Source organism: Lepidochelys olivacea (genome assembly GCF_965140295.1).
Source record: "Lepidochelys olivacea isolate rLepOli2 genome assembly, chromosome: 1".
In the NCBI taxonomy this organism is placed as follows: domain Eukaryota; kingdom Metazoa; phylum Chordata; order Testudines; family Cheloniidae; genus Lepidochelys; species Lepidochelys olivacea.
In genome coordinates, this window is record NC_140411.1 from 318215923 (window position 1) to 318288011 (window position 72089).

At 41.1% G+C, this 72089-nt stretch overlaps 3 protein-coding genes across 8 annotated transcripts; 1 reads left to right on the plus strand and 2 right to left on the minus strand.

Annotated features, from left to right (window-relative positions):
* Positions 1 to 536: 536 nt before the first annotated feature.
* Positions 537 to 20035, minus strand: CRELD2 (cysteine rich with EGF like domains 2). The gene is made up of 10 exons (XM_084617754.1): positions 19721 to 20035; positions 18802 to 18884; positions 17573 to 17683; positions 12223 to 12314; positions 10387 to 10563; positions 8950 to 9048; positions 6327 to 6410; positions 5132 to 5227; positions 3664 to 3804; positions 537 to 1353 (listed from the first exon to the last, which is right to left on the minus strand). The coding sequence occupies exons 1-10, from the start codon at positions 20018 to 20020 to the stop codon at positions 1295 to 1297; spliced, it is 1242 nt and encodes a 413-aa protein (XP_084473880.1). The 5' UTR covers positions 20021 to 20035; the 3' UTR covers positions 537 to 1294.
* Positions 20036 to 20157: 122 nt separating this feature from the next.
* On the plus strand, positions 20158 to 45174 carry ALG12 (ALG12 alpha-1,6-mannosyltransferase). Of its 6 annotated transcripts, none has more exons than XM_084617751.1 (11): positions 20158 to 20405; positions 26856 to 26926; positions 32343 to 32547; positions 32724 to 32856; positions 33815 to 33988; positions 35374 to 35568; positions 36727 to 36830; positions 38480 to 38703; positions 40201 to 40370; positions 40573 to 40648; positions 44391 to 45172. In XM_084617751.1, the coding sequence occupies exons 3-11, from the start codon at positions 32377 to 32379 to the stop codon at positions 44620 to 44622; spliced, it is 1479 nt and encodes a 492-aa protein (XP_084473877.1). In that variant the 5' UTR covers positions 20158 to 20405; positions 26856 to 26926; positions 32343 to 32376; the 3' UTR covers positions 44623 to 45172. The 6 variants fall into 6 exon arrangements, with proteins under 6 accessions (XP_084473877.1, XP_084473875.1, XP_084473878.1 ...); XM_084617752.1 differs by lacking the exon at positions 20158 to 20405 and adding an exon at positions 20466 to 20772; XM_084617749.1 differs by lacking the exon at positions 26856 to 26926 and having other exon boundaries at positions 44391 to 45171.
* A 5786-nt stretch (positions 45175 to 50960) lies between these two features.
* On the minus strand, positions 50961 to 54479 carry ZBED4 (zinc finger BED-type containing 4; the record flags this gene model as incomplete). The annotated part of the gene is made up of 1 exon (XM_084635820.1): positions 50961 to 54479. The coding sequence occupies one exon, from the start codon at positions 54477 to 54479 to the stop codon at positions 50961 to 50963; it is 3519 nt and encodes a 1172-aa protein (XP_084491946.1).
* Between the last annotated feature and the right edge of the window lie 17610 nt (positions 54480 to 72089).

Here is a 72089-nt window from a genome sequence, read left to right on the forward strand (position 1 = left end):
AACTGTTTTTTCCCCCCAAGAGCAGTCAAGGGTATGCACTACCTCATTTAAAAAACTTCACTTAAGTGTAACCTCCCCCTCCCCCACCAAAATGTAAAGTAACAAGTTTAATTTTCAACACTTAAGCTACCAAGTGCTGAGTGGTAGCATATAAACTCATACCACTATTTTTGAAGATGCTAGCACTGTCAAGCTCATTGTTAAAGATAGTTTTTACATCAATTGGCACATGGAAAAGGTCAGATACTTACATACTAAAACTGTACCTGGTACAATTCACTAAAGACAAGAGTGCCACAGGAAGAATTAATACAAATAGTAATATTAGTTTCAATATGACCCATTGCTTTGTCATTGGCAATATACTAATATACTGTGCACTGTATACACACCAGCAAAGTAGTTACTGGTGTGCCTATGTAGTATCTAGTGAAAACATACATTTCTAGCAACTGCAAAGAGGCAGCTGCTCACAACTATGAGCTCTTTAGTGCAGGGACCATGCCTTGGGTAGAGACACCACCTACTACAATGCAAACATTTAAATGTAACCGCTTTATTTAGGAGAAATTTGAACTCATCCAGTTTTGTAGATAACTTTCTGAAGAAACATGCCACTAAGTTTGCTCAGATAGTGAGAGCACTTTTCTCCCATTACTGAAACTGCAAAGGAATCTTTCTGCTTTCATCTACTTTCCCCTGTAACTTACATTTAAGGCAGAGCGTGGAGATTGTCTCAAGTTGCAGACTCACACCAGTCAAAATAAATCTTTATTGAATGCAATATTAGGCATTCAGCTTTCATTTAAGACAAGAGTTTTCCAAAAAGACTCCCTTTTACAATTTCTAAAAGCCAAATTCTACTATAGAAAAAATATTCACGTCAGAAGTCCCCAGATGGTCAGTCCATTTTGTTTGAATTATGAAGTTCAGGATAAACTTAAGCCCCTCAAAAAGGATTATCAGTCTTAACAGATGCTAGAATGAGAAATAGGCAGTTTGCTTAAGAATAAACTGTTTTTAAATCAAATATACCAATTCAAACAAATTCTATACTTCATCCATCTAGAGTGAGGTTCGTAGTTTGAGGGTTTTATTAAACCTGTATAAAAGTGGCATTTATTTAAGTGAATGAAGAAATGCAGCTGGGAGGGCAATTAATCACTATCAGTTTCCAAAATAATCATACTGGCAACCTGCATATTCAACACCATTTCCACAGTACATCAGGTAAACAGCACTTCAGTCCAATAATTTAAAGTGTAGATATTAATGTCTTCCTTTGGAATGCAGATCATAAATCCTCATGTCCAGCAGATGGAGGTGCAGTTACCAATGTCTCTACTTCTTCTCCTGTAAAAAGTGTCTCAGTTAGAATAAAGCCTCTAATTATATTTTAGAATAAGTACAACCATATTTGTCACCTTTTGACTCTGGGAACTTACTGTGTTAAGAGAAACTACCCAAGAGTATCCATCAAGAAAGAACCAGCAACATGTGTCTAGTCATACTGGGGAGATGCCTGCTTGCATTAGTCTCCTGTCTTAGCTTTATAAATTGGTTCCAGTCTACAGAGCCTGTGCTTACTTGAGCCAGTGTTTCTATATCATATAAGTTCCAGAGGACTTAATTAGAATACACTTATAGCAGAAGCGATCACAATACCAGCAACAAAAAGAACAGGAGTATTTGTGGCACTTTACAGACTAACAAATTTATTTGAGCATAAGCTTTCGTGAGCTACAGCTCACGCTGTATGCATCTGATGAAGTGAGCTGTCGCTCCGGAAAGCCTATGCTCAAATAAATTTGTTAGTCTCTAAGGTGCCACAAGTCCTCCTGTTTTTTGCAGATACAGACTAACCCGGCTGCTACTCTAATATGAGCAGCATAGCTTTTTCCATTTTAGGCCTTTGTTTTCACTGTATTATAATTTTGACTTAAGTTTAAGAACAATCAATTTAGGTATTTTGATAACAAGGAGAGACACCCTCTTCCAATTAAAATAAAAAACTCTTAATGTACCTATATCCCAAACAGCTGTGTAGGAGACTAACACTTAACAGGGAAATAAGGAGAAGTGCCTTTTGAACATTCTGGTGACATTCAGAGTTATAACCCCATTAATTCACATTGTGAACATGCAATACATCTCTATTCTGTGTTAGACTCAAAATGCCTGATCCAAAGCCCACTAAAGTAAATGGGAATATTTATACTGATTTTAGTGGGCTGTGGGTTGGACCCATAGAACACAGCTAAGGAAGACTGCACATGTGTGGCTAACTTAGCTATTTAGTGAAAATTATACTGAAGGCAAGCATAGCTCAATCCTTCATGACCTTAGGAAGGGTGAAGGAGTTAAGGAGGGCTTCAGCACAGTATGGCCCACCTGGACTAACAGATTAAAAATCAAAAGGGACCATCACCACCTACTGTGACTGTCAGCTCCCCCATATCACTGGTCATAGATTTCCACCCAGTAATGCAGGCATCAAGCTCAATAACTTGGTCAGATTAAAGCATCTTTTCAATGGCTCTCAACCCTTCCAGACTACTGTACCCCTTTCAGGAGTCTGATTTCTTGCGTACCCCAAGTTTCACCTCAATTAAAAACTACTTGCTTACAAAAAGACAAAAAATACAAAAAAGTGCCACAGCACACTATTACTGAAAAATTGCACACTGACTCATTTTTACCATATTATAAATAAATCAATTGGAAGAAAATAATGTACTTATAGTTCAGTGTATCACATATACAGCAGTATAAATGACTCATTGTATGAGATTTCAATTTGTACCGATTTCACTAGTGCTTTTTATGTAGCCTGTAGTAAAACTAGACAAAAAAATATCGAGATGAGTCCATGTACCCACTAGAAGACCTCTGTGTACCCCCAGGGGTACAGGTAACCCTTGTTGAGAATCACTATTGCAAGTGACAGAAAATCTGTCACATCCATTAGTGATCTGTTACAATGGTTAATTTCCCTGACCTAAAAATGCACATCCTATTTCAAATTTGCATTTTCTAGTTTCAACTTCCAACCACTGGATCTATTTATGCCTTTGTCTGCCAAAATAAAGAGCTCTCAGATATCAGGGACCTTCTCCTTGTGTAGGTATTTCCAGACTCTGATTAAGTTCCCCCAGAGCCTTCTCTTTAAACTTCATGGCTTGATCTCCTTAAGTCTCTCATTATAAGGTGTTTTCTCCAGACCACAAATTCTTGTAGCTCTTTTCTGAATCCCCTCCAGTTTAACAATAAGATAGACCCTGGTTTGGATTTTTTTGACCCCTTACACAAGAGGGGCTCTCTCCCAAGGGGAGGACAAAAATAAAAAGTAGTAGAAGGAAAGGTACTAGCAAATAGAAAGCGGACCAATAGGACAATAAGATTAAATACTGACACTTCCTATCTGGGAATGCCTTCTCTACCAACAAACAATTTAATATTAAAGACAGTAAAACAGGAGGCCCAGATTAAGGGCTGATGGATGTGTATAACATGCACCCACAGATGAGAAAATGGAAGTGACTGGATACTCTCAGAACAAATACAGTGTCAAAGCTGTAGAGTATTCACACCTTGTAAGCCTGATATGTTAGGCATGCTGTACTAAAGTACATTTAGTTTCAGGGCCTTTTTTAAGTCACTCACCTGCTTTTACAGTCTGAACACAAATACCATCTTTTTCTTCAAAGCTTTCTGAACAGACACACGTGTAACTGCCTGGGGTATTAATACAGTCTTCATTTTCTCTTACACACACTTTTTCTCCAAGGTTACACTCATCAATATCTAAAAAAAGAAAGTTAACTGCTTTAAAACAAACAACTGTTTAATTTATAGTGAAAACTGCTAGCACCCAGTTCTACGAAAGTGTCCAACAATCAGATACATAGGGGGTTTGCAAAGAACTTTCAAGACACATTTAATTTCAACAAGGGAAGACAAACATTGCTCTCTTCCTTTGTGGATGTCAAGGCACTTCTAGTATATTCATTTACTGCTCTCCTCAGTACTGAAGAAGGCAGAAATCCTGCCCACAGTTTTCAATTCTGTCTCAAGAATGAGCTTGATTCTGACCTGTCTTGATTCTGCTGACTTCAGACAGATGTCAAACTCATTGGGAGGCGTGTGCTGATTCCATGTTTGATTGTAGATCATGGGGTGGGATAAGTTCAGGACTTTGTACTCATCTCAATATACAGCAAATCTCACAGATGTCAGCGGAAGATTTGCACAGACATCAAGGGGAGATCAGAGGCTTTGTGTAGTAAACTATTTTTTCAGTACCATATGGTCACATTCAATAAGAAAATGCTCCTCTTTAGGCCATCGATACGTCTGCCTGTTTTAATCTTCCCTCCCCATCTTCCCTTCACTGTTTTGCTCCCTCTTTGTATGTCCTCTGTTCTTCTCTCCAAATTTCCTTCTCCACAGCAACTCCCATTTCCACCCCTTGAGGGGTTCACTCCACCTCTTTTCCCAATGCTAAAGTAACAACCAATGAAAAAATTAACGTAGACACTGAAGTATCATCCTGGGGCTTCAGAGTTGCCACTCTGATGAGATTAACAGGAGAGAGAGTACACGTCTGCTGCATTGTTTCAGGCTGCCTGCTAACTCTGGCAGATATGACAAACTACACTGTTCACATTTGCAAGTTTGCTTTTAATAAAAATTAAAGCTTAGAGTCTGCATAACATGAGCATGTATAGTAATTCAGGTCAGAAATCATGAGGCCATACGTTTGACTCTCCTGAATGAGTTATCTTGTCACTATAATAGATATACCAGGAAAAAACTTTAAGTGTTAAACGCAATACCTTTTTCCCCTGCGTAGGGGTGTCTAGTCTTTTTAGGCCTTGCTGTAGATCAGTTTAGCCATATGAGAGTGCCTGAATATTAGAAGGGATCTTTATTTTTACATAAAACCAATGGACTGCTGAGCTTTTTATTTTATGAAACATTTTGAGCATTTACAAGAGCTGAAGCTCTAACAGACTAACATTTAAAGAGAGACACTCAGCAATAAACCATCTTGTATTCCAGCTTTTGGAACATATGTTGATCCAGCAAGTGCACTACAGTACATTAAGAGTAACTCAAAAATCCAGCTAACCTGTACACTTTTCATCTTCTATTGTGTATCCAGACAAGCAGTTTTTACATTTGCCAGAACCTTCTCCTGTGCAGCCTACACAGCTAGCATCGCATGCTAAAACAAAAACACCATTAATCAATACTGGAATGCAGATGAGATGTAAACAGAAAAGATTGTATCTTGAATCACAAATTTACATAAGAAAGAGGGGGAAAAATGTGAAAGAAATTATAGTTCCCAAAACAATACTAACTTGTTCACATGTTCAACATGGAACCACCTATAGGCCCCTCCCCATCTCCCCCTAATCAGGACTGGGCACTGTTATAAGGATGTTTAACTGAACAATAGGACAGTCCCTGATGAGCTACAAATTAGTTCCTTCACTGTTGTGCATTTAATTTTGTAATCTTTAATTTGGATTCTGGGGAGGAGGGTAATTCAGCTTCCTTGATTCGAAAATGAAACAAAGAACATGAATAGAAACTGCCTGTGCTGGTTAATATTAACATTTAAACATTCCTTGTGGGCAGTGGAGGGTACCCATTATTAAGCTGAATAGTTTCTACTATTTAGCCAGACAGTTTTCTGCAGTGAGGGTTTAACATGGCAACAATACATTAGTTTACATTGTGAGGACTTTGTGAAATGGAAAAATATATATATATTTAGTTTTCTTCAAGCATTCCAGAAAAGTCCACTTTAAGTTGAAACCAAGCACAGAAAGTTTGGTCAATAAAGAAAGTTTCAGAAAGCTAAGAGCAAGGAAAAGCTGAAAATAATTAATGGTATTCTAGGTGTAACTATATCATCATTTAGTGCTGCAAATAGTATAAGAGGCTTTAAGTGTTTTATAAACAAAGTTGATTTATAATGGTGACGTACACAAGGCTGTAAAAAAATTGCAGTATGTGTCATTACTAATACATTCAGATTCTGAACACCAGCAACAAACTTCAAGACACTCTACAGATGATGTCAACTATACAAACATCCCTCAAATGAAATATGAAAAAAGGAAGAGGGCACAAACAGCAAATTCTCTTATTCCAACTTGTGGTTAGGACAGAAAAAAATTATAGTTAAATTAAAAAAGGGTATTTTTGAAGCAACTGTATTAGTCACGCTTGTCTAGCGGAAGAAAGTAACAGAATTTGTTCCATTCTATATAGATCAAATATTATTCTAAATGTTAAGGTAATTGAAAGGAAACCTTTGCATATAAAAGATCCATTTGTGTTTAGACAGTACTGATCATCTTTGCAAGGAGAGGCTTCTACAGCACATTCATCCACATCTGAAACATAAGAAATGACACAGGTTATCTACAACTGTGGAATGTGGTTAAGTTAACATAATGTTTAAGTGTTAATCTTCAACATCATGTAAGAACTACTTTATACAGGTCATGATCCAAGTCCTCTGAAGTCAACAGAAAGACTACCATCCAATAGGTTTGCATCAGGCCCACAATGTCCTGAAAGCAAAAAGTAGTCAGTGCCCAGTATTAATTTGCCCAACTTGAAAAGGTATATTTGACACTCAAATACTAATGAAGTTTCATTCCTTTTAGAGCAGCAGTAAGACAGACACTTTGGACTGGAATGATTTCAAGTTAAATAAAAAGCAACTGAGACTGAGAAAACCTCACATCCTGATGTGTTTCCAAGTCTAACACTTGGAGGTATGCATTCTCCTACGCTAATCACATAAATACTACAGTAGAACCTCAGAGTTACGAACCCCTGAGTTATGAACTGATCGGTCAATCACACATCTCATTTGGAACCAGAGTATGCAATCAGGCAGCAACAGAGACTTAAAAAAAAAAAAAAAAAAACCCCCCCGCAAATACAGTATTAAATGTAAATTACTAAAAAATAGGGAAAATTCAAAAAAAGATTTGACAAGGTAAGGAAATTGTTTGTGCTTGTTTCATTTAAATTAAGATGGCTAAAAGCAGCGTTTTCCTCCTACATAGTAAAATTTCAAAGCTGTATTAAGTCAATATGTTCAGTAGTAAACTTTTGAAAGGAGAACCATAATATTTTGTTCAGAGTTACAAACATTAAGTTTTGAACAACCTCCATTCCTGAGGTTCTACTGTATGTAACTTGCAATATTCAGTCAGTCACTTCTACCTCACTAGAACACTTCTGCTTTTGCTGCTCCCATGTTACTAAGCCAGCAAAGTGCTCTAGGTGTTGTTAAAGATACAAGATTGAAGAGGAAAGTGCAACACAGGATTGGAAAAGAAATTAAGTTTGATTAACAAGCCATGTTGAACATTAATGCCACTTTAGGAAGCCAAGTACATGCTCATTTTGGTTGTAAATTCAAGGAAAGGGTGCAAATCCACTCAACTAAAAATCAGACAGAGTAAGGCTACTTGGGTCATCCTTGCTGCCCACTTCTTCCTGCTGCTGTTTACATCATAACTATTATTTCCTTGATGTAACTTGTACAGATGCTTTTCCTACGGTGTTCTACACTTACCTACACAAGTATAGACAATAGCTGTAATTCTGTTGATTGTATACTAGCTTTCATGCCAGTCACTTCTAAAGGGGCCATATCCACACAAGTTTTCTTCCTTTTTTTGTCCAAAGGCTTGTGGTAATTATATCTGATCCACTTACTACTGCTAAACCTTGGTACTGATAAAGTGTAAATTTGTAGATTTAATTCTGTAGTACTGAGAATTAAGAGACCATCCAGAATGTCCTGATACCACCTACTTCGGGCAGCTACAAGTAGTACTGAAAGACTTGCTCTATACCAGTGGATTGCAAAAAAATTTTTGTGGACCACTTGAAAATTTCTGAGGGTCTTGGTGGACCACTTAATGATCTTTCCAAATGTCATTTGTGCTGTTAGCTAACTATTGTAAAGCAAATTGGATAAAAGCGCTATTAAAAATAAAAAAACAATTTTTTTGTTCTATAAATAAAAGCACACTCATATTTTTAATATCAGTAGTCTTACCTTTTTAATGCAACAGATGTGCCCTCTCTCCCCTGCCATGGCAGCCCCTGAGCTGTGGCTGGGAAGGAGAGGGTCTTTCCCCTGCAGCCACAGCCCTGGAGCTGGGGAAAGTCACCTCTTTCTCTGGCTGCCACAGCCTTCGTGTCCCAAATTCCCACCCCCTCCCCCACCTCTTCTCACCCCACTTCCCCCTCCCACCTACCCTCTATTCCCCCCCAAGGCGACCACCTCACCTTACATGTGCGTCTTTTCCAGGGTCCAGGCACCTAAGTAGCGAAGCCACGCCTGCGTGGTTCCACTAATTAGGTGGGTGGCCCTTCATTCTCTCATGTCCGGCCACCCAGGTGCACACCTTAGAGGGAACTATCTGCGGACCTGCATAACTTTTCTAAAAGTTCTCTTAGGCAATCCCACAATACATAGTATGATGCCATTCAAGGTATTTCTAAAGCACTAATTAAAAATATTTAGTATTCAAATGTACCCATGTTTATTAGCAACACGATATTTGATGTATCTACATTTGTGGTTCAGTGGATTACAGATGCAAGCTTTCAGTTCAGATTACTTGGTATATCTCAGACTGAACATTTGTTATGCTGTTGAAAGGCATTTTATTGAGAAAAAGGAAGATATCCTTCTGGTATTGCCATGCATGATGTTACAAGTCAGGAATCAAGAGACCACCATAAATCACAGAACACATCTGAGCTAGTTTTCAGAAGGATACCATAAATGCTCTTATAGTGGAATGGTTTCAGATTGATGTGGTCTAAGCTTATTGATGTTCACTTCAACTATTTTGTATTTTGTGTTTAACTTTGTGTTAGCATGGACAAGACCTTGCTTACCCACACATGTTTCTTCCTCATTTTTGATCCAGCCCTCTTTACAATCTTTGCAGTCTTCGTCAGTTGAGCCAGTGCAAGTTTTACAAGCATCATGGCAAGCTAGAAAAAGATTTTGAGCTGTTAGAGCTACATTAACTTATGCTTTAAACAAATTAGACTCTCTTTCAAACTAAGTCTTCAGGCAACCAAATACTAGGATTGACCAGAAATTACCTGATCACATTAACGTATAAATATGATTCTTTATAAAAAACTCAGATTTATTCTGATCATATATATATTATTTTAGTTTTAACCACACACACTACCAAAATCTGACCACCTACAGAGTGGAAGAGAGCAAGCATTTTAACTAGCAACACTATACAACTAGCTGGTTTTTTTGTTTTTGTATTTTGCATAAGTGTAATGAAGAGGTGGGACAGAATGTAGTTACCCACATTAGAATTTAGTAAGTACAGAGAGGTTGGCACCCTTGTGTTGAGAGGAGAGCCATTAGATTATTTGATCACTGGAAGTGGTTAGAACCAAATTTCACCTCTTATCAGAAATACAGCAACTCCTGCAACCCTTTGTTCACTAGCACAGTGTTGGGGCACTAGATTAGTACTAACCCAGAGCAGTGCTACCTACTGAATCAGCAAACTTCACTTTTTTTAGCACATAATTTTGCTTTAGGATCCAACAACCTGAGATGGTACTGGCCTCAAAAGGCTTGGTGAAACATGCTATGCATCCAGCATTAGGATTTGATACTACTGGATAACATTTCTTTAGATCATAACATGAAGCAAGTCAGATGGAAAAAAAGTGCTTAATAACTGCGTTATAACACTGCCAAATTGTGCTGCTAATAGTTCAGTTAATGCTACGGAACATTTTTAGTTAAATCCTACAATCATGGTTTTTAAGCTACTAAATTAGTCTGCTCTGCACTGAATTGCAAAATTAGACTGTGAGGTTTTTTATGTTTTAGATGGAACTTGAAAGTATTTTTAGCCAAAATCCATTTAAGTGACCAGGACAGACTATCACGCAGGCTATAATGTGGACCATTATATGGTAACCTACGGTCAAAATTTCATAGGATATTTGCTACAGATTTTAATGTATTATTTCTGCCATTAAAATCAATAGTTACATTTAATAATTGAATTCTGCTACAAAGTTACTTAAAGATCATTGTCAGAAGAGATTAACAAAAAACAAAGACCATTCAGAAGAATGATTTGCCAGATCCTCCACCACCATGGAACATGTGCATGACTGATACGTCTCACTGTTAAGACACAGTAATCTAACCACTCTGATTTTCCCCCCCCCTCATTTATTGTTAACTATATCCTCTACTTGCACAATTTTCTAAGATATTTTATTTATTAGAATTCTTAACTACTAACAAAGGGTTATACAAAGATGAAAGCAAATGCTAGTTACCTGCACAAACTGAATGTGTATCATTTTTCAGGATGCTGTAATAACCATCAGCGCAGTCTAGACAAAACTCTCCTGTGTACTCCCTGTTACAACTGCATGATCCATCCCCACCTCTAGTGCCATCTCCATCACAGTGACCATTTCCATGACAAGGCCTTTCTGATCCACCACGACATGCTACAAAGAGAGTTAAAACATTATAACTTAGAACTTTTCATTACTATGGGGTAAAAAAACCTTGACATTCTAAACAGAAGTATTTTCTATCTTCTTCCAGACCTACCCATCTCCTTCCACCCATTCCCAAATTAGCCAATAAAAAGTGAGGGGGGAATTTATTTTTCACACTAGAAGATCACATCATGTGCAGAACCTCCTCATAAGTTGTGTTCTACTCTTGAAACCAAAAAAAAGTCCCATGACAGGGTCTTACTTTTGTACGTCAGTATACAGGTCAATGCCAATAATCAGTGTCTCAGGGACATCGGACATTAAAATAACGTGTTTCAGATAAAGACTGGTTTTCATAAGAATTTTAGAGTTATCTGGAGTTTACCTGTTGTGCTGAATTTCTTTTTAGATCATTTCTTGAAAAATAGATGTAAGAAAATAGATTTGCTGAAAAAAGGTAGCAAAGAGGCTTAGATTGAGGAATGACCCTACCCTTTGCTCACTTGCACATACACATTCAAAAATTCTAACTCCAACCAGCGCCGGTATGAAATAGCTATGTCTGTGCTATCTGCTTACTGGAGTTTTGACTAAGTTAATTCCACGTCTTAAATGAATGTGTGTTTCAGGAAGACAAATTTCATGTACTTTGGAATTCATTTAATTAGGCTTCGTCTATTTAGCAATTAACAAAAAGATAGTCGGATTGTGAAGAGTGATCAGATTGAAACTGCAGACAGGTATTAATGGCACTACTTATAGGAGAGGTCAATTTTTGATCTAACCCACTCCTCTTCCCACCCACTTCTCCTACTCTTTTCCCAGAATCACCTAGCAACTGTGCTTCCTCTGCTGCTGTTCCTAAACCTCTCCAGCTGCCTCCCTCCCATTTCTCCTCCTCTCCATTCCACCCGATCCTCAACTGTGGATTTGCCTGTGTCTTCCCCAGCAGCCTCCAGGATGCTTCGCTGTCTCTGGCCTCTCAACTGGGAAGAATTTTCTGTAGTATCTGGCTAATGAATCTTGCCCATATGCTCAGGGTTTAGCTGATCGCCATATTTGGGGTGGGGAAGGAATTTTCCTCCAGGGCAGATTGGAAGAGGCCCTGGAGGCTTTTCGCCTTCCTCTGTAGCATGGGGCACGGGTCACTTGCTGGAGGATTCTCTGCTCCTTGAAGTCTTTAAACTACAATTTGAGGACTTCAATAGCACAGATATAGGTGTGAGGTTTTTTTTGTAGGACTGGTGGGTGAAATTCTGTGGCCTGCGTTGTGCAGGAGGTCAGACTAGATGATCATAATGGTCCCTTCTGACCTAAATATCTATGATATGAATAACTGCTGTTCCACCTTCAGCTACACTAGCTACTGCCATATGTGCACACGCTTCCTGCTATTTACTATACTACTATTGTATATAGATCACCCTGGTATCTGGACACGAACCCTCATTGTTATGATTCTGCCTGCTCAGCTCCACTTCAAGATACCATTTCCCTCTCACCTCTTTTGATCTGGACCCCCATTAAGTCAGATGGAGTCTCCAGCAAAGTTCTATTTTTACAAAGCGGTTCACGATAGACAAGCATTAGGTGACTGGATAAAACAGAGCCAACATACTCATGGGTTTAAAATGACTGTAATATTTTCTAAATTTAAAGAAATACCAAGGCAGTCTGGTCCATATGTTCCAGCAGGGCAGCAAACTTCAGTAGTTTCTATACAAAACCATTTAAACAAGTCAGGATACTTCTTCTTTCTGTAGAATAGACATTACATTTCTTAAAAGGAGGAGTAAAGATTCCTGTATCTAGCACATCACACAACTCAACAAAACTCTGTTTGAAATATACATGTTTAAACACAATTCTCAAGAGTAGTGCATGGGCAAACGTCTCACCTTGGCTGACACTACTATAAAAAAAGTGAAGACAGAACAAAAATAAAACATATGGATTAAATGATTTTAAAATGTATCACAATTTTTTTCTGTCAACAATGGAAAGAGCTATCTTAGCTCTTTCTGGAAGGCATCACTGAATTATCTTAATTGGATTCCCAAATGGAAAGATTTCAGAGTAGCAGCCGTGTTGGACTGTATTCGCAAAAAGAAAAGGAGTACTTGTGGCACCTTAGACTAACCAATTTATTAGAGCATAAGCTTAATAATTAGAGCATAAGCTTTCGTGAGCTACAGCTCACTTCATCGGCTGTTATACAGCTGATGAAGTGAGCTGTAGCTCACGAAAGCTTATGCTCTAATAAATTGGTTAGTCTCTAAGGTGCCACAAGTACTCCTTTTCTAAATGGAAAGAGCTATCTTAATTCAGTGACACCTTAATTCTGGAAGCCTTCCAGAATCTGATGGTATTCCAAAACCAAATTACTTTAAACCTTTTCTGTTTATTACACACCTTTCATTATTTAAACAGTTTTTGTAGCTCTCATTTCATATCCCCTGACTTTAAAAAATACGGGGAAAGGTAAACAGTGAGGCAACAGTCCAACCAGCTAATTTTTTTCGTAAGGTATGGAATATAGCATAAACCTGGGCAACCTGCGGCACATCAGGGTAAGCTGATTGCGGGCCACGAGACATTTTGCAGACATTGACCTTCTGCAGGCACAGCCCCCTGCAGCTCCCAGTGGCCGCGGTTCACCATTCCCATCCCTGGGCTGTAGGGATGTGCTGGAGTACATGATGAAATAATACAAGCATAATTAGCCTACTAATCCCAGGTTAATTTGGCAAAACTGGCAGTTAGAGGGGCTACTTTTTTACCTGTAAACTGAGAAAATATCTGGAATTATGGAAGAGATATGGAATCCTACAAAGCCATCCTCACTGAGTATGATTTTTATTTATTTATATTACAGTAGTACGTAGAAGTCTTAACCATTGATCAGGATGGGAACAGTAACAAACCATGGGATTGCACCAAAGACTATTAGAAAAATGCTACAAATTCACAAGGGATCAAATCCCTGGACTCACATTAGCATCAACCTTCTATACAGTGAGTTAGTAAGCCAGGAAAACAACCAAAAAGAGGCAGTATGTACACACTGCCTGTGTCTTTAAGGTGATGTTCATATAGGACAAACAACAAGAAACTCCACAGGCTCATAGATCTAGTAACTGATCCATACAAAGGTAAATAGAACAATACGCTATTTATTGTGAATAGTCTTTCAAAATTTAAGAAGAGCTAGGTCTTTTTGCTCAAGGTACTTGAACAGAGATCTCAAGATACTTTTAATAAGAAAAAAGGTTTGCCAGGGTGTCTTAGCTAAATGTCTACCTTTCCTCATTGCTGTACCGCATGCCAATTGGGTACTACCATTCAGTCCAGAGACTGCTGCATTTCATAATACTTTGTGTATAGAGTAATAAAGTGCTTTTAGAGCCTTTGGAATGAGAGGTGCAGTATAAATATAAAATAACCTCAGAATAATTTCATAGCTACACTATGCACTTTCTCCACAGTTTACCTGATTCCATAATCCTAATTGATCAGTGACCACACAGAGAAAAAAGAAAAAGGAGTACTTGTGGCACCTTAGAGACTAACCAATTTATTTGAGCATAAGCTTTCGTGAGCTACAGCTCACTTCATCGGATGCATACTGTGGAAACTGCAGAAGACATTATATACACAGAGACCATGAAACAATACCTCCTCCCACCCCACTCTCCTGCTGGTAATAGCTTATCTAAAGTGATCACTCTCCTTACAATGTGTATGATAATCAAGTTGGGCCATTTCCAGCACAAATCCAGGTTCTCTCACCCTCCAACTCCCACACACAAACTCACTCTCCTGCTGGTAATAGCCCATCCAAAGTGACCACTCTCTTTACAATGTGTATGATAATCAAGGTGGGCCATTTCCAGCATAAATCCAAGTTTAACCAGAATGTCGGGGGGGGGGGGGGGGTAGGAAAAAAAAGGGGGAAATAGGCTACCTTGCATAATGACTTAGCCACTCCCAGTCTCTATTTAAGCCTAAATTAATAGTATCCAATTTGCAAATGAATTCCAATTCAGCAGTTTCTCGCTGGAGTCTGGATTTGAAGTTTTTTTGTTGTAATATCGCGACCTTCATGTCTGTAATTGCGTGACCAGAGAGATTGAAGTGTTCTCCAACTGGTTTATGAATGTTATAATTCTTGACATCTGATTTGTGTCCATTTATTCTTTTACGTAGAGACTGCCCAGTTTGACCAATGTACATGGCAGAGGGGCATTGCTGGCACATGATGGCATATATCGCATTGGTGGATGTGCAGGTGAACGAGCCTCTGATAGTGTGGCTGATGTTATTAGACCCTTTGATGGTGTCCCCTGAATAGATATGGGTAAGGACAAAGAACACTATCCCCGATAATGTCACGGCTAACCTGGTGGCTGAACTTTGTGACTTTGTCCTTACCCATAACTATTTTACATTTGGGGACAATGTATACCTTCAAATCAGCGGCACTGTTATGGGTACCTGCATGGCCCCACAGTATGCCAACATTTTTATGGCTGACTTAGAACAACGCTTCCTCAGCTCTCGTCCCATAACGCCCCTACTCTACTTGCACTATATTGATGACATCTTCATCATCTGGACCCATGGAAAAGAAGCCCTTGAGGAATTCCACCATGATTTCAATAATTTCCATCCCATCATCAACCTCAGCCTGGTCCAGTCCACACAAGAGATCCACTTCCTGGACACTACAGTGCTAATAAACAATGGTCACATAAACACCACCCTATACCGGAAACCTACTGACCGCTATTCCTACCTACATGCCTCCAGCTTTCACCCTGACCACACCACACGATCCATCGTCTACAGCCAAGCTCTGCGATACAACCGCATTTGCTCCAACCCCTCAGACAGAGACAAACACCTACAAGATCTCTGTCAAGCATTCTTACCACTACAATACCCACCTGCGGAAGTGAAGAAACAGATTGATAGAGCCAGAAGAGTTCCCAGAAGTCACCTACTACAGGACAGGCCTAACAAAGAAAATAACAGAACGCCACTAGCCGTCACCAACCCCCCAACTAAAACCCCTCCAACGCATTATTAAGGATCTACAACCTATCCTGAAGGATGACCCAACACTCTCACAAATCTTGGGAGACAGGCCAGTCCTTGCCTACAGACAGCCCCCCAACCTGAAGCAAATACTCACCAACAACCACATACCACACAACAGAACCACTAACCCAGGAACCTATCCTTGCAACAAAGCCCGTTGCCAACTGTGCCCACATATCTATTCAGGGGACACCACCACAGGGCCTAATAACATCAGCCACACTATCAGAGGCTCGTTCACCTGCATATCCACCAATGTGATATATGCCATCATGTGCCAGCAATGCCCCTCTGCCATGTACATTGGTCAAACTGGGCAGTCTCTAAGTCATTATGCAAGGTAGCCTATTTCCCCTTGTTTTTTCCTACCCCCCCCCCCCCCAAGACGTTCTTGTTAAACCCTGGATTTGTGCTGGAAATGGCCCACCTTGATTATCATACACATTGTAAGGAGAGTGATCACTTTAGATAAGCTATTACCAGCAGGAGAGTGGGGTGGGAGGAGGTATTGTTTCATGGTCTCTGTGTATATAATGTCTTCTGCAGTTTCCACATGCATCCGATGAAGTGAGCTATAGCTCACGAAAGCTTATGCTCAAATAAATTGGTTAGTTTCTAAGGTGCCACAAGTACTCCTTTTCTTTTTGCGAATACAGACTAACACGGCTGTTACTCTGAAACCACACAGAGAAAGAAATAGTAGCTTCTTACTGAGTTATTGTAGCGTGGAAGGGGAAAAAAGTGAGGCTGAGCTGTTCTTATTGATCAGACACAGGATTTAGTAAAAATGGACTGTCCTCTTAGATATTTAGATTGTCTAAAGACAATCTCTAGATTGTCGGGCTCAACGGGTAGTGATCAATGGCTCCATGTCTAGTTGGCAGCCGGTATCAAGTGGAGTGCCCCAAGGGTCGGTCCTGGGGCCGGTTTTGTTCAATATCTTCATAAATGATCTGGAGGATGGTGTGGATTGCACTCTCAGAAAATTTGCGGATGATACTAAACTGGGAGGAGTGGTAGAGACGCTGGAGGGGAGGGATACGATACAGAAGGACCTAGGCAAATTGGAGGATTGGGCAAAAGAAATCTGAGGTTCAATAAGGATAAGTGCAGGGTCCTGCACTTAGGATGGAAGAATCCAATGCACCGCTACAGACTAGGGACCGAATGGCTAGGCAGCAGTTCTGCGGAAAAGGACCTAGGGGTGACAGTGGACGAGAAGCTGGATATGAGCCAGCAGTGTGCCCTTGTTGCCAAGAAGGCCAATGGCATTTTGGGATGTATAAGTAGGGGCATAGCGAGCAGATCGAGGGACGTGATCGTTCCCCTCTATTCGACATTGGTGAGGCCTCATCTGGAGTACTGTGTCCAGTTTTGGGCCCCACACTACAAGAAGGATGTGGATAAATTGGAGAGAGTCCAGCAAAGGGCAACAAAAATGATTAGGGGTCTAGAACACATGAGTTATGAGGAGAGGCTGAGGGAGCTGGGATTGTTTAGCCTGCAGAAGAGAAGAATGAGGGGGGATTTGATAGCTGCTTTCAACTACCTGAAAGGGGGTTCCAAAGAGGATGGCTCTAGACTGTTCTCAATGGTAGCAGATGACAGAACGAGGAGTAATGGTCTCAAGTTGCAGTGGGGGAGGTTTAGATTAGATATTAGGAAAAACTTTTTCACTAAGAGGGTGGTGAAACACTGGAATGCGTTACCTAGGGAGGTGGTAGAATCTCCTTCCTTAGAGGTTTTTAAGGTCAGGCTTGACAAAGCCCTGGCTGGGATGATTTAACTGGGAATTGGTCCTGCTTCAAGCAGGGGGTTGGACTAGATGACCTTCTGGGGTCCCTTCCAACCCTGATATTCTATGATTCTATGTTTTATCCACAAATAAAACCTCATTAGAGATTTTGTTACCTACAGTTTGAACCACCAGTTCTCTATATGTTCTTCATGCTCTTCTACCATGTTGTTGCATTCAAAATTACTGCTGTCACACAGGTTCTCTATGATCTCTACAAGACGGATTTCGCTAGAAAGGAAAAAAGTTACAAGTTTAAAATTAATTTAAGAATGGTATGCGATCACTGAGTATCTAGACTCCAACCTCTTAACTTTTATTACATGATCACTTTGTGGTGTGATTTGGGCCACTTCCCAAACATAGCAACAAAACAAAACAACTTTTGCAGAAGCATTAAGAGTTAGCTAATATTGCATCATCAACTAAGCAGCCAGCACCATTGAACAAAATCACAAGAACCACTTTAATTTTACCAGTTATATTTATAGATGATAGTGGGTTGCAAAGGCAAAAAAGAAATAATTTTCAACCACAATATTTTTAAATAATCATCAGATACTTATATTTATCAGTAAAATCAGATGCAGGCAAGCAATATAAATCCACAGCTTTGGTAGTTACTCAAATCTAGAAGTTTCACGCTAGCATCTTATTACTCAGAGACCAAAATTCAATACTGAATTTGCAGATTGGGAGAAGAATGCAATTCAAACTGGCAGGTTTTTTTAAATCCTGCATATGCAAGAAATGGGAAGGTGAAGCATTAACTGTTCTAGCACTGAAACAGGGAGAAAGTCTGGACCTTTGGATTACTGTCTGTCAAAGTTGGTCCAATAAATGGTATTACCTCACCCTCTTTATCTCTCCAATATCCGGGGACCAACACTGCTAAAACACCACCACATTCTACAATAGTGCAGGCATTTAGGGACCGATTATTTAACAAACGCTAATGCAACAAATATGACCGCATCTTGGGATTAAAATCAAGCCTATGATAGCTCTGACAGAGAAAAAAAACCAAACAAACTGCCCAATAAATAGCTAAATAACCTCACAAGATTTTCAACAGCGTGAGATAATGGAGCCTAGTTTTTAGTGGTGTTGGTAAAAATCAGATAGAGGGTTAAAACACTGGACTGTAGTCTTCACCAAAAACTGCTAATATCCCTGGAAATATCAAATTGGTTGTATTTGATCAGAAATCATTAAGAACACATAGCTTTATATTATTATTGTACAAAAAATATGTTCAATATTTATGCTTTTGTACACACTGCTACAACATTATGGCAGATGAGAAACATGGCTTGGTCACGAAGTAAAAGTTCATAGATATACTGTACCTGGATTCATACTTGGATAGTGTTTTCTCTTCCCAAGCAGTGTTCCCACCACCAAAATTCTTTTTTGCTGTATCCGCCAATCCCTACAGAAAACAAAATACTTTTTAAAAATAAGTTTTATTGAAATAATTATCCGTGTAGACCTTTACTATTAAAAAGGTAATCACATTTTAAGTGTAATAGGGGAAAAAAGTAATATTTATAACTTTCACAACATGCAAAGTTGTGATAGGTGCCTAACAAACAAGATTTTGAAGCTTACCATCAAATGTTACATGAAACAATGGGACGAAAGGCAATGGGGGCAGGGAGGGGGGTTAGAAGAGAGATAAAAAAAAAAAGTAAGTTACAATCGTACCTGGTGCCTAGATTGTCATTTGCATAATAAGGTTCTGGAATAGTCTTTATTAAGATTGGTTTCCTGGCTGCCCTATGGGAACGTGAGTGAAGTCCCAGCCTCACTGAAGTCACTGGAAGTTTTGCCATGGAGTTCAATGGGGCCGGAATTTTACCCCAACACTCGGATGAACGTTCCCACATGTAGCGTCTCACACACCCACACGCATCCCATAGAACAGAAGAGCCAAGGTGACAACAAAGAGCCGGCGCAGAGTCGCTCCCGCAGCCGGCGCATCACAGCGGGCGGAGAATGAACCACTGCCCGATGTGCTCAAGTCTCAAACCCCATTAGCTCAGCAGCCCCAAGAAGAGATGCGAAGGGAGCCTCTCGCCCCAGCACAGCGTGAGGCACGGACCGCCCCTGCCTCGCCAGCAGCCCCGGACCCCTGGAGCGAGGCTCCGCTCTAGGAGGGCACACCAGGCTGGGCGCCTGCCCCGCTCTCGGGGCCCCGGACGCCTGGGTTCCATCTCCGTGGGCCCCCGTGTCCCTGTGACGCGCGGCTCCCCCGGCCGCGCCCACCTGGTTGAAGCGGTCCGCGATGCCCCGGCAGGTGGCGCAGGCCTGGCGGGGCCGCGGCCCGGCGCCCCGGGCGGGGGGCGGCAGCAGGGCGGCGCACAGCACCAGCGCCGCGGCCACCGGCGCACAGCCGCGACGCGGGCCGGGTTTCATGGCGCGGGGGCAGGGGGAAGCAGGCCACAGCCGCCCCTCGCTCAGGAGCCGGCCACCCTCACAAGCCGCGAACCGAGCCGAGCCACGCCGGCCGGCCGGGCCCAGCCGAGCCGCTGCCCCCATTCGGATTTCCGCGTCAGCCCCACGCATACTCCAACTGCCGGCGCCCATTGGAGCAGACAGCGAGCCTGTGGGAACGTGGCCCAATCAGAGCTCGCCACGCTCGGGGCCAATGAGAACGGACGTGTAGGCCCGGGGCGGAGATGGGCAGGAAGCCGCAGGAGAAAGAGCAAGGGGCGGGGCCGGCTGCACGCTCAGCGGCCATTTTGAGTCCGGGCAACCGGGAGCCAGGCAGCGACCTCGTACCTGGCGCCCATTTCTGTTAGAAGCTGCGCGTCCAGGGGCTCCTATGCCTGCTGTGGGTGCTTTGCCCGAATCCACCATGGCCGCCTGGAGCCTCTTGTACGGTCAGGTGATCTGAGGCGGTCACCTGCGCCCTGTGGGAGGCGGCCACGTGGCTGACGGGCTGTAGCTGGTGAGTTCAGGCGGCTGCGGAGGCAGGTTGGCCCCTGGCCGCTAGGGGTGGAGTGTAAGGGGCGGCTGGCCAGCCTGCAACCCCTTCCACACCTCAGTCTTCTCTCCCGGGGGTCCCCCCTCACGCGGGGCGCCGGCGCCTCCAGGGGAGGCGGGAGGGGACTCAGGGAGGATGAGGGGGATTCGTTTGACTTGTCCTATCCACGCGTGACCGGCCTTCGCGTGACCGTGTGGCAGGCACGTCGCTGTGGGACACTGCGCGAGCCCCGCCGACTCCCCTCCCCACAGCGCTGTGCCGTGGACTGAGCGGAGCTGCCCGGCTCGCGAGGCGCCCACGGGGAGAGCTGGGGCTGCCCAGTGGAAGCAGGGTGAGGTTTTCACTAATGCGTGGAAGAGGCCAGGGCTCCCCTACGACAGCACTGGCTGCTGGAGGAATGCACACACCGGAATAATAATGTGCAGGGAGCGGGGCCCATCTGGACATGTCTCACCCCTGCCAGCTGGGAGAGCGACTGAACTGGGTCATGGAGGAGAGTGTAGGGAATCTAAGCTAAAGGCAGGGCCGGTGCAAGGATATTTTGCGCCCTAGGCGAAACTTCCACCTTCGAGCCCCCGCCTCCCACCACCGCACATTGGTTCATTGAGGGGCAAATCCCCACAAGCCTTTACAGACCCTAGGGGCCAGCCATGCCCAGGGGCTGCTCCCCATACCAGGTTTCTCCCTCCCCACCCGCTGAACCCCCCTGCACAGCCCCCCCACAAGCCCTCCCCACCCCACCCCGGCGGCCCCAACCCCGAGTCCACTCACTGGCTTTGCCGGGCTTGGGCCGCTGCAGCAGCTCGGCAGGGAGGAGCCGCCTTCCGGAGGCACTGGAGAGCCAGAGCATCCCGCTTGTGGTGGCGGCGAGCCCTAGCCATGGAGGAGCCGGCGCAGCCAGTGATGAGCTGGAGCCGGTTGGCTGCAACCAGTTGTTAAATTTAGAAGCCCTTTTAGAACTGCTTGTTCTGTGAGGGAGGGCTTCTAAATTTAACAACCGGCCAAAAGTGGCGCCTTAGGCACCAACTCCATGGGGAGCTCCCAAGGGGAAAATTTGGTGGGTGCAGAGCACCCACTGGCAGCCCCCCCCAGCCTCATCTTACCTCCGCTCCACCTCCTCCCTTGAATGCACCGCCCTGTTCTGCTTCTCCGCCCCTCCCTAGGCTTTCTGCGAATTAGCTGTTCGCATGGGAAGCTGGGGCGGGCTGAGAAGCAAGTGGAGGTTTCGCACTCAGGCCCAGGGAGGCAGAGGTGAGCTGGGGCGGGGGGGAACGGACATGAGGAGGGCCACCCACGCCGCAGCGGGTAACCCGGGGGGGCGCTCAGGGAACTGCTCCCGGCCCAGCTAACCTCCGCCACCCTGGCTCTGAGCGTGAAGCCGCCACTTGCTTCTCAGCCCTCCCAGGCTTGCTGCCGAACAGCCGATTCACAGGATGCCGGGGGCGGGGGGGGGGAGAAACAGAGTGGGGCGGCGCGTTCAGGGGAGGCGGTGCAGCGGAGGTGAGGTGAGGTTAGCTGGGGCCGGGTGTGGGGTGGGGAGCTGCCGGTGGGTGCTCTGCACCCACCAAATTTTCCCCATGGGTGCTCCAGCCCCAGAGTACCCACGGAGTCGGCGCCTAAGGTGCCACTTTTGATGTGATCAGTGGGGGGAGTGGCCGCTCCCCCTTCTTCCCCCCTAGCTAGGCTACCCTGCCCCTAGGAGCCAGAGGGACCTGCTGGATGCTTCCTGGGAGCTGCCCCAGGTAAGCACCGCCAGAACTCCCCACCTCGCCCACCGGCAGGTCCCTCTGGCTCTTAGGGGTGGGGTGGGCATCTGCTTCGGTGGCCCACAAGACCCTCCTGCCCGGTTCTGGGGGCAGTCAGGGGGGTGGATGGGGTAGGGGTTCCGGGAGGCAGGGGTGGGCAACGACCCCGTCGTGGGGTGAGGAGGGAACCGATTGTTAAGATTTTGGCAGTTCATCACTGGGCGCGGCACGGGGGTGCAGCAGCCCTGCAAAGGTGGTGGCGCAGCTGCCCCCCCACTCCTCCTGCCCAGGCCGCGGGCCGGCACCCCACTCCTCTGGGGGGCTCCTGCAGGCTGCAGCAGATGCATGAGGGCACCAGCCCCCATGCGCCCCCGGTTCCCCTCTCACCTAGGGTTACCATATTTCAACAACCAAAAAAGAGGACGGGGGGGAGAGCCCTGCCCTAGCCCCACCCCCATCCACTCCCTCCCACTTCCTACCCCCTGACTACCCTCCTCAGAACCCCCAACACCCCTCCACTGCTCCTTGTCCCCTGACTGCCCCCTCCTGATACCCCCACCCACCCTAACTGCCCCCCTAGGACTCTACCCCCTACCTGTCCCCTGACTGCCCCAACCCTTATCCACAGCCCCGTACCCAGACAGACCCCTGGAACTCCCATGCCACATCCAACCACTTCCCTCCCCCTGACATGCCCCCAGAACTCCCGACCCATCTAACCCCCCCTACTCCCTGTCTGCTCCGAGTCTCCCTTCCCCCACCCCCCGAACTCCCGACTCATCCAACCTTCCCCCTGCTCCCTGACTGCCCCCTGGCTGGGACTCCCCTTACCATGCCCATGCCGGTCAAACACTGGCTCCACGTGGAGGCAGAACATGCTGCCCCGCGCACAGCCCCTCCCCCACAGAGTGCTGAGGCAGTGGGAGGGGCAGTGGCTCACACTCCCGGGAGCCGCAGAGCTCAAGTATGGTGACGGGGGATGCCTGGGGGCCGCCGCCCGTAAGCATCTGCTGTAGCCTGCAGGTGCCCCCGAGGAAGAGGGGGTGCTGGGCCGCAGCCTGGGCAGGAGGGGTGGGGGACGCGGCTACTACCCGCTAGTGGCGCCACCGCGTTTGCAGGGCTGCTGCCCCCCTGCGCCGCGCTGGCTCCTCCATGGCTGGGGCTCGCAGCCCCCACAAGCCAACACTCTGGCTCTCCAGTGCTTCCGGAAGGCAGCTCCTCCCTGCCGAGCCAGGGCACCGCTTTTTGGCACCCCTAACCATTTGGCACCCTAGGCAATCGTCTAGTTCACCTAGTGGTTGCACCAGCCCTGGCTACAGGCCATGCGTTTAAAATTAAACCAGGGTAAAAATTTGACAAAAGTTTGTCTTTTGACAACATAGGTATAAATATTCACATCATGCATCTCATAGCGTTAAACTATAAACAGTGTATTTGTAATCATATTTCTGAAGCCATTCATTCTGTCAAACACCCTTCCTTTAAAGGAAAACTGCACTGATTGGCTCTAACACCTTCTGGAAAGCATTCCCAAAAGGTTATGAAATGACATAATAATCGTGGATTGTGTTAATGTTTATTAGAAATAACAAAATATTTCAGGATATTTTTTAGGGCTGTCAAGCGATTAAAAAAATTAGTCATGCAATTAATCGTGCTGTTAAACAATAACATGATACCGTTTATTTAAATTTTTTGATGTTTCCTACATCTTCAAATAAATTGATTTCTATTACAACACAGAATGCAAAATGTACAGTCTCACTTTATATTTATTTTGGTTGCAAATATTTGCAGTGTAAAAAACAAAAGAAATAGTATTTTTCAGTTCACCTAATACAAGTACTGTAGTGCAGTCTCTTTATCGGGAAAGTTGAACTTACAAATGTCGAATTATGTACAAAATATAAACTGCATTAAAAAACAAAACAATGTAAAACTTTAGAGCCTACAAGTCCACTCAGTCCTAATTCTTTTTCAGCCAATTGCTCAGACAAACAAGTCTGGTTACAATTTGCAGGAGATAATGCTGCCCGCTTCTTGTTTACAATGTCACCTGACAGAGAGAACAGGTGTTCTCATGGCACTATTGTAGCTGCGTCACAAGATATTTACGTGGCAGCTGCAAATGAAGATTCATATGTCCCTTCATGCTTCAACCACCGTTGCAGAGGACATGCGTCCATGCTGATGTCGGGTTCTGCTCGATAACTATCCAAAGCAGAGTGGACCAATGCATGTTAATTTTCATCATCTGAGTCAGATGCTGAAGGACATAAATCCACACCGTGTAGAAGTCAAGCACAGGAGTTTATTACTTAACAGCACTGACGGAGTGTCACCTTGCTTATTAGGCTCAGAGACACTGTCAATCAATTGATTACAATGGAATAAATGGATTTTCCATGGGCAGGGGAAAGTGACAGGGTAGGCAGTCCCACACCGCCAGATAGGTCTAGCAACAAGACATAATAGCACAGTAACCAATGGTCAAAGGTTACATAATGGTCTGCCCATGGTCTTAAATTGACAAATTAACATTTAACATTTAATTAGTACTTTAATAAATGTATTAGTATAAAATATATATATTGAATTCTGATTTGGAGTCTGTAGGAATGAAGTAGCTTCTTTGATTGTCCAATGGATACATATCCAAGGGTAAAAGCAAAGAAACAGTGAAAGTATATGGCAATAAAGTTTGTCTTTCAAGTTATTCATTTGTGTTTTAAGGCAGGCATTGGTCCCTGGGAAAGGGAGATGGGAGGAGGCCATATCTTATACTGAAATGCTTGAACCTTTCATAAACTCAAGGTTGGATGTGTGGGAAGAACATCTTCCTACAGAAGAAACTAACACAACAGAAACAGGGCTTTGTTCTATTTGCAACTTTGAATAAGGCACAATTATTGCCCCCAACATCTGGCGTTTTGCTGACCAGGCATATCTTAGCAAAAGCAAAGTTATCTTTGGTTATTCTACTTTCTCTTAACTAATCGCTATTTGCTAGGCCTCTGACCTCTTGACCAAACTCTGGACTTTGGGCCTGTACACAAATCCATATGCCAGGTTATTACATCAGCAATGGATTTTAACCCTTCAGTCCCTCCTCTTGACCTTAGGGGTTCCCTAACCCGCCAGGTCAAATATACCAATTTTAATTTACCCAGTCTATTTTGGAGTCGCTGGTAAAGCACCAATACCATCAGGAATGTCAGGTTAGACACTCCCCACATAACTTGACAAAATAGCACCCAGATCCATCCCCAGGGGACCTTATTACCTGAAAGCATGCTCCACAACTCGTCCCTCTCAGACTTTCATATTCTTAAACCTTGGGTTGAGTCCTGTAGCTATTTTTAGAAATCTCACATTGATACCTTCTTTGCATTTTGTCAAATCTGCTGATAAAGTGTTCTAAAAAAGAACATGCTGAGTCATCATCTGAGTGCTATAACATGAAATATATGGCAGAATGCGGGTAAAACAGAACAGGAGTCATACAATTCTCCCCCAAGGAGTTCAGTCACACATTTAATTGACACATCATTTTTTTAATGAGCATCATCGGCATGGAAGCATGTCCTCTGGAATGGTGGCAGAAGCATGAAGGGGCATATGAACATTTAGCATAGCTGGCACATAAATATCTTGCAACGCTGGCTACAAAAGTGCCATGCGAATGGCTGTTCTTACTTTCATGTGAGATTGTTAATAAAAAGCCGGCAACAGTATTTCCTGTAAATGTAAACAAGCTTGTTTGTCTTAGCAACTGGCTGAACAAGAAGTAGGACTGAGTGGACTTGTAGGCTCTAAAGTTTTACATTGTTTTGTTTTTGAGTGAAGTTATGTAACAAAAAAACCTGCGTTTGTAAGTTACACTTTCACGATAAGGAGATTGCACTACAGTACTTGTATGAGGTGAATTGAAAAATACTATTTCTTTTATCATTTTTACAGTGCAAATATTTGTAATAAAAGATAATATAAAGTGAGAACTGTACACCTTGTATTCTGTGTTGTAATACAAATCAATATATTTAAAAATATTTAATAAATTTCAATTGGTATTCTGTTGTTTAACAGTGCAGTTAATCGTGATTAAATTTTTGAGTTAATCGTGTGAGTTAACTGCGATTAATCAACAGCCCTAATATTTTGATAACCTGGTTACCACCATTTTCTTTAGAAATCTTAAGTTTTCTCCTCAGATTTGCAGTCCAGAATTACAGCCTTCTTCCTTTGATTGCCCCGAACTCAAGAGATGTTAAAACCTAGAAAGACTACTATGATGTGCACTACATCACCTCACTTTGTAATGAAGCCATCCCCTCCCTGAAGGAAAAAAAAAGCCTGGTATAGGCCTTCTAAGTTTAAAAATACTTTTAAGGCCACCTTCAAAACACATTGTCAAAGCAGCTGACACAGCTCAAGGAATTAAGGATTTGCCTTATTGTGGCAAATCCCAAAGGGATGTACCTTCCTTGCAGCCTCCTAATTCTGAACGCACTTAGAGTCAAATAAAAAAGAAAAGAAAATCTTTTTGTTAAAATTTTAATGTTGCAAAACCAAGCACTCAAAAGTTAAGATTGTATAGGCAGTCCTAACTCAGGTCACTGATGGGTATGCAATCTTTAATTACATGATCACTGTCTATTTTTTTCTACAGGACCTCTGCTCCCATCCAGTGCATTGTGGACAGTGCTTTGAGTAGAAATCAAGGTTACGTAGTGAATGAAGGTCTGTAGGACCACTGACTCATTTGTTTTAGAAGTTGGAAGGCTTGTAGTGAATAAGGCAGGGGACTGCAGGAAGAGAAAGGATGGTCTCATGGTTAAGGCAGTTGAACAGAACCCTGGATAATTTGATTCTCTCCCTGCCTCTGCCACAGAGCTCCTATGTGATGCCAGGCAGGTCACTTAAAGCAAACTTTTCAAAGGTAGTCACTAATTGTGTGTTCCTCATTGTTTTTGGTGTCCTGTGGGAAAAAAAAGTAGTGTATGATCAGTAATTAAAGGCTGTATTATAATGCACATGCATCCGGGGGGGGGGGGGATTTAGGATTCATAAGCAATCTTAATACTGGCATTTCCTAACTTTTAAGTGCTTAAGTTTGCAACTTTTGACACAACTATGGTAAAAGAATGTTAATTTCTTAAGTTTTAAACAAACCTTACCTTAGTTCCTCCTGTGCCTATGACACATCGGGCTGTCCAGTTCCTCCATTCATTACAGTCACTCACTAGCTGTGGTACTTCTCCTCAAGTGATGCCAGCGCATTCAGTATCCTCTGTCACTGTCTTCTGCCAGTTCTTCCTTGGTCTTCTTTGCTTTCTCTTTCCTCCCTTGGGTACTCTTGGTTAGCTTGTCTCCTATCTTTCAGAGCTGTGTCTGTCTGGCTCTTCCTGAGATGTCTTTCACTATTCTATAGAGCTACTTGAAATCTCCCCTCTGTTGTTATTGCTGCCTTATAGTCTTCTCCTGAACCCAGGCAATTCTATCTTATCTGCATCTGTTCTTTAATTTTTTAATTTTTTTTTTATCCTTTTCTCTGTATCTTGCATCCACCTCTAAGAGTTCTGCCTGTGAATTGCACTGTTCCTTTTTGGCCTTCAGAGCTTTTAGCTCATCAGTTGCTTCCCATGTTCCAGATGTAATCCAGGCATCTTTCTTCTGCCCCCTTCGCTGGCCTGCTACTTTCTCTGTTGTCTCAACTACCATCTTCTTCCAGTTTGGCCATGTGTCTTCCAGACTTTCATCAGTCTGGTCCTGTAAAACAGTAGAACAGTTAAGTGCAATCTGGAAATTGATCTTTGTTTTTTTGTCCTGGAACTTCTTTATTGCTATAACATTCTTGTTTCCATTTTTGTGGGGTTTTTGAGTCTAAGTTGTAATGTGGCCATTCAAAGATAATGATCTGAGCCAACATCTGCTTCTCTGCTGACTTTGACATCCCTCCAGGAAGTTGCCCATCTCTTAGATATATACACATGGTCTGTCTGTTTGATAGTTGCATTCTCTGATGATCTGAGTGTGAGCTTTTGAATTCTCTTCTGCTGGAAGAGATTTTTATGGTTTCTGTGCCACAGAGATTCAAGAGCCATTCACCATTATCAGTTTGGATGCCTGCCACTGCTGTGCCCATTACTTCTTTCCATCCAGTACAGGTGTTGCTGATTTGTGCACTGAAGTTGCCTATCATTAGCTTGATGTCATGAATAGGCATGTCATCCGATACTTGGTGCAGCTTGCAGATGGTGGGAGACCCTGGTGATGCCCAGTTATCTATGCTGCGTGGCTTATACACAGGTTCCAGTTTCCTAATCCTTGCAAAGGGGGACCCTACCCTTTGTGGGCTTTCTTAAATTTCTTCTGATGGGGAATCAAAATGAAAATTAAATGTCTCAGCAGTACACCCGAGAATATCTTCTTCACTGACCCAACTCACAGGGAAAAAGGCAGACAATACCATCTTATTGCAGGACAGTCTACTTAGCAGTTTTTGACAAGTTCGTCTGGCTGGGCTACTGAAATCAGGATCACTCTGTCAGGCTTACCCTGAGAGTTCACTGTACTCCCCCTAGAACTGGGGATGGATATCTCCTGGATGGGAGTTCCCCTTGTGTCTTCAGGAGTTGTTCCAGCAGTTTTCTGTTCAGGATGATCTTACCCCCACAGCTGCTTGCAGTTTCCTCCTTTTTATTGGCCTCCTCCTTATCATTCAGGATTGACAGGGGTGGCGAGGGGGGGGGGGGTTAATCCTGCACATAGGGTGTGCCTTCCTTATCAGTGTGGGGCAGAGGTGGGCAAACTATGGCCCGCAGGCCACATCCGGCCTACGGGACCGTCCTGCCTGGCCCCTGAGCTCCTGGCATGGGAGGCTCGTCCCCGGCCCCTCCCCCACTGTTCCCCTCCCCCGCAGCCTCAGCTCACTGCGCCACCCACCGCCACCCACTGGTGCAATGCTCTGGGCGACGGGGCTGCGAGCTCCTGGGGCAGCGCAGCTGCAGAGCCTGGCCTGACCCAGTGCTTTGTGCTGCATGGCATGGCTGCCTGTCCTGGTGCAGCCGTGCCACCAGCCAGCGGTGCTCCGGGCAACGCAGTAAGGGGGCAGGGAGCAGGGGGGTTGCATAGAGGGCAGGAGAGTTCGGGGGGTGGTCAGAGATGTGGTCAGGGATGTGGATAGGGGTCGGTGCAGTCAGAGGGCAGGGAACAGGGGGGTTGAATGAGGGCAGGAGTCCCAGGGGGCAGTCAGGAAGGAGAGGAGGGGTTGGATGGGGTGGCGGGGGGCAGTCAGGGGCTGGGCTTCCGGGGGTGGTCAGGGGACAGGGAGCAGGGGTGGGGGATGGAGCAGGAGTCCTGGGCGGGGGGGGGGGGGAGTCAGGAAGGAGAGTGGAGGTTGGATGGAGTGGTAGAGGGCAATTAGGGGCGGGGGGGGTCCAGGGGCGATCAGGGAGAAGGGGTGGTTGGATGGGGCAGGGAAGTTCTGGGGGGGCAGCCAGGAAGGAGGGGGAGTTGGATGGGGTGCGGGGGCAGTTAGGGGCAGGAGTCTGGGGGCTGTCAGGGAGAAGGGGTGGTTGGATGGGGCAGGGGTACCTGGGGGGCAGTCAGAAAGGAGGGGGGATTGGGTGGGGCGGTGGGGGCAGTTAGGGGCGGGAGTCTGGGGGCGTTAAGGGGATAGAGAGCAGGGGGGCCGTCAGGGAGCAGGGGTCCCTGGGGGGCCATCAGGGAACAGGGTGGGTTGGATGGGGCAGGAGTCCTGGGAGGGCCGTCAGGGGGCGAGAAGCATAGGATAGGGGGCGGGGGCCGGGCCATACCTGGCTGTTTGGGGAGGCACAGCCTCCCTTAACTGGCCCTCTGTACAATTTCAGAAACCCAATGAGGCCCTCAGGCCAAAAAGTTTGCCCGTCCCTGGTGTGGGGTCTATACAGCCCACCACACACCTGCTCATAGAATGAGTACTTTTCGCTGCCACCTGCTGTGTTTGTTGGTGCATACTTCGATTATTGTACATTTGCTATGTTTTATTTATAGTCTAGCTTTTGTTAATCTGTTGTTCACTGGCTCACAAACCAGAGGGTCTTCACTGTGATGTTATCCAGCATAATTTATACACCTCTTTTGTGCATTCATCTTCCTGAATATAACATTGTAGCTCCAGACACTATCTTGCCACTCCCTGGCCATCTTGTCTCACTGACACTGTGTTCACATGGTACTTTTTCATTTCTTGTGTGACCTGTGCCAACTTTCCTGTACTATATAAAGTATATACATGCCTATTCGGGTTACAGATTTGGTTATGAGGATTCAATATCTTGAGATCTCAGCTTTCTTTTGGCTTTCACTGATAACTCTCATACGTGGGTTTTGACCTCCATCTCTACTTACTCAAATTTCTGTTGGACTGAATTGTTTCAGTTGCGTTAAGGTTTTACCTGAATGGGTAGCAAACCTAACTGCAGAACCCTCCTTTTTTACCCAGGCTTCGGACTGGCATTGTTGCTTATATTTGGCAGTGCCAAAAGTTACAAACCAAGAAAAATGGAAAAAAATTCCTTTTTGTAAAACCAAACTGACGTCTGGATGTATTATCAACGGTGTTGGAACCTTTAGTTTTCCAGTACAGACCTCTGGGGGTAACACAGTAATTGGTAGTAGGTTGTCATTCTCTCCATGGGCCAAACAGTAGAGGTAGATGAGACACATACTTTGCCAGTGGGTTTCACAGGTATTTGCTGACAGCAGGGGAATGGTGAGCCTCAAGAATCCTGGGATCAACTTTAGGTTCTCAAGGTGTACATATTCTAGTAGTTACAGACCATTATACCTCTGATCCCTTCTATTTCTGCCCTTCGTTCTGTCTGGTCCCTGTCCCAGTCTTCCTTTTGGCTTGTATGTTGGTCTCCCCTCTGCTCTTCACCCTTCTACATTCCAGTTAAGTTACCTCCTTCTCTATACTGCCTGGGTGCTATCGGGGTGGGGGGGGAGGGCATTGAGAGCACATAATAGAGAGACTCCTTGCTCACAGTTCCAGTGTATGGTACCACAGTGGCCCATGGCAACCAGGGGGAGCAATTACAAAGAAAATTGTGCTCAGCACTCACATTCCGAGTGTCATCACCAACAGTGTAGTCCTAAACTGCCGTGTCTCCGCACCAGCCTGATCCTTTAACCCCGCCTCATGCTGCTCTAACTCTGCCCCCACTCTGTAAGGGGTGGTGCACTGAGCCAGAACACCATGCTGGTGCATTCCAGTTCCACTACGCCACTGTTCCTCAGTTGCGCTGTGGGGATGGAACATATGCAGCCTAGCCAGCATGTAGGATGTGTTTGGGGGGAGGAACATGATGTCTGCCGACAGAATTTGCAGAGAATTTAACTATCACCCTCTAACATCTCCCTACTGAGCATGGGTGAATTATGATTTTTAGAGCTGCATAACTTGGTAAATTTGGGTGGATTTTCATGGGAACAGCAAAAGGCACATTCCTGGCACCAGGATGAGCTTCAGTTGTAAGAATTTTTTAAACATGGGGAAAATATATTGTTTTGCCCAAAGTTTGTTCTTGTAAACATCTGGACTGTTTTTACGGAAACTGCCTCAGAAATCAGCTGGTCTCTGTCACCAACAGAAGTTGGTCCAATAAAAGATATGACCTCACCCACCTTGTCTCTCTAATATCCTAGGACCGACATGGCTACAACAACACTGCATACAATTATTAAAGTCAGGCTATTTCACACCACAGGGAGGGGCAAGTTACAAAGATATGGGACCCGCACAGAAAACACTGTGCCACCAGCTCCTTCTCTTTTATGTTTGTGGTGGCAGTATGCTATGTGGAGAGAGGTTGTCTTTTACGGTAAAGCATAAGACAGTAAGGCTTTATAGAGTAAAGCCAAAACCTTAAACTTCAGGCAGTCAGTGCAAATCATGGAACACTGGCTGAGTATGCTCTTGGCAAGATACTTCACTTTGTTAGTATATATGAAAACCTGATTGATTACTTGATCTGTTAGTCATGCAGTAGGCTACATGTACAGTAGCATTGTCTTTCCCTTCATATTTTATTAAAATGCATTAGTCTCTCCTTTTCCCTTTGTAGGCACGTTGTCATGATGTTAATATAATTTCATTTTTCCCCTCTGTCAGTTTTGATCTCTTTAATAGACGATATGTGGATTTCATGTCCAGCATGGCTGAGAAGAGGAGCTCAAGTGGACAATCACTCCTGCTGTTGCTGATCATTGCTGTGGCCTTTGCATATTTAACTGTCTGTCCATTTACAAAAGTGGAGGAGAGCTTCAACCTCCAAGCCATCCATGACATTGTGTACCACAGACTGGACTTGGAGAAGGTGAATAGGAAAGAGGACATTATTATTTATGGTCTGTCCAAGATAACCCATCTCTCTCTTGACCAGCACAAATGCAACATGAAGCATAAGAGCATTGTCTAGTTCTGCTACATTCATCTGTTCTTAGACATTATTTCTAGCTTGCCTGTCACACTGAGCCTTTCTTTTCTTTGCAGTACGACCATCATGAGTTTCCTGGAGTTGTCCCAAGAACGTTTCTTGGACCAGTCTTTATTGCTGCGCTTTCCAGCCCAGCTATATTCGTGCTGTCTAGCTTGCAAATGTCCAAGTTTTACTCACAACTGATAGGTATGAACTTTAAATCAGGTCTGAAAGGAGATCTTGAATAGTGATGTATTCTGCAGTACTGGTCTGTAACACTGTTCTAAGGTATAGGATTTTGGATCAATGCTGGAGAATATGGTAGTATGTTTATTTTACAAATGAACTTGCAAGACTTGAGTTATTTAACTTAATGCTAACTTAAAAGTTCCACCATCCTTTTTTTACCAGGTAACCAACACAAAGAAAGTTATACTAAAGTAACAGAGTTCTAACAGAAAACTGAGGGGATGGTGGAAGGGAATTCAGAATTCACATCCAAGTTTTTATGGACACAATGTGTTTTATTTAGACATACTATTATCTACCGGTAGTCTGGTGGGTCTGTCTAACTGCTTGGGGACAAAACAGTCAGCCATGCCTACACACATACACACACACACCCTGAGGGCTGGGGACCAGGGAAGTGTTTGTCTCTCCTGGCTCTCCTTCTCTGACAGAGCTGGCTATTCACTTATATCTTCCTGCTGGGAATCAGCACCAATCATTGGCTGCTTCTTAGCTGGATTTGGTCATTCTCAGCACCTGTCTTCTGGGCTTCTCCTTTGGCCAGGGCTTGCTGCTCCTTGGCTCCGCAGGCCCTTAAAGGGGCAGACCACCCTGCTACACCACCCCACGTAACATCATTCAGAGAACTCAGCCCCTGCGATACTGAGTCACAACCAAACAAGGATGGATTGCACTGAAAACACTACCTTGGATACTTTATTCTTTTAAGTCTGATCTAAAATATTGTATTGTAACATAATTTGCCTGTTTCTTTATACACTCCTTACCCCATCTTTTAAATATTGCACTACTTAATATTTTCTTTGTATTTGTGCAATAGTAATTTAATATTTCTTAACATTCCTCTTTGTTGTTGCCTACATCAATAAGCAACCTGACATTGCTTTCTTATCTTAATTTTTTTTCTTCACAAAAGTCCGAGGAAGTCTGGGGCTTAGTGTGATTTATGCACTATGGAAGTTAAAGAAAGAAGTCAGAAAGCAGTTTGGATCAACTGTATCGACGATCTTCTGTCTAATAACTGTTACTCAGTTTCATCTAATGTTTTATTGCACTCGAACACTTCCCAATATGTTCGCACTTCCTGTTGGTAAGCATTTATTTTGAGGATGTCATATACATTTTGAAATTATTTCTAATGTTATTGATAGTGAGTGCACATGGACAAATAAATGTAGTCAGACCAAGTTAATGTATATATGCTTGATGGCTGGACTGTGTGGCAAGGAGACTGGAGAACTGTGGTTGTATGTTTTATAGCATATGTGTTAAAATAATTCGCTAAACTGAAGTTGTATTAAAGCTGAATATATAGGGAGTTTACCTAGTAGTGACTTTGATTAGGTAGAGATTTGACTACATTTATTTTATTTATGAAACACGTGGCCATTGCACAGCCTCTGGACATTCTTACGATTTAAAAATCTATAGTAAAGGTAAAGCTAGTCTGTGCAGGAGACAGAGCTACCTCAGAGGACAGTCTGAGACTATGCAATGAACTCCCTTCCGAAATAAGGACCGTCAGAAACCTCACCACCCCCCTCTCTAAGTGCAATATGCTCTTCTTTGACCTGATCTAAACGCATCTGAAAAATAAAAAATCCCCCAAACCAGAAGATTCCACTGCACACACAGTTCTCCTCCTGGAGAGAGGATGGGAGAAACAACCAGTCACATTGGCAGATATTAGTTGTGTCCCTTAATGCACTACTGGAAGGTACTCAGATGAGGGCAGTATAAGAACCTATATAGAACAGAATAAAAACACATTGAATCATCAAGTGACTGTTGCACAGCGATAACCTTTTCAAAGCACTGTACAAGGTATTGAGACTACTAAAATACTTTTCTACTATTACTCTTTCATATAAGCAATTGCTGTAATTTCCACATGGATGCTTTGTGATCGCGACTGGTGCTCAATATGATCTTTGTTAGGATGTGGCCAACACTATGAAAAAAAGTAGAGAACCCATAGTATATAGAGATGTGACACATGTGCAACTAGCCACCCAAATGTGTTCATATTTTTTTGTTCTTAGGAGACGCAGGGTACATTTTCTTCTTGATGCTTAGATCTGAGTGCCATTAGCATTAATGCAAGGTACACACAGGTCATGAGAATAACAAGCACACTGGCTGTCACAGAATAAATTATAATAGTAATAACCATACCACTTAGATTCAGAAAAGCTTTCAGTACCAGGTCACAAGTAGAGTTGTTCATGTCACTCATTAAATATACTCCCGGGGGAGGGATTCCAGACTCTTTCCTTTGTGATACACCTGTTCCTAGTTAGCTAGGGCATCAAACTAGAGTACTTTACAAAGGGCCCTATTCTGCATACCTTTCTCTGGCAAAGCTTTGCTGCAGTAGGAATACTGAATAGGGCCCAAAATAGAGGAGATACTTGAATTAAAAAAAACCTTAAAGATGTCCGGTGGTTAATACAGTGTTTTTATATCTTTTTACAGTTCTCTTGGCACTTACATCTTGGATACAGCAAAAGCACGGACCATTTATTTGGTTCTCAGCACTGGCAATTATTGTCTTCAGATCAGAGCTCTGTATCTTCTTGGGCCTCATGCTTCTGGTGACATTATTAAGTAAAAGAATCCCCATTTTAAAGATGCTTTCCCATGCTGTTGCTGCTGGCGTTGTTTGGTTGGGTAAGTGCTCCTTTTTTTCATTGAATTTAATATCTACTATTTCCTCTTTTTTCTAAGGTCTTCTTTTATTTAAAAATATGCCTGCAGTAAAACTTACTCAATAAAAAGTGAAAATTAAGAATAAATTTCCTCTGTTTTCACCACAAGAAAGCTAATGTATTCATTAAACTGGTGAAATTTTACTCTGGGAGAAATGCAGGATATTTAGCAAAAACCTTAGGACCATATTGTCTTCTACACAGAAAGAACTTGTGTAGGGGCTGGAAAATGCTGCATGTTTCAACTTGCAACGTTTCCTAGAGTGCACTATTATGGTAAGATGAGATGGAGTTTCCCACTCCCAATGTTCAGGGGGGTTGGCCATTATTACCATCAAATGGCCTGAGATCTGCACCCTGAGTAGCGAACTCAGACCGGGAATGAGATGTAATGTGATGTGACACAAGATGATATTGAGGAAGATGGAAGGAGGGAGGTTTACACAAATCAGGTTCTAGGGATACTTGAGTTGCCTGGTACATGCTATGTTCCCATCTTTTATTATTTCATTTCTTTAACTTTAATAGATTAGGTGTTGGTCACTGCAGAAAAACTGTGAAATCGCCTGGGTCTCAAGCCATCTGTGGAGGCCTGGAGCATATGTAGACCCACTGAGCCTCCTCATGGACAACACGACTCTCTTAAAAAGCATGCTCTCAGAGTCTGCCTGATGGTGGTTGCATCAATACATTTGCTATTTATGGGCAGGGGGGAGGGTGTTACAACATTGAGAGGAGAAGCAGTGGAAGATAATTCTGAGCACATCAGCATTCACTTACTCCGGCACTGTGAGGTGGAGGATGCTAACAGAGAGAAACCACTCCCTGCTTCACATCCTTCCTGATCGACAGTCCAGACTATTGTTCACACTGGACATAGAGCAAGACCACAGTATGAGTCTCTCTCTAATAGTGCCTGTGATTTCTACAATGAAATGCAAACTGTGCAATTACCTGTCACATTTCTATGTCAGCACAAGACCCAGAGCATGATCTGGCTCCCATTGGTTTAACTGGCATTAGATCAGGCTCATAGGGTGTCCCAGTCTATGTTCATCTCTTAGGCAAATGTTCAGCTTGGATAAGCTCCTCAGTCTTAGATATTTTTTTTTTCTTCTAGGACTAACAGTTGCTGTGGACTCCGTATTTTGGAGGCAGCTTCTATGGCCGGAGGGGAAAGTGCTTTGGTATAATACAGTTTTAAATAAAAGTTCAAACTGGGGAGTATCCTTTAAATATATATAGGAAAATAAGGACATGGCCTTATGTCAGCTAAGCCAAATATTTGTACTGATTTATTCATGGGACTCAGCTGTGACATGATTGAAATGTTTGGCATCAATGACAGAATTCAGTTGAAATTTACCTTGTGGGGTCCAGTTCCAAGACATACCTCTCTCCTGTCCTCCTCTTGGTGCCTGCTCCTGCCCCATTAAAGTCAAAGGAAGTTTTTCCATTGACTTCCAGGGGCACAGGATCAAGCTCCTTGTGCAATCCTGCATTGTCCTTCAGTCTCTTCACTGCCTTATCGTTCACTCTTCTCTCCCTCTTGGTTGTGAATTCCACTGTCCTCCCTATCACCAAGGCCTTGGTGCTGCATCTACAGTGGCAAAAACAGAATTCATCGTTCTCCATTAGTGCAGTGGTGGCAACAGCGGTTGCAGCTGTAATACAGGCAGTGGCTAAGAGTAGGGTTAGATGATCCAGTTGCAAAAATGTCTGAATCCCATCTACGCTGTAGCTTCTGCTGCTGGTGGCACCAGTGGAACAACCCGGATGTATATATATTTTAAGGGTTCAACTTTTCCTATGTAGTCACAGCCTTGGTGCTATATTCAACTCACCACCACCCCTGGCAGTTATTCCTTTACAAAACCTCTACAATTTGCCCTTTCCTTTTTGTATTTACTGCTAAGGGCCCGATTTCAAAATCACCCCTTGACTCCTCCTCTCTTACCTCATTGCCTCTAACCTTGAAAAGAGAAGAGGGCTTTTCATGAGAGTGCATTTTATCTCTCTGTCCCCTTGAATCCAGCTCCCTTTTTCGGCAACAGTTTGACTTGCTACCCACTTCTTAATTCTCTTTGTCTAACTGTTTAACATTCCCAGCATAGTGTTTGCAATAGGAAGAGAGTGGGAAAAGACCAGTGGATCACCGACTGCAATTGCAAGGGCAGCTGAGCACAAAGGGTGAGGGAGAAGGGAAGCTGTAAAGTCCAGGAAACTTTAAAAAAAAGAAAAAAGATGTTTTCAAATTACCAAATTAATGTTTTTCCCAGTACCCTTCCTTTCTTCTCTTATTTTTCTTATAATCCTTAAAAAAAGACTTTAAATTCAGGATCCCTGTTGTAATTGCATTTAGCTGTGTATTTGTGCACAGTGGTTCATTAATATATGCCTATATGCTGCTTTATAGGTTTTTGTACCATGTTCATTGTCTTGATACCTGAATGCTTGAGGGGAATGAAGGCCCATAGCATTTCCAAGGATATATTAATGGACCACTGAAACATGCCTTCATTTGCTTATTTCTTTACACGGAAGCTGGTAAAAAAAAAAATCAAGTTCCTCAACATTTTGGGAAAAAAACGTTTCTACAACATTTTTCATTACCCTTTTTTTTCCTATTTTTCAACCAGCTCTGTAGAGGACTGCAAAACTTAAGTGAAGAAAACAAAATCTTCAGAAATGACTAAACTGTCTTATTTAGAAGTTCAATATATGAGTAATTTGGAACAATGTGATAGCTGTAAACTAAATAAATTTATTGCATACTTAAAAAAGTTTTGCAGAACATCTGAAAGGATAAAGTTACTTTAACCCAAACATTTGCTGATAACAATAACATCCTTAACTCCCTTTTCATCTTAAAGACTTCTCCTTTCTTGTGGTATTTCTATTCAGCCCTGCCTCGTGCTTTGGGATGCAGCATTATATTTGTGCCTCTAGGTGCAGCAGACAAAAGGACTCGGGTATTAATTCTACCAGCGCTGGGTTTTATTTTTTTGTATTCTTTTCTCCCACATAAAGAGCTGCGGTTTATCATATACACTTTCCCCGTCTTCAACATAGGGGCTGCCAAAGGTTGTACACGAATGTAAGTTCAGAGTAATGCTTCTTGAACAGATTATTCTCAGTTCAAACTTGATAGTAGCTTACAAGATGCTGGTCAGTTCTTTTATCGCTTAGAGGAGAAAGAGATTAAATGTAATGTGCTAGCCAAAGGAGTGCACGTACGCAGGTGGTGATTGAGCCAGATTCTATACCTGAACTGCTGTGGCCAGCAGTGGCAGCACAGGTTGCAAGTTGGCTGCCCTATACTAGCTCAGCACAAAGCTCTGAAGGTTCTCCATAGCAAGAGTCACAGTGGGGTGCACGAGGATTGGACTATGGGGCATGGGCCACTCTTTTATGAGCATGCTTCTTCTAACCTAGCAATGCCCCAGGAACATGTTATTTGGGCACCCAGCAGGAGTAAGGTGGGGGGCAGGGCTGTGCTTTGGGTTGCTTGCTGCCAGCCGAAAATGGAAGTAGTTTAGCACAATGGTTCTCAACCTGCTGTCCGTGGACCCCTGGGGGTCTGCGGACTATGTTTAAGGGGTCCGCAAAAGACTTGGACTGAAAACTGATGGAACAGAATTCAGCTATATATACAGGCAATAGATCTCTATACATGTCCGCACCTCCATTCAAAATTTCCAAAGGGTTCTGCACCTCCATTCGAAAATTTGTAGGGGTCCGCAAATGAAAAAAGTTTGAGAGCCACTAGCACTCTCTTTGCAATACATATGTGCACCTGTTTGGGAAAGGTTTGTTACAGTTCCAGAATTTGGCCCATAGTCCTAGCCTTATAACCAGATAGTTAAAAGTTTATTTATTAAATAAGTCATCAGTTAAGGCCAGAACTGTTACAACACTATAAATAAAGTGGGATCGCTATTGTCTGACTATCATTAAAATGATTTATTAGAAATCTTATTGTATATGCTGTATAAATACAGGTTTTTGTTCTCCTTGATGAATGTGTGACTCCAATTAATGAAATTTATAAGTAGATATCTGCAGCAAGTTGTACCCCAGCGTAGTGGTATAATTCAGTTAATTTCACCCACAAGAGAAAGGGGCACATTCCAGTGAATAGCTGTACTGTTTATTACTTTTTCAGGAAACTCCTTAGTGCTAATTAATTAGGTACATTTAACTATAATGTTTATCTTAAAGAACTAAATTAGTTGTTTAAATAAACAAATTAAAGTGAAATTCCAAAGTGCTTTTGAGAATTGTATGTTTATTTCTATAGCTAAAGGTTAAAAACACGGAAGTGTTAAAGTGTTATATTATGAATATTTTATTATTTGTTGTAATTGTAACTATTAATTTGTCATTCAAAATAATTCCTTTAGAATTAAGGGAAAGAAATACAGTGTTATAATTTTTTAGTTAATATAATAGAACTTGCAGTCATCCTCACTCTTGCTTTTGTCCAACAGTGAAACCTTTTATTTTTAAAATGTTCTGCCCCAATAACTACTTACAGAATGTAAAGGCAAGATCAACAGCGAATTTTCATTCTGGTTTTTTTACCCCTTAACAGTTTGCATAACTACAAAAAATCCTGGCTATATAAACTCGGATCGCTGTTGGTTATGACACATCTCCTAATTAATGCTGCTTATTCAGGAACATCGTTATATGTTTCACATTTCAACTACCCTGGAGGAGTTGCAATACAGAAATTACATGAGTTGCTGCCTTCAACAGCAGGTATGTAAAGTTGGTTTGAATGTTAAGTAGTGTTCATCTAACTTCAGTTTTGAGGATTCTTTGCTGTACATTTCTCATAAATACATTAGATATTGTTTATTTTGGAATATTTACACGTATCTTTATGGTTACATAGCTTATTCTTCACTTACAGGTGTACTGTAGTTACAAGCATTTTGAAATAGTATTGTTTTTGTTGTAGATGTCTCTGTCCATATTGATGTGGCTGCTGCACAGACTGGAGTTTCTCGATTTTTGGAAGTCAACTCGAATTGGAGGTATGCCATGAGCAAGTGGTTTTTGTCAAGACAGTAAACATTGTTTTTCCCTCTTGTGTGCATGCATGCTGGCAAACCGGATGGACACTGATTCTTACACAGTGTGTGTGTTAAGTCATGATCAGGGGCAATCAAATCTTCAGGGAATTTTGGTGAAGTCTGTAAGAATTCTCTACCAAACATGGAACGTCCGTGAAGCTTTTTGTTTTCTGTTTTTCTTGGCCCATTTATTGTTTAAGTACCAGAGATAATTTAAAGACACAAGAGGGAAAATCAAAAAATCTCTTAGCTTATTAAACTCAACTACCTTTGTTGTGACTGGATAAAAATGTGTCCTGGATAACCCTCAAAATCCATTTTTACTTCACTGGATCTTTCAAAACACGTTGTAGTAGTCCATCACTTTTCAACTGATGACAGTAGAGTGTATCCTAATTTATCCTAATTTTTAAGAACAGTGGCAAATATCTTAAATTGAAAAAATGTGACAAAATGTTCCGGTATTTGCATGTTCAAATATAGCCTTAGTTATGTGGAATATCCCTTCCACCATATAGAGTAGGGATCGGCAACCTTTGGCACGCAGCTCATAGGGAAATCCGCTGGCAGGCCGGGATGCTTTGTTTACCTGCAGCGTCCGCAGGTTCAGCTGATCGCAGCTCCCACTGGCCGCGGTTCACCGTTCCAGGCTAATGGGGGCTGCGGGAGTTGTAATTTAGTTCTTGAGGTGATCTGAGAACTCATGGTTTTTGGAGTCAGGGAGGAGGGAAAATGAGAAGGAAGAACCAATTAGCTTTTGTCAGGAGTGCAGAAGTTAGCCAGTTTGGCACCACTTATTGTTGCTACTTTTTCTCAATCTAATTACAATACTGAATATGTTAGTGGGGACATTTCCTCACAACTGTTCAACTCTCATGTCAGACTACTCTTCACATGTTGGAATCTGGAGGAAACTCTAAATCATGAACTGTCAGAAATAATTGTACAATGTCGTCGTCCCCCATGTGGTAAGACAGATATGGTAGCTAGAGTGCCCCAATTCTAGTTTATTCAGCAAGCTACTTTACTGAACGTACTTTGGACTATTTTACATTTTCTGTATATGATGCCTAATTTTGATGGCTTTTAACCAGTTTTTGCTTCCCATTGGTGGTGCAGCATAGAATGTGAGGCCGTAATGTGATGGAAAAAAGAAAGTAATAGCATTTTGTCACTCTGACAGATGTTCCGTGGTCTTGCAGCCTGATATGGAGGGGCAGTTTGTCACTCACTGTTATCTTTGCTCATCAGAAAGGTGCATCAAGGAAAGGCTGATTCATCATAAGGATCAACATAAGAGAGGTCAAGGATAAACAGCAGCTGACGATCATACACACAGGCACCAGGTTCTCATCACACAGCACAATAATGCAAAGAATCAGGGTAGTACCAGACCTTCCCTCTGGCATGAGGAAGCAAGAGCCCTGCAGATGGGTAGAAAATAATTTGCTGTCTTCACAGACTGTACACATAAAGGGATAATCAGATTTATGGATGGAGTGGCTAAGCAGACTGATGATTCATCAGGATAACTGCAGTGTATAACTAGAAGTGTTTTGAAGTGGCATGCCCAGATATTCTATTTGCCCCAAGACAAATGCAGGAATTCCATTATCTGCCTTCAAAGAGCGACTGTAGATTTTAAAACTGGATGGGTCTATAATCTTGTTTGCCTTTCCTCCATTAGCATGAACTCTTTGAAACAGGATGAAAGGTGCTGTATGAGCATAAGGTATTATTTTAAATACTGTAATAATATTCAGGAAAGCTTGCATCCTAATGATAGCTCCTTTACTAGCCCAGAGGGAGACTATGGGATTGGAACTGGCAAGGCTGTTGGCCAGATGTCACGTTCTCTCCACCAGCCTGACCAGATGTGCCATCTCAGATGGTAGCTGGATCTGATAGTCCTTAAACTGCTTAGTCCCAAAAAGGTGGTTTCTTAGGAGAGACGATAAATATGTAGTTTGCATACATTAGTGTACCATTACACAGTATATTTACAGGCTTCTTGAGATTCTGCGGAATGTGCTTCATGCTGTGGCACCATCTTTGAAATTAGTGTTCTTAATGGGATTTTGCTGGAATGAGGGTTCTGTTTCTATTAACTTTTGTTATCCTTGTCCCTCTTGACTTCTCCATCACTGTGAGTTGCATCTCAGAGGTGAATACTGAGGGACAAGCAGTTGCTAGAGGACAAATGTATTTCCTGTCAGTTTTTCTCATCAGCTCAATGTTCATTAATTTGATTCAGCCTCAGCAAAGATGAGGCTGGTTATTTCATGTCAAAACTAACTTAGATTGATCAGAGCTGAGTTTTAGTGTTAAAGAGTTTTGGAAGCTTTTGTTCTGGAATTAAGGCCCTTCCTCTTGCTGGCAACTTTAGAGTAACCTTCGGATCCCACCAGGGAAGAAATTGCTTAGATGTGAAGGATTGGTGGACATACAAGTTGAAATGTAAGGAAGTTTCTTCATTCCGTCTTCCTTGCCCCATTGTTGCAAGGTATAGAAGTGGGAACTCTAATTACAGAAGGGAAGCAAATTGATAACTTAAACATAAATCCTTTTAGCTAATTTCTAAAGTTATCTTTATGAATCATTTATGTACAATGGAAAATATACACATATAATGTGAAAATATAAATATTTCTTATCTTCCCACTATGTGGAACCTAATGCAACATGGTACATAGTCTCATGAAGGCTATGATTTAACCTGACTCATTTACTTAAGAAAATAGCATTCCCTTAGAGCTATTATATTTTCATGGGCATGCTATGTTTCTATCTATCCCCCTTTAATGTATTTATCTTCCCAATAGCCCTGTGCAGTTGGACTGTCATCTCTGTTTTACAGATGGGGAACTGAGGGACGAAGCAACAAGTGGCCAGATGGCCAAAGGTATTTAGGTGTCTAAAGATGCAGATAGGTGCCTACATACTGCCTAACTCCTGTTGATTTCATGAGAGTTAGGTATCTAAATGTCTTTGAAGATCTGGGCCCTAGTGTAATTTACAGAAGTATCTTGGCAGGTTAGGCATTTTGCATGCATAGGCATTTCTATAAACCATGCCAAGTACCGATCTGCATCTTCAGGCACCTAAGTACCTCTGTAACTCTGGTCCCACGGTCACACAGGAAGCCTGTGGCAGAGCAGGGAATGGAACCCAGGGACTCCCAAGTTCTACACTAGAGCCCTAACCAGTAGGAAATCCTACTTGTTTTATCGGTGGGGGGAGAAGAGATGATGACTCAGCACCATCATGATGTTGGACCCCCACTGCAACTGCCTGCCAGCAATGGGGGACTGCCCCTTCTGCAGCCTAATAAGTCAAACCCACATAATCAGATCCTAATGAAAGCCAGTCCACTCCCCCTCCCCTGCAAATCACAGGCCTCACAGTAAATCTTTTCTCCACAGCTTTCAAATAGAGGGGCAGAGAGGAAATATGCTATGAGCAGCTCACAGATCTCTATGGACTACCAAAGTAGCAGCAGGAAGAGTTGCTAATGCAATGTTTGACTTCCTTTGAACAGCACTTGTTTCTGTGGCTCACATAATGAAGTATGATGAGAATTAGACTGAGAATCTTTTTATTCCTTTTATGTTGTTTTTGATAGTACATGTCTGTGCAGATAACTAGCAGAAGTTTAGTATGTTCTGAAAAGAATGCAAATAAATCCACTGCATACTCCTTACAGGTATGACAAAAGGGAAGATGTTAAACCTGGGGACCAGATGATGTTGTCTTATACACACATTCTAATGGAAATGGATCCCATTCAAGTATCTCGTTACAAGATGACCCATCGGCCACTTGCACATATATCAGGCATTGACAGAATTGGGTTGAACCTTACCACACTACCTCCTTTTACTTTAAGCTTAAAAACAAAATTAATACTGTTGGAAAAGCTTACTCGCTCTTCTTGACCATAAGGAAGTTTTCTGACATAACTTCACTGATGACTTGATAATCTCCAAAATAATTGCAATTTGCCTAACAATGCAATTCAGCAGCTATGGAAAAAATACAATCTTTGTACTGATTAACTTATTTACCTATACAGCTGTTTCTTACATAAATTACAAAAAGCTTTCTAATGTTATGTAAATCCAATCCACATCATGATTGAACTGTATATTGTATGTATCTTCTTTGAAACATTTTCAAGGTCAGCATTATTAAATAATTTGATTTTTTTTGGCCTGTTTACCAATGCAATATATACATGGTTTTTAAATGCCTGGTATGAAAAATATAATGGAGCAGGCGTATGCTATTCTGTGGTATTTAATCCTTGGGCATTACAGATGTACTGCTTGCTGGTTCTACTGTATAAATTGTGATTTTTTTTCCCACTAAATTGCTATGTGAAACTTTAATAATCTCATTTTGTATCATAGCAAAGCCACATTCATTGTAGCTTTGTCACTATATATAATTGTGCTTTGTAAGCTGTTAAATAATTAAAGTTACAAGAACCCATTTGAAGCACAATTGTACTTTTTGGCAAGCACCACCTTGAGACAGAGTTGGGAATTAGAAGAGGGTTCATCACATTTTTATATTGAACATGGAGAAAGGACAATTTAGATTTCAGAGAAAAATATTTAGGCTTTTGTTCAATAATCCTTCCTCCACAACCAAACTATCTTGACACGTAACAAAGACATGTACCTATAAAAACATTCATTTCTATAAATTTCAGAGAGTTAAGTTGTCCTGGAAGACTTTGCAAAGGGATAGGGCTAGAACATATTTAGGAGACAAATGTACTGTATAGTATAGGTTTGGTGATATGCCCTTGTGTTTAGAGATCATACTTTGAGACTGATTCACTCAGCTTTCACGCAGTTTAGACCATCAGCTTTCACACAGATACATGATCAAAATCAGCACTGGGAATCCACCCTTGGGAATCCATCACCTCTCACCAGTAATTCCTGCTAAGTAAACCTGCACAGTCTACTCAAATAAACAAGGGATGTGGTGTATCAATTTAAATCTTGTGACATCTTGTTTTCTTAACCATACTAGATCTGGTGTGGTGAGAGGTCCAGCAGCATATGAAAATTCAATGCCAGTGACAAATATAAATGTGATGGAGTTTAGCAATCGAATATGTAAGTCTTCCTTATTGTCTGAAAATTGAAGACGAAAAATATTTTACTGAGCAAAAAGTTTCCCCACTGAAAAAGCAGCAGGTGCTCACCTTCCTATTCATGGAAGTGCATGTTTACAACTCTAGGATTTTGTTTTCTTTTGAAGCCCCCACGTAAGATTCAGTGCTCATGCATGGGAGGAACTGATAATATTGGGTGGAGCCTGCTCCACTGTGGCAGTTGAGGCTTTCTCCCGCAGTACTCTTGCAAGGCTGATTCTGCAAAACCTGTTAAACCAGTCTTTAGCCTCCCCTGAAATTGCCATTGGTGAAGTGCCATCTATTTGATTTTCCCTGTGGGAAAAAAAACTTATCTAATTCCCTCCAGAGCCATCCTAAACATCAAATATCATAAGAGGTATTGAAAAGAGTAAGTATGCAAGCATGAAAGTTTACAAAACACAAAGGAAAGTTTTGAGTGAGTTCATCTTTCCAGATCTCAAAGTTCAGATTTTTTTGGCTTAAAAGTTTTGCAACACAGCTTCAAAGGCACCAGCATTTAGAAGAGAATCACCTGTTTTCTGGTGTATTGTTAAACAAAATCTAATTCCTAGTTTGCAAAAAACTCTCTCTTGACTTCAGTATATCCCCCCCCCCCAAAATAAAAAGTTTTAATGAAGTAAAGATTAAGGGTGCAGTACCACAACGTGCCCCTGAAACAAATAATTACCCTAACTACCACTGTAGAGAAGCAACTATGTATTTTCAGATTGAAGTAGGAAGTATTGCACCATTTATTTAGTTGGGCTTAAGTCTTTGGTCCTTTGGATAGCTTTAAGTGAGAAGTCAGTAAATAGGTGGTGCACTCAGCCATTGCTGTCTTGATTTATGAACTATTTTCCAACTTTTGTGAATGGCTACGTATTGGGTTTGGTTTATTTGTTTTTTGGTTGGCTGGTTTTGATAAAAACTTTTAAGAAGCCCTCTGACATAGGCTTAAGTTTAGAAATATACTCAGAGGAGAAATAGCACCATTGTGTTGCTTTCTTGATGTATGAATCAGCCATACATTTATAGGCACAAACCTTGTGGGTTTTTTGCAAAATTTTTTTTACACTGAAAGTTGTCTTTCAAAAGTTAACTGTTATGGTTAGTTTCTGTAAAATCTGAACTTTTAGGTATCATTGTTAATTAATACATAATGCTTCCAGAACATTTTAACTTCTAAAGAACACCAGACCATGTCTTCTTTCAAAATATTCTCTCTGTTCACGAGAGAACATAAATCCCATGCAGTGAAATCTTGCCAGAGATGATCGTTTGGAAAAATATACACCCAGCTTACCCATCAATGCTGCAACCTTATCTTCATTGTCTTCTTTTGTGAATGAAATTTCCATTTTTTTAAACTATCAGATTGGCTTCAGTAGAGGATGCCTCTGCTGCAGAGCCAGGAGGCCTGTACAAGAGAATCCTCACTGTTAGCTACCTTTACCCTACTTTCCCCCCAAATTTAGGAGTGCTCTTCACACCACACACTTATAAACACTAGAAGACGACCACCCCCACATGCTTTTTTACTTGTAGTTCTGAATGCTTAGATTCCCTCTACATAAATGAGTTTAATTCTTCAAACTGCAATAAGAAAACAAAACCACAAACCAGCATGATATCAATATAAGCAAGACTGTTTGACCGCAGCTTTCACTGTTAGTGGATTACACAACTGGTCGCAGCTTTGTCTTCAATGCAGTTTGCCACTGTGACTGGTTGAAAGGGTGGGGGAAGCAGGAATAAAAGCATCATTAATGAGAATCCTAACCTTAGAAGTTACACTAAATTGTTTTTTCTAAGGAATATAGTAGTTTCACCCTGAGATTTGTTTCCCCCCCTCTACAGTGGTAGGTGTTGATCCTTTTAATGTACAAGAGAATCTTTTATTATAAGTGGAGCTACCAGCTCCAATCCTTTTAATGTGGCACCAGTGCGTAATAGTTGAATTGCATTACATTTGTTAATATAAAATTACAATGAAGTGATCAAATCTGAGTACCCTAAATTTTAATTTCAAATCTTTTATTATAAGTGGAGCTGGTAGCACTGCTTGACATGTTCCATTATACAGTGGTTTTCTGTTGCTTATTACTTTGCCAAACTTTAACCAGTTGGGCTGAAATTTTCATGCTGGGTTTCTGCCTCTGACTGAAAAAACTTTCCAAAATAAAGTTCAGCCTTTTCCAAGAAAGAGACTAAGGAAAAATACGTTTTACCTATGCTAAAAAATTCTGGCAGTCTTTTTTGCTTCACAGTAAGGACTTGAAATTTGGTAGGAGCTGGATTTCACAGCAGGGATTTTTGCCATCCCTTTGAAAATCCACCCAAATTTGGTCAAGTTATGTCTTTGAAAAGTTACTGGCCAGATAGGCTCAGACTTGTAAGTGTTTAGCAGCTAAAATCTTTGAAGATTCTGTCCACTCCGAGCATACTCAAGCCTTTCACAGCTTCTAGTGCTGACCAGACTGCGCATGCATCATTCTCAGAGTGACTGAGCATGCTTCAGCCCAGGGGTATAACAGTTCAGCAGGACTTGTTCCCAGCCTGAGTGAAGTTGCAGACTAGAACTGAGCAGAGACCCAGCCTTTTGCATGTTCTCTCTGACCCACTGTGCTGATGCCCAGGCAATGTAGAGGAGGAAGCCACCTAGACTTAAATGCAGAAGGCACAAGAAACAGACCCAGATGGGAAAGCACTGGGTTAGAACAAATTCTGGTCTCAGGCCAAGTACAATTCCCGTATATTTCAGTGGTGTTATTGTGCGTATAGTTGAGAACAGAATTTAGTTTTAATTGTTCCATTAACAGCCTATTTTCAAAATGTTTTGGGAAGTGTCATGTAGTAACTATTAAGCCACTGGGAGAACATCTCAGCAACCTTTACTTAGGTCAAGTAGGCATACTGAAATCAATGGAAGTAAGTAAGTAATTAAGTAAATTAAGTAAGTAAGTAATTGCAGTAAGACGCTACTCAACGTAAGGGCTACAGAAGATAGCTCTCTGGATTTCAAAGGCTAAATATACCAATTAATCTCCCTTCCATATAATGGTCTGTGCTAAAATATATGTTTCTGTATGTATTTTAATCAGTTTCATTCTCACATTAAACAGTTTTTCTACTTCCATCTGAAACGAAAAAGGCAGTGTTCAATAGCACTAGAAATTGCAAATAAAATGTTTAATTTCAGAAACTGAGTTCACCATTTATAAATACACTAAAACATAGTAAATGCAAAATTAGATTAGCATAGGTACAGTATTTTAACAAAACTACAATTTTTCTAAAAGGTCATAGGCAAATGCATGACTTGCTTCCCAAAAGTATTTAATCAAACTGAAATGGGAAGATGACTCTTTAGTAGTTGAGAGAAAAACATGGAAAACATTGTTTACAATTTAAATGCTGGCTATTTTTACTCTATTTTTGAAGTTTAGAGGGTTCTACAATAACTCATTTGTAGGGTCCTGCGAAATTCACAGCTATTAAAAATGCGTCATGGACCGTGAAATCTGGTCTTGTGTGCTTTTACCCTATACTATATAGATTTCACAGGGGAGACCAGTGTTTCTCAAATTGGGGGTCCTGACCAAAAAGGGAGTTGCAGGGGGATCACAAGGTTATTTTAGGTGGGTCGTGGTATTGCCACCCTTACTTCTGCACTGCCTTCAGAGCGTGGTACCTGGAGAGCAGCTGCCAACTGAGGGCTCAGCTCTGCAGGCAGCAGTGTAGAAGGGTGACAATAGATACCATATCATGGCATCCTTAGTTCTACAGTGCTCCTGGTGGCGGCTCTGTCTTCAGAGATGGGCTCCCAGTCAACAGCCACCGGTCTACAGCTGCCCAGCTCTAAGGCGGAGCAACCAGCAGCAGCGCAGAAGGGTAGCAGTACTGGAACCTCCCCACCCCCACTCCACAATAAACTTGCAACCCCTGCACAACTCCTTTTTGGGTCAGGCCCCCTACAATTACAACACTGTGAAATTTCAGATTTAAATAGCTGAAATATGAAATTTATGATTTTTAAAATCTTGTAATAGACCATGAATTTGGTAGGGACCCACTCATTTGCATGGTGGACACCAAACAATTATGAATCAACCCTACTACATAAAATTCTAAGCAGTGCACCGCATCCATAAGGCTATTCTTCAGAATCAGAGTTTGTTATTTTTGTACTAGGAACTTTAAGACAAATTGTTATAGCCAGCTGTAATGATGTCAGGAAGCAGGGTTCAATTTTTACAGCAGGTAACCCTTATAATTGTGATGCACTAAAGATTAAAAAAAGGCTTTAGAACATCAGATCTTTCACTGTAAATTTCTTGCCTTTTCATGCACTGCATTAAACAACAAGCATTCATTCACAAACTTTGATAAAAACTTCCAAAAAGAGCTTATATAAATACTCAGAATATTTCTGTAATTCAGTAACAATGAAAAACCTGAATAGGAGAACAGCACATGGCAAGTTTTATTACAGATTACTGTATAACTGATGTTCCATAATACCTCTAAATTTAGTTACGTTTTCAAAGAGTAATTCAATAGTTTCCTGTCATAGTAAACATCTTCCATAATAATTCTTCATAACCCTTTAAGTACTTTAGGGCTTGCAATTAAAAACTGCTAGGTAAAAAGATGGCTTGAACTCCACCTTTTATGTACAGCTTTCTTTTGACAGCTACAAAAGCTATTTTGCTGCAATTAAAGCAATGTTTAACTAAAATACAGTACCTGGTTTATGGGTTTTACATAATTGAATAAAAAACTACAGAATAGAACTGTTTACATCTTTTTTGCCATTCTATTAAAACAAATGACCGCGCTTTAAGTTCATTTACAATTATGGATTAAAACCTACATAATTATGTATAATTTGACAAGACAGGCTATTTCTAGTGTGAACTTTTAAAAAACATATATACAATATCTGGCCTGAAGAACTATGAATAAGGCACATGTAGACATTTTAATGAAAGCTGACAAAACTAAAATTTTGAATTACAGTCACTGATTAGATGTCATACATGGCCCCTACTGGAGCAATTTAACAATCCAAATATTTAATATCCAGTGAGCAACAATAGTTTTAGTCTAATTTGTTCATTAGTTTCAATACTGGAAGTATATTAAGGGAAGATTCACTTTCAAAAAGATAAGTTTTTCAAAGTGTTCAATCATTAGCCTTGACTGACTAAAGCTGCTATTTTCATTGGATGTATTGAACAATCTCTCTGAAGGAACAATACTTGGTGGACAACCCAAGAATCTGACAGCCAATTTTGACAATACTGGCCAAGATGACTTCTTAAAGTCCCAGTAAGTTAGTGGGTCACAGTTATGCTCAAGCACTTCTTCCTCCAAGTATGAGAGCACCATATCCTCTGGTAACTTTGCCTTCTCTTTTAGATCTTTTGATTTTTTCATGTCAGCCATAAGTGACCAAAGATTATCCTCCCCACAGGAGTTTGTAGATGGTGAACCTATATCGCACCCATTAGAAACAGGTTTATCATCTGAGGTAGAACTCAATATTTCCAGCTCCCTGATTAAGTCCAGTTTATACTGTTCAGCCTCCTCCTCTGTAAATAAGGATGTTTTGTAGCGGGGGTCTAAAAGTGTAGCAAAAATGTACCTTGGATCATGAAGTGTGCTAGACAATCTACTCGCCATAGCTTCTTTCAAGGATTTTAACATGGTGTCAATCCCCATTGTTTCCTCAAACAACATCTCTATTTTTCTGTTAAGTATGTGAATCATTGGAATCACCTGGCTTAAAGTGGACATGTGTGTACTCATCTCTCTACTCGCAACTTCAAATGGTTTCAGAGCATGACACACAGATTGCATAACTACCCACTGATCACAACTTATCAGCTCCCTAAAGCTGCACTCTATTGACATTTCATCAATTGCTCTTTTCTGTTCAATTAAGCGTTCAAGCATATGGAATGATGTATTCCATTTGGATGGAACATCTTGAATAAGTTGATGCTGGGGCAACTCATATTCTTTTTGTAACTCAGCTAATTTCTCCTTTGCTTTTGCTGACCGATGAACACGTTCACAAATCTTTCTTGCAATACTAAGCAAATTTTGAACCATTCTCTGACTTTTAATAGCCTCATTTACTATGAGATTAACAGTGTGACCAAAACACTGCACACTCGAATGATCACTTTCATTTAAAGTTTTTCCAATACTCTGATTATCAGTAACAGTAATCCCAATCTGAAGGCCAATGGAAGTTATCCAGGCTTCCCACCAATATTCTAACTGCTTTTGAATACTGATGCCATTGTAGTCACAATCAATCTGTGACACATTTAAAAGTGCTGTACAATGGTAATCTTCACACTGGGGTCTAAATGAGGACTCAAATGTTACCCAGTGAGCAGTAAGAGTTAGATATTCTCGTGTTTGATTGCTCATCCATATTCCTGATGTAAAATGTATTACTCCGCTTTCAGCTTTTTTCAGATGTGAAATAATTATTTGTTTCACGTTATCATACATTTCTGGAATTGCTGTCCTAGAAAAATACGATGGTGAAGGTAAGGAATACTGAGGTTGCAAGTATTCAAGCAGCCTGTTAAAGCCAATGTTGTCTACAAAAGAATATGGCTGAAGGTCAAGTGCAATCATTTCAGCTACAAGACTTGTAATTTTTTTGGCAACTGGGTGAGAATCACAAAACTTGTCATTGGTTTCATCAAAGGTTGAAGATCCTAATAATTCTGTGCTCAGGGGCTTGTGATTATCCGTAGAAGAGGACAACACTGTCTCTGAAACATCAGTTTTCAGCACATTGTTATGAAACCGCTGCAAATGTCTTAGAAGGCAACTTGTACCTAAATTTATTGGCTTTTTCCCCCTGCTTATTGTACGTCCACAGTGCATACATATTACTTTAGTTGAATCTGCAGAACAAATTGAAAAGTGATTCCACAGTTTTGAGGTCTTCTTGCTATTGACAGGAAATATAATCGGATTACCATTTGTAACCATTGTGGGTAAGTCAATCAATTTTGAAGAGGAACATTCTGCGGAAGCCAAAGTAGCATAAGGAGAATTTGCCAAACTTGCATCTATAAAACTCTTCTGGTTCCCAATCACCTCAGGGTGGCGTCTATATAGATGTCTCATCAAGCAGTTTGTGCCTACATCTCCTTTTTTCCCACAACTTATCATACAACTACAGTATCTACATATAGCTTTTAGACTGTCCACTGGAGACAGTGAAAAATGGTGCCAAACTTCCGATTTAAGCCTTTTCATAATCCTTTTATTCTGCTGAAACACAGAGCTATGTTCAAATATCAATGGACTTAATCCCTCACACTGCTTCTCAGGAGAAGACACTAAGGAGGCTTCACCTATATCATCAGATGACAACATCGATGAGTCTTCCACCAGAGCATCTCCAGAAGGGAGAGCAGAATGGATCTCCTCTGCCATTCTATCTGGAGAGGAAGAAGCAGACACCGATTCTTTAAGCAGTTTTCCTGGAGAGGACGACACAGAATTCAGATCACCGTCAGAAGGCAGTAAAGAAGGCAATAAAGTTGGAGGAGCAGAGTACAAGGGTGGTATGCTTGTACCACCGCCATTCTCCTGCAAAACGATGGAACGATGGGCTCTCCACATGTGCCTTATTAAGCAACTAGTTCCAAGATCTTTTCCATTCTTTCCTCTACTGAATTCATTCATGCAGTGGATGCAAACTGCTTTAGAATTATCTAAAGGAGACAAATAAAAGTGTTTCCAGACAGCAGATCTTCTTCTGGAACCTGATGTACTCTTTGGAATTGGAACAGTTTTCTCAGCTACATTCTCCACAGTTTCATCATATTGATTGTTGGGTAGGGGTGGAGATGACCCGGCCATGATTTCTTCTTTGATGCACTTTTCAGAAACTGAAAGGTCTGATATTTCTTCAGAAGAGACTATAGAAACAGATTCCTCAATTACTCGATCTGGAGATGGTATCTTAGAAGCAATTTTCTTGACCAGTTTTATAGGCGATAACACAGCACTTAAATCTCCAACATCTGCAGACTGAGCAGGCAGTAACAATGAAGGCGAAGAAAGAGAAGCTAGACCCGGCATACTTCCATTTTCTTGAATAAGTACAGTAGGATGAGCTCTCCTCACATGCCTCATGAGACAACTTGTACTTAGGTCCTTTTCATTTTTACCCCTGCTAAATTCTTTCATACAGTACATACATATTGCTTTAGTGCTGTCTCGAGGGGATATAAAAAAATGATTCCAAGCAGGGGATTTTTTCCGGGAGCTTATGTTTCTGCTAGAAAGGAGGCTTTGTGTCACAGCTTCCATTGCTACATCATAAAGAGTACTACTGTACTGAGAAAACAGAGATCCATAATCATCTTCATTTTCTGTAGATAAATATTTGCCAGGATTGTTATTAATGAAATGTTTTTCTTTGTCTTCTTGTTCATCGCTACTGTCTGTATGTTTGAAATCTTCATGTTCATTTTTTATATCCATTCTTTCCAAAGTACAATTATTCATGCCATCATCTTCTTGCTCTACTTTTAAATTGTTGATTTTATCTAACACAAAGTTACTGTCCATTTCTGGGGAATATGCCTTATTTTTTTCCATGGGTGACAAATTATTCTTGCCGAGTCTTCATGTATTAAGAAATAAATAAAAGTAAAGATGATTTAAAAATTTAATTTAAAATGATATATCTTGCGTAATGCACAAACAAAAATGTATCAGTATGACCCTTGGGTTTTGTATTCTATATTTTTGTTGTGCAGATTTAAATATCATTAGTCACAAAAAACGTGCTGAAAAATTATAGCTCTAATTTGTAAAATCTCAATTTCTTTCCGGGACCAGGAGATCTCAGGTCACAAATTAATTTCTCAAAGACAGCTACTGTTAAATACTTCATGTTGTAGACATAAGCCTATGAACTGAACGTTTGTTTTCTTCATCCAGGAAGCCATTCTGTTCATGTTGATAAGGTAATTATGATCCTTTCATGCCATCTAGAAATAAAAAGAAAACCATGTTAAACAGTTCAGATTATAATACATGAAAAATTAAGATATACTTCTAGAAACAGTGGGCTTATTTAATGTGATTTCCCCCCCTTAAAAAAAACCTAACAGTTTAGTATTTGTCAAAAAGGACTATTTCACACTCACTCTCACGAGCACACAGGTGGAAACTAGTTATTTTAGCTTTGAGTTTTGCACTTAGGGATTTTAGTTTTGCTTTGTTTCATATTTCAGTGATTGAATTCAATCTCCAAATTTGTTATATTTCTTCAGAGAACAACTGAATGTTCCATATAATATGTTTAGAAACATTAGGTTTTGATGAGGAAATACTTATCCTTTGAAATGCATCCAGCTTTCTTGAACCTTTCTTTGGGTTCCTCTAGCTGAACAACCACAGTCCTCACAAACTCAAAAATTCACTCCATCACTCCCCATATCTTGTATGCAAGTCACTTTTGATTTTTTTTTTTTTAATTAAATGCAGTAACTGTTTAGTCAAGATAATTGAACTACACCACAAAAACCAATGAAGCTGCTTGGCTCTGTCAGCAACTTCCTTCTCTGATACAACAGGAGGCAGCTGCTTTTCTAGCAGAACTGCAGGTTTCCATATTGACACCTTGGATTTCAATTCTGTCACCCTGCCCCTTCTTACTAATAAGGGCTAAGACAAAGTAACAAGAGGGTCACAGAAGGGGAAGCTGAAGTTGTAGTGGGCCACAGCTTGAAATTCTGCTACGAAGGCAGCTGTTGCCTCGGACTTAACTGCCTGTGGTTCATCAGAGCACTTCTGGTCTGACATCTGAGAGAGTTTGTCAGTCTGGGACTTAGGTGCTGGGTTTACCAAACATGGTTAAGGTGAGGGAAGAATAGAGATTGGCAGCAAGGCTGGAGAGCAGAGCTCCTGGCTGACTCCTCGTAAACGTCACTGATTAAACTGAAAAGGAGGACTTGTGGCACAAGTCCTCCTTTTCTTTTTGCGAATACAGACTAACACGGCTGCTACTCTGAACACTGATTAAACTGATCAGCATTTCAATGCTAGAGAACGACCAATGACAAAACCTGACACTTAACACTACAAAATGCACTCTCGTCTGTGTAAGTGACATTTTTAGGGGCTAAAATTCACCCAGTGTGGGGGAGAAATGCAACAGAATGCACAGATTTTAGGCAGGCTTGGACATATGTTTGTAAAAATTTCCTTGCTAATTCTCCCTGCCTATGTTTCACATATACAGGTGGCTTCTCTGTAGACTCTGCAATGCAGTGGATACAAAGATTATCCGGACACAAGGCAGGGTAACAAATCTACATGGCACATGTAGTGACACAGGAAAAGGTTTGTGGTACCAAGCAGCTTTGACAGAGCTGTCAACTCTCCCAGTTAATCTGATTTTTGGCCTCTGTTGTAGGCAATCTTGGGAGGACACCAAAAGCTGCAGCCTTCATAGGACTTTCAGACCTGCAGGGAAAAGGCCCTTTGTTTAGTTAGCTTCAGCATTTTCCTACCTTCTCGGGAAGGACAGCCTACCATAGCTGCTGCAAGAGGTAGAGCTCCCTCCTGGGAGAAGCAGGAAGAGTCTATAATCATTTTCACATGTAGAAAGGGGGCAGCAGAAAGAGCACAGCAGCTCTGCTCCCTCCCCTCCTGTGCAAAGTGACAGTTGCCTCTTGCAACTTTCCACCCAAGAAAGGAAAGAAGAGGACCTCTGCTCATCACCAGGCTTGGAAGGTGGAGCCCTGTTGATGCTGCAGAAGGGGGCAGATGTGGGCTCTGTGTGGGGCAGAAGAGAATCAAGAAAATTAACTGGTATTTTTGGTTTTGGAGAGAAGACCGAAGCCCTACACAACAATATCAGGCAGCATTTAATACAGATTTGTGTAATGTGACTTTATTTGGAACTTTTTGGCTCCTGCTGCAGAAGCTCTCGCTCAGTCACCTCACTCACTACAAACTTGTGAAAGTTGGTAACACATGATCTCACACAGAGAGAGTGGGCAAGGAGTCCTCAACGAGGAAATCAAAGAAAATGGGGGAGGGAGGAGGAGAGGAGGAGAAGAAAAGATAATATCTTTGTCAGATGGTGAGTGCATGTGAATTAGCTAATACATATCCCTTAAATATGCACATGTGCATAAAACACAGGAATTCTGGGGCTAGAGACTAGTTCCCAATTTGAGAAACCTTTAACAGCCTTTTTTCAGGAATTCTTCAACCCTCATCTTCTAATAATCAGATCCCTTTAAGGTGACAAGATGAGCATCTAAAAATTGGAGCACTCAAAACCATTAGTCAATCACTTTTGAAGTTCTGACATTAGTATTTAAGTGGTTTATCATCCATATATATATGATCCTTCCCCCTATTCAATTCTACATAGGATTTCAATCAGTTCAATTTTTCAAAAAAACGTACAGTGGTATACAATGAAATCTAAACCTGCTTACAACCACTCCGCAGGATTTATACACACTTGCACACTGGGCGCAGAAACTCTACTCCAGCTTAAGAGCTACTTCTAGAAGTACAGGATATTCAAGGAAAAGGTTTTTGCTTCATATAAGAGATACACATAAAGAGATACCTCACAGCACATATTTAATGCAAACTGTATAAATACTATGGCTTTTCCGAAGACAAATATGTCTGCTAATCCTTATGAAAACTAATTTCAAGTTTTAGAAACCATTTACTTATGGCCACCTCTCACAAAGCATGAAGTGTATGCTGAGTGAAATATGGAGATTGATAATATATGGGGAGGGGGTAAAGATGGATAGTTAAATGTATTTTTGTACAGTTGAATGCTTCTGGGTTTTGAAGAAAACTGCTATGTTCTCTTAAGGGTTTTTCCTCCTGAAGTGAGCAAATTCTTCTTTCTAATGAAACTCCACATTAATTTTCTCCTGGAAATAGCACGGTTACTATGGTGTGTAACTGGAAACAACTTTAAAAGAGTTTGAAATGTTTGTCATTGATTCGGAATTAAATGATTCGGAAAATTCAGCCTCAGTCACAATGAGCACATCATCATTTGGTATCTTAAGAAAAAACACTTGATGTAATTTTAAATGTAAATATCTTGCCTACTTCAGTACACACTGTTTTGTCATATTTGTTAAAATGCAAGTTTACAAATAGCTACTGTAAAATACTGCAAGCAAAATTCTGAAGTGCATAACATTTTCAAACTCCAACTGAAAGTCATTTGTGCCTTTGAAAATCTCCTCTAGTTTATATACACAAACAATGAAATACAGATAATTAAGGAAGGTAATAATGGCAATGAAAGTCCAAATATTTTGATAGGAGGAAACAGAAATAAAGAAAAACCACCTGTTCAAATCTACTACTATGATCAAGGCCAAAAAGAAGCATTTATGTAAAACAAACAAATATCTTTATGTATTGAGTAACATATAGCAAAACAGAGTCAAAGAATACTTTCACATATGTAGATAACTTGTTTCTGAAAACAGATAAGGTATCCAGAGGTTGAGAAAAATTTGGATTTCATACTAGTAGGTTACTGTTAATTGTGGACCTAAATATTCTTGGGAATCCTTCAGCAAGTGATCATTTATAACAAGTGTTTTAAAAGGTGCTTGAGTTATAAAAAAAGTTTATATAAAACTAGTAACATATATGGTTGCTTTAAGGCAGTGGTTCGAAATCAAGGATACGCGGAGGTCTTCCTGGGGGAGAGGTACATCAACTCATCTAGATATTTGCCTAGTTTTACAACAAGCAAGCAGTAAAATTCAGATAGAAATAAGAAAGAAAATATTGTTCAATACTTGGGGAAAAGTTAAACAAAATTTGTAAATATGATTGAGAGAATAAAGACAATTAAAGAAAAGAGAGCAGACATAGGGTTTTCCATGGAAAACCCTAAACAGGAAAACTGGAATTGCTGTCAAATTTACTAGCTTGTCCACAGATTTAGAAAACATGGAAAAACCCAGCAGTGGCTAGTGGAGATACTAGACCTCATTGGTGTTCTCCAACTCTAACAAAGAAACTCAGGGCTCTGAGTGGCTTACATTCTCAACTGATGTCATATTTCAGACTTTAAAATAAATTATGGACTATTACTTAGCGCACACTTCTCTAGCTCTTTATATTTTCCAAGTTGTTGTACAAACATTAAGTAAAATTTAGGAAATTAAATATGATTAGAGATCTGTAGGACTGGGATTAGGACTACAGTGCTAGGTTTTGGTAGTGAGGAAAGAGATGAAAGACTATCTGGTAAATTAGTAATCAATAAGAAACAACAGACATCAAGCTTAACTGATATCAGTCTTAAAAGAACTAACAGCTGTTTATTTTTTAAATTAATGAACTTGTTTGAAGAAAATACAAAACAAGACTCAAAGTTTATGAAAGGAGATGACGACCTAGGAAATTATTATTCTGATGTTTATCTGGTACTGAAGTGAAAAAGGTCAATATTAAAATAATAAAAAAATATTAATATGCAACCACTAAGAATAACATGGTGAATGATACGCAACACAAGTTAATAAAAAAACAATTATTCCAGATAAACCTGTTAGCCGCCCTTTGACTAAGTTACACGTTCATTGAACAAAGAGATTGGGAATGCAGTGGAATTAATTTATCTACACAGACTTTATACCAAAAGCTTTCTATCCAGCCCTTCCTGGAAAGGAAAATACAGAAGTTGGAAAGTTACTACAAGATTATATTAAAAGATAGTGACTAGGGCTCCATTCCTGAAATCAGACCTATGTGAGCAGAGATTTACACTCTCAGAGTCCTACTGAAGTTAACAGGAATTCTGCATTGGCAGAGATATCTGCCAGAGTGGATCAAATTGCGGGGGGGCGGTTTGGGAAGCGGCTAAAGAGGGTCTATGTATCAGATGGGTAGCCGTGTTTGTCTGTACCCACAAAAACAACGAGGAGTCCGGTGGCACCTTAAAGGCTAACAGAGCCCTTAAAGAGGGTCTGTGACTAAGTCACTTTTGTACCATCTGAATTTTCGGTCAGCTGAGGGAAGAATAAGAAATGTATGGTTTACTGGGGCTCCCCATAGGCTGTCTCCTAGCCTGCAGCAGCCAAGAATTTCTGTAGCACCATGGAGACAGCTCCTGTTCCTAGCCCCAATAACTATACCAGGAGTTGCAAGTGGAGATGTACAGGGCTACACAAAGTGATCATGTGATTCTTGAGCTGGGGGAGTTCTCCCTGTAGCTGACTGCATCATGTTTACACCCCCTATATACCACTGGAACAGTTTACAATGGTTGGGGGCCAGACATATATGCTATCTTTGTTAATCCTCCAGGAGATGAGTAAAGTACATACTGATACAGTCTGTAAATTATATCAACATAGAAGTGGCACCTGAGAATAATTACAGAAAGATCTGAATATTTTAGAGAAATTTTAATAGGATAAGAATTTAGAGAAGTGTAAATTAATAAGTGGGATAAATTACCACCACCACTCACCACAAAAACAAAATAAGAGTAATATCTAGAACAGTCATCAGAGGAGTAATGAAGAAAAGGATTCGGTAGAAAAAAAAAGGGACAAATTCACTTTTAAGAGACTCCTGATTACTAATACTGAAAAATACCTAACTGTAAACATTGAAAGATTTATAAAAATTGTTTTACTTGTGTTTATGCTCTTAAAATTTCCTTTTCAAACCTGATTCACTTTTAACAGTGACAAATTGGAACAACAAGAACAATCTTGTCACTAAGCACTGGGCTAGGACTCTGGATATCTGGATTAAATTCCCAGTGCTGCCACAGAATCTTGTGGAAATCTTAAAACAGAGATATGTTTCTCCCACACTTTGTCTATTTAGATTATGTAATCTCTTTAGGGCAAGGACTGTCTTATAATAAGTTTCTACAGTGCATAACACATCGAGGTCCTGTTTTTGGAGTGGGTCTCTAGGCACTACTGAAATACTTATTGGAATAAAAAATTATGTTTGGTAATTTAAAAATATTCTAGATTTGGCACTTGAAAAGAAACAATTTATTTTAGGAAGGACTAGGATATTGAAATATTCTACTCTCTACATTGGAATACACACAAAATCATTGCTAGCTGTTTGAATTACAACAGAGAAGAAAAAGAGCATCCATTTCTACCCTCAAACTGCTGAGAATCAATATCAATGAAGTTACACAGGTTTTATACTAGTGTAAGTGAGCAGAAACATGCCCAGAATCTTGTGTGATGTCTCTACCAGGATAGGGGACAGAATGTTGGAATCAGCTGATTCATGGAGATTCTGTGACAGTTGGACACAGGCTGTTGGGAAAAGGCCGGGCATCATCTGAAGTACAGGGATAGCAGCTGATTCGCCCCACCCCAGCCACTTCCCTGGGAAGGCAGGAAACCAGAACAGTCAGGAACGAGAGTACAATACAGACCAGGGTAAAGCACGAGGAGAAAAGTGAAAATGAACGGTGGAAAATGATGAAAAATAATAAGAAATCCACAGACAGAACAGAGTGGGAGGACTGAGGAACCCAGCTACAAAGGTATGTGAGCTCTTACTTGTTCTCTCACTTTCCGTGGAGGGCTCTGATTTATCAGAGACAATTCACCTCTCCCCACATAACTAAAATATCTAGATGCCTGGTCCGAGACTGAGACCAAGTCAATAATTAATTTTGGTCAGGGATAACAGGTGTGACGATGTGAGTATGCAGCCACAAGTATCACTATCTGGGTTATTTAGCCCTAGTAACAAATGCAGGGGGTTGACTTTTCCAGCTGTATCTCTAGTGATAGAAACTATGCTATAATGTGAAAATCAGCAATACAATTACCTACAGTATAAAATCACAAAATAATTTTACTGTGTGTAAACAGGAGCCATTTTGTTTATATTAAAAATTAGAGTAGGACTGTTGATTTCAAGTTACACTTTTGTTCTTTAACAGTCTCTTGGGTACCCAGCCTCCTTCCCCCATCACAAAAAATAATGTAGTAAGATGACACGAATAGAAAGCTCAGAAGTGACTGTTTCAATTAAAAGGACACAGTCAAGCTGAAATATAGCCAGCCTTAAAAAATACATCAAAAGTGGATTCAAGTCAATATGATCCAACCCCAATTTCCCCTGGCTAATTTGTGATTTTACAATTGCTTTCTCCCTTCTTAAACTTGCTGCTTCAGTCTTCTTCATCAGGTCCATAGAGGCCACTGCTGGGTGCTCTTTATATCACTGGAAAGGGTGCAGGGCATGAACCAACCCCTCCATGCCCCAGGATCCCAGCACTTCTCGCTTGCATAGGTATTAGGCCCCTCACAGAGGCACACCCCAACTCCTGATTCTTCCTAGTTCTGGCCAAGCATTCTGGGTTCAAATTTGGAATCAGCAGCAACTCTGCTACCGTATTACTTGTAATACATTTCCTGAAACATGTGAAAAAGAGCCCCCTTTAGAACATAGAGAAGATGTGCTAGTGTACAAGACAAGAAGTGAAACAGACCAGCAATTAAATAATGAAAAGAATATACAAATCACTGTCAAGAACCGAAGGAAAAAAAATTCCTGACCAAAAGAAATTTCAGATACAAGTATGATTCCTACATTGATAAAGTCCCTTTAAAAACTTTACTCAAAGACATTTTGTAATTTAAACATGTAATTTAAAATAAAAGCACTTCTAAGGAATGTGGTCTTATTTTAAATTTAAAGAATTGATCAGGTCCTTATCTGCATAATAGAGCCAGTTTACTCTCACTAGCCCTCCACTCACTATGTAGCATCTTCATAACATGGAGATTTTGTTCCTCAAATATTACACATGTTCTAGCTATGTGTATGACACTAGGAAGAGAAACAACAGAAAGATTATATTGTGCCCACATGGGTAGTATGTTTGGTGAAAGTTTAGCTCTAAAGCCCATATTCAGGCGTCCGACTCTCAAAACTGCAAAGCATCCAAAGTTCCCAATTACCTCCATAATGGATGTTGGTTGTTCAGCATTTTTGAAAATCAAGAGGGTGCCTAAATAATGAACAAGAAGCCAAACTTCAGGCTATTTTTGAAAATGTTGGCATTCATTCTCTGTTTTTCATAAGTCACTCGAAAATTACTGAACATTTACATTCCTGTAGCACCTACATGCCTCAACCAAGCTGGAGCTCCATTGTGCTAGGCACTAAACAAATGTAAACAAGCCCTACCCCAAGGATTGCAATCTAAACGTAGTTCTTGCTTTGCATGTTTTGAGGGTAAGCACTATTCATTTTCCAAGTTCTAACCCAGCAATACAGTTAATTTTAGTCTGACAGATAACACCCTAATACAAAAATCATAAAATATATATTAACTTTAAGTTACAGTTGCTCTGCTAAATTTAAAAAATAAACAAAAAAAACCCCAAACTTTCCAATTCCAAAAATCTAATGGACCCCAAAAAGAAAATTATTACAAGCGAACACAATATCAAGTGTTAACTCTGACTTAAATTTCTTTGCCATTTATCAAAGTAATATTGTAATAACTTCTTGGAATTTTGTGTAGTAACTATGGGTAAGATTTGCAGAAATTCTCAAGGCTGGCCTAACTCTGCTTCCACTGAAGTCAATGGGAGATTGTCTCAGAGACATTTTGATGGTTTGATTATTTAGACACACACATTTTCCATGTCAGGTTATACAACTTTATTAACATTATTAGAAGACCTAGGACAATGTTACTATGAAAAGTCATTTGTTGAATATTAGGGTTTCTTTTTCAACAGAAAAACTGCTATTTAGGTTTCATTTGTTCATAGGATTTTTTAGCACTGGACATCAAAGCTGCTGTTAAATTCTAGTGCTAATAAGCTCTTGGGGGATCAGCAACAAAAGGACTGGAATAGGAGAACAATAGAGTGGAGAATGAAAAGGTGAGAGTGATAGCAAGGTGAAAAGGGATCAGAGATATCAGGGAAAGAGAAAAACAGATGAGAAAAAAAGAATTTAAGACAAAAGAAACATGTATCCCACTACAAACTGCATTTTGTTGGTTGAGAATGCCAGGTCAACTTTTAAAAAGCCAACCGAAACTCAGAGCACACCTCCTTTCTGATCTTGTTTCTCCCCCAAACCATCCCTTCATACAGCATAAACACTGCGCCTCAGACAACCCTCCCCCCAAACAGAGCCACTCATTAGCCACACTACAAAGCCCTGCTCTTTCCCTACCTCATGACACCCAGTCTGCTCTGTTCCCCTACTGTACCTGCGCTACAGAAAGACCTAAATGTGTCAATGATCTGGTATGCACAGTGGACATAGAAAGTGCAGCTGAGAAATGAAGAGGCATTCGCGGCAGGGCGGAGGGGGAGGGAGTGGGGATGTGTGCGCGTGCGTGTGGGGGACATGTCTCCCTTAATCCTGCTCCAATCTATATCTAGGAAAAAGAACATTCATAAGTTTTCAATGTAAGAATAATCATTTTGCTGAAACAAGGAATAAAATGACAAGTCATTCAAGAGGATGCCAAATAGTCAGTACTGGTGGAGGCATAAGGTGAGAGAGACTTGCTGGGCAGCTGGTGTGTTGTGTCTAGTCAGTTTCACTGTTTCTACTACTCTGTTAATATTTATAAGGATATTTTCAGGAAGAGAAACACACAGATTTTAAAGGATTTTTAAAAATTTAGAATACATCATTTAAAGAGTGCTCTAACCAAAACTGGATTTTTATTTATTTTAAGTTAGTCAATTTTTTAAAATTCAAGTTGAAAGATCAACTACGAAACTGCTAGGACACTTTTACTATGTGTCAGTTTTCTTTCATACTAATGAGAATCAGCACCCAGGAAGGTCTGTTTTAATCCCCAAGGGCTGCCCAGAACAGTTGATCTCTACACATACTTCCCACGGATATCAATATGAGCTGAACTTCGATGGACTGCATACAAATAAGTGTTTTAAGACAGATTTATTTACAGCCTGTGGAGATTTTTCATTATTTTATTGCAGTAGTACCTCAGAGTTACAAACACCAGAGTTACAAACTGACCAGTCAACCACACACCTCATTTGGAACCTGTAATACACAATCAGGCAGCAGCAGAGACCCCCCCCCCCACTCTCACTCCCCCCCCCAAAAGCAAATACAGTACAGTACTGTGTTAAATGTAAACTACTAAAACTAAAGGAACAGTTTAAAAAAAAAAGATTTGACAAGGTAAAGAAACTGCTTATTTCATTTAAATTAAGATGGCTAAAAGCAGCACTTTTCTTCAGCATAGTAAAATTTCAAAGCTGTATTAAGTCAATGTTCAGTTGTAAACTTTTGAGAGAACCACCATAGCATCTTGTTCAGAGTTACAAACAATCTCCATTCCTGAGGTGTTCCTAACTCTGAGGTTCTGCTGTATGTTACATTTATATAGAGACAAGGTACTATATTTACACTAAGCTTGTGTTTGCTGGAACTGGAAGCCTGATTATGCATATGGAGATGAATTAATAAAAATAGATACATGTGTTGAGGCAGAGGGTCCCTGAAAAAGCAATATGTATATTCTGTGAAGCAATGAGTACTAAATCAAAATCTTCCATATTAATTTTGCTGCTAAGTTTGACTATTCTTTTACAGTTCATTCTGTTAAGAGCTCTGAATAGTTTTATATAGCTACCAAAAGTTACCATAAATTACAAATGATTCTTCAAACAAACCTCTAGTTCATCTCTATTCTAGGTTTTCCTCCTAATTCCAATATTTCCAAACCCCTGGGTTTTCTCTGTTAACAGGGTTTAACAGAGCTTGTTTTTTCCTGGGTTCATCTTAACATGTTTCTCTGATTCTTTTCTGCTGCAACTAACAATGGGCCAGGACAAAAGTGCTAGCTTGGAAACTTTATATAAGTCATATATATATATAAAAAACAAAAAACAAAACAAACAACAAAAAAACAAAACACCTTTAGAAATGCTTTACCTTGCCTATCATGGGAACAACTGTGACCAGATCACCCAATGAAGTTTAAACTTGAGGACCCAAAAAAAGTATTATGTGCTTATAAGCCTAAGTAAACTGTACATTCACCACAAGCATCCGAGCCTTCCACAGCGTCGTAAGGCCCAGACCCCATTTTAGAACAGTAAGTTCCATCTCTAACTTCAATAATGAGCCCACTCCTAGACCCCACTAGGATAGTTTTACAGAGGCTTTTTCTGCCCACTTGTCAGCAGTCAGCCAGCTCTTCAGCTTACAACTACTCTAGGCTCCATGCCAGGAGTCGATGATCCTAGTCTCTGTTGCATGCACATTTTGCTTGCCTTCTGCTGCTTAGGCAAGACTGCAGCAGAAAGAGGCAATTGTTACCAGCAAGGGAAAAGGTGGTAGTTCCCACCATGGCAGCATTTGGTACAAGGAGGAATTCTGACACAGACACTTGTCTCCTCCCTGGCACAGCAAAAGCCCAGTCTCCTCCTCCCCAAGGAGCTGGTCATAAAAAAGAACTGTCCTATTGATGCAGGCATGGGTAAATACAATTTGCTCAAAAAGGTGAAATTTAATTTAGGACAGGAATTTAATTTATATGAAAAAATGAATTTTAATAATATTTTGCATATTCAAAGTGCTTCACAAACTTTAATCCATGCAACACTCCCTGTAACACAGAGAAGTATTATCAAAGTATCATCTGTGGCTCAATGGTTAAGGTTGCATTGAGGGTGGTTTGTGTTTTTTTTTTTTTAATTTAAAAGTAGTTTAAATCGCTTCACAGAGCATGAAAATTAGTGTTTTCCCTAAGCAAAATGATACCATTTATTCTTTATATCACTTACAGGTCTAATTTCCTAGAAAACGAAGTAAATCCTTTTAACAAACCTAATGTTTTCGGGGTGTGAGGAAGAGGAACTGAACAAAATAAATGGAACAAAGGAGAGGAGCAGAGATGAGAGGAAAGGCACTTTGTTCCCTCCCTCTGCCCTCCACACCCCCAACAGTAAAGAGACTCCTAAAGCTGTGGCTAACATAGCATGTGGCTCCTTGAAAGCTGCCCTTTTATCCCTACTTCCTCAGTGCACGTACAAGGTATTAGCCCACCTGCCGAACTTTTTCCTTCTACTTTATACTGAACTGTGAGAACACATGCAACAGCCACTAGCATATTCTCATTCCCCCTCCTTGGGCTGTCTGTAGCCTTCTAAAAGAGTGAAGGAGTGCAGGGGGAGAGAGAACAAAAGTAATCAAGATAGAAAGCAAAGAAAAAAGAAAAAGTAGAATGTACCTGCCAGCAGAACTAAAAGGTCTGCAGAAGCAGGATCTCTGCTCCTATGAATCTTGCAGTTCCATACTGCAGGCAACCTGCCAAATAGCGCATCTTCTCAGTTGCACAGGAGGTAAGCCTCACTGACACACCCAACCGAAGGTCTGCAGAAACTCTAAAGGGTATATTTACACAGCAGTTTAACACTCATGGCTGGCCCAAGTCAGCTGACTTGGGCTCATGGGGCTTGGGCTGCTGGGCTGTAAAATTGCTGTGTAGATATTTGGGCTCTGGGTCCCACAGCAATTTTATTGCCCCGCAGGCTAAGCCCAGATAGCCCAAGTAGCTGACCCAGGCCAGCCGCAGTCATGCCTATGGGTCTTTTATTCCTCACTAGACATACCCTAAGGGTATGTATACATTGCAACATAAGCACAGGGTTAGTAGAACTTTAGTTAGCAGACCCTGGGTGTATTAACCTAGGACTTGAGGGTCTACACTCATTTGTAACCCCAGGCTAGGAACTACTGAACCCTGTGTCCCAACCTGGTGGTCCAGCATCTACACTGTATTATGCGTGCCCAAGTCCAACCATGCATATCCCAGACTTCCTAGCTCCCCTCCATAATGCGGTTGCTCTAGCCCTTTGAGTATAGTGCAGTATGGAAAAACCTGACTGTTCACCAAACTTGACTGTCCAGAGGACAAAACACATTGGCCCATTGGATTCTTTTGATGGTCTCCCAGAACACAAGTCCAGTGGGGTTCCATCTACACTGCAAACCAATATTGAATCCCGAGTCCCAGCTTGACTCGGGTTAGAACTCCTAAACCCCGTGGGGTCCTGGTGCCTTGGATCTGGACCCTGGGTTAGCATAATGTATGTATAGATGTAAGGAGGGTTAGGGCTTGAGTCTAAATTCAAACCCTGGGCTTACACTGCAGTGTAGACATATCCTAAGCTACACTCATGCTGCTCTTGTGCACAATGGGATCAGAGCCACTCTATGCAATCCCAAGCACCAGCACACAATGACCTGTGCACAATATGCTTTGTGCTGAGATCTATTTTGGTAGTTACACATTATATGTATGAAAATTTAGCAACTTCATATTTACTCTTAGTATACTATACAATATTTCTTAATACCTAGACAAATGACTTTTATTGCGAGTTGATACAGTAAATTTAACCCCATATGAAAACAATTATGGGCAAACAAAGACGTAAGAAACTGATTGTTTAAACATTTACATAGAGATTCTATTTTTTTTTTTTATATTTCATACTCCCAAAAACATGTTAAATTTCACCTTACACACTCCAATAAAAACCTTAATTCTAACTAACAGGACACATTCCGCTCTAATATAGGCATATATTCTATTTTATAGTGCCCCAAAGCATGCTCCATGTTACACATAAGCCCTATCCCAAAGTGCTTATAATCTAAAGTTAAGACACAATGAATGAGCAGGACAAAGCATGGGGAGTGACATGTATGAATTGTAAAGGAAATGAAATATTTATATAAAATGTTCATACTACTTAATGTCTAGAGTTAACTGCTTATAAGATTACATTATCTACTGCAGCAACCTTAGCTTGCAGTCAATAGTTATTTTGACTAGGATTATCCTCAAGAATTATTTCCTGAATTACAGCTGAGACATGATGCCCATTTACAATAGAGTTAAAGTGGATACTTCCGTATTTCCAATTAATGCTTTTAACCTTGAGAGCTGCATTAGAAAATTGCTTTAGGTACATCTATAAAAAGCTGCAGTATTTGACATCATATAATGAAATGTGAAGTAGGTACTAAAACTCACTCTGATGTGCACATTACATTTCAGTTTTAATACCTGCAACAAATATATATTTTAATAATATTTAAAATTACATATTACCATGTTCTGGAGAAAGCAATATTGTCTATTTTCATAGAGTTGAATAGAAAGGCCACTACAGAGAAACTGCTCTTTTTTATCCCTATTCCTGTAATTCTGTCTTAGACTGCCTTAATTGGCTACGTCTACACTACCATGGTAAGTTGACCTATGCTACTCAACTCCAGCTACATGAACAACATAGCTGTAGTCAACATATCTTCGGTTGAGTTACCGCAGGGTCTATACTGCAGGGGGTCAACAGGAAACACTCTCCTGTTGACTTACCTTACTCTTCTCATCAGGGGTAGAGTACAGGGGTCGACTGGAGAGCGATCTGCTGTCGATTTGGCGGGTCTTCACTAGATCCGCTAAATCAACTGCCAGTGGATTGATCTCAGAGTGTCGATCCCGGCTGTAGCATAGACACAGCTTAAGCTCTAAATAAGGAAAAGATCCCAACGCAGAACTAGTACACAACAGGACCTCTCAGGCTTACTACAGACATATGACCTAGAAGAATTGTCATCTTACATTCTCTTCAAACTTTTGGTAAATTTTGAGAAAATATCTGAAGCTATTATAGTGTTTAAAGTGAGCCTATCAATGTTTCCAGACTCAACATTTTACCTACCGTAAATATTTCATCCATCTGTTGTCATTGTCCATATGATCCAATGAATGCATCCATTTTAAAAATTAAGTTAAATTGGATTTATGAAAGAAAAAACACATTCTGAAACCCTACACAAGAATAAATAATGTTTATTGTCAAGCTACATTAATATATTATGAACAGCTCTTCCCCACTTTATTCATGCTCTATGGGTTTTTAAAAAAATTTTTAAATGGGCAATAAAGCGTACCCTGCTCTTCTGATGACCTGTGCTTGCTGATCAGAGGGAAACCTTAGGCCTAGCACTTGTCTTTTCACAGGATAAGGATCTAAAAACCCTTAGCTATTTTGGCAAGTAAGCGTATTGATTTCAAAAGTAACTAAGGGATTTAGGAGCACAAATGAGACACTTGCTTCTAAATTCTATAAGCACTTATGCAATTCCCCCCCACATACTCACACTAAATTATGAAATGCTGTACAATTTAAGTCACTTTCATGATCACTGATTCAAGTCCCTTCTTCAACAGCTGGCGTTGCTCTAAATTAAGGGGGAAAAAGGTACAAACTGGAAAAAGAAGAGAGCTGTCCAACAGTTTATTGACAGAGACTTACATATCTGCTCCACTGTGTTCCATTGGCTTCATTTCAGGTTCAGTATACGCTATGCAAATTGATGCTGAGGAGTCTACCTGAGAGAGGGAAAAAAGCATTTGTTATTTTAAACATAAGAAATTTTCAGTGTTGTCAACTATCATGATTTTGTCCCAAGTCTTGCAGTATTTTGAGTTTGGATTCTTTTGCTTTAAGTCCCAGGTCCTGGGGTCATAACCACATGAGACTCAGCTTTCAATTGATAAATTTCCAGCCTCAGATGTGGACAAAAGCTGGAAAATCTGAATTCTATGAATCTTGTAAGACAAACAACATGCCTAACATTATAATTTTTAGAAAATTAATGGTTTTAACCCAAACTCATTTTTGGAACCTGACACTATTATTGGGTGCTTGGGGTTGGCAATACTGATTTCTCCCTGAAAATGAAGTCAATGCATGCCACACACTTCTCCCCATACACGGGACTTGCATCACATTGGAAACAATTCACTCAAAAGAGCCTATCAATTTATTACATTGCAAACAGAAGATCTGACAGCAAGTTATTCCTTCCCTCCATAAATTGAACATGCTGCTTCACCAGTGCTCCTAGCCTAACAAAATCTTGTATTAATCAACATGTAATACAGTACATGATCACCATACACTGAATCTCTCATATATAACATGTTCTATACACTCCATTTGTTCCACCAAAACCAGGTATTTTGAATTAACAAGTAGGTATCAGAGAATAAGCACAGGGGGCCAGAAATCACTCCCTCCAAACAGAAAATACACAGGAGGGACTGAGAGTCTGGAGGAGGAAAATGCAAACATTCACTTTATATATCTTTTAAAGAACTGACTCTCCTGGTGAGAGGAGCTGGGCTGGAAGCCTGCAGATTTTAAAGGCTGTGCCCCTCTAGTCCCACATATCTTGAGCCAGCAACAGGAGCTATCCTGTAGGGTCATCTACTGCGCCACAGCCTCCCCTACATCTGAAAGTACAAACTCAAGCAGAAGGTATGATACCACTGACAGATATCCCCTAAGGCTGCTCAGAAACTCCAAACTGTATCATCTCTTGCATTCATATTTTCATGTAGAAATCCTTGGATTCTGCAGTGGAGGGAAAACAGTTTGGCACCTTCCTTCCCCTCCTCCACTTCATGGTTCTCCAGAATCCACATGGGGTAAGGAGGAGTCAGTACAGTGTGTGTGCAGGTGCAGAGGGGAAGAGATGGGGGCCATGGGGGCTAATTCAGCCCCACAGAATTACAATAATCAGAACTACTCTGCAAAAATAGAGAGTTATGTCTTTAATTTATAATAAACTCCAACACCAACATATTGAGAAACTGAGCAGGGGAGGGACTAGGTGACTTGCCCAAGGTAATAGAGGGAATCAGTATGAAATATTGAAATTGAAAGTTGAGAGAGTTAAGCCCCCTATGGGCACATTCCCATTCTCTATCCCATGGTATCTCACCATCTACAGGGCAGTTACTAGTATATGAAATATTCACAATAAAAAACAAAGCTATTTGAAATTGAGTTACATTGTGTTACAAATTCAAAAAAGAGAATACTTGAGAATTATCACTGAGACACAAACCTTAAAATGTAAAAGTATGTCCATTTTCCAGTGAAAAGAAGCCAATAATCAAGCACAGACTTGATCTGTTGCCTATGAAAAGACATTATTTATGCAAACATGGCTTTTGTATTAATAAGTCAAAATCTGTGCTTTCACTGCAATTCAACCCAGCAAATAAAATGAAATTTTAGGGGGCTGAAATTATACACAAAGGAATTTTGCACAGCTCTCGTAAAAGCAGACATATTTCACTGTCTGGAAAAGCTATAGTTT

What these genes read in the sequence shown, in the direction of transcription:
- ALG12 (XM_084617748.1), top strand. Translation starts at nt 29,227, where the DNA reads ATGGCATGGCTGCCTGTCCTGGTGCAGCCGTGCCACCAGCCAGCGGTG. An exon ending in TATGTTCGCACTTCCTGTTG is followed by an intron (nt 33,989 to 35,373) that starts GTAAGCATTTAT and finishes ATCTTTTTACAG; the next exon opens with TTCTCTTGGCACTTACATCT. An exon ending in GCCAAAGGTTGTACACGAAT is followed by an intron (nt 38,704 to 40,200) that starts GTAAGTTCAGAG and finishes ACCCCTTAACAG; the next exon opens with TTTGCATAACTACAAAAAAT.
- CRELD2 (XM_084617754.1), bottom strand. Translation starts at nt 20,020, where the DNA reads ATGCGTGGGGCTGACGCGGAAATCCGAATGGGGGCAGCGGCTCGGCTG. An exon ending in TCGCGGACCGCTTCAACCAG is followed by an intron (nt 18,885 to 19,720) that starts GTGGGCGCGGCC and finishes TGTTTTCTGTAG; the next exon opens with GGATTGGCGGATACAGCAAA. An exon ending in CTATCCAAGTATGAATCCAG is followed by an intron (nt 17,684 to 18,801) that starts GTACAGTATATC and finishes TTTCCTTTCTAG; the next exon opens with CGAAATCCGTCTTGTAGAGA.